General features: G+C 36.0%; 1 long non-coding RNA gene and 2 pseudogenes across 1 annotated transcript; 1 reads left to right on the top strand and 2 right to left on the bottom strand.

Annotated features, from left to right (window-relative positions):
* The first annotated feature begins 35,809 nt into the window (after window positions 1–35,809).
* Window positions 35,810–36,213, top strand: LOC148170596 (uncharacterized). The gene is made up of 2 exons (XR_015770512.1): window positions 35,810–35,936; window positions 35,987–36,213. It is a non-coding gene; the product is annotated as an uncharacterized LOC148170596 (long non-coding RNA).
* An 836-nt stretch (window positions 36,214–37,049) lies between these two features.
* Window positions 37,050–38,582, bottom strand: LOC148170595 (uncharacterized; annotated as a pseudogene).
* Window positions 38,583–45,073: 6,491 nt separating this feature from the next.
* On the bottom strand, window positions 45,074–52,971 carry LOC148170594 (uncharacterized; annotated as a pseudogene).
* Between the last annotated feature and the right edge of the window lie 19,118 nt (window positions 52,972–72,089).

Below are 72,089 nucleotides of genomic sequence, written 5' to 3'. Positions count from 1 at the left end.
TTGTGACTTGCACACTATCATCGTCGTCCTCACAATTTGACCCGCGAGAATGGTAAGTCCGAAAATTCCTAATTAACAATGTTTTATAGAAGGGCACAAATGCATTACAAGAGGGATTTGTATTTCGTACTCCACATTGTCTTATCTGACCAAAGAAATTTTCAAGAGGATCCTGATTAAAAGCTCGAGCCGGGAAAGCTTTTATACCAAGTTTTGTTAAATTTTCTTTGATGTGAATAAAACCGTCCAGAGTACGAACCCATCCATCTAAAACTGGCGGTCGGGTCCTGTCGCTAGGTTTAGATTTCACAAATGCCATTTCAGAAAACATTCGTTTCCCTTCTATCCAACATGTCAAATGAAGGGAATTATCAGATATCATTCGTCGCAGACGTTTACAACCACCTGTTTCAAAGCCGCCATTCACGCTATCAAAGATGTTGTCGATGAATTCAAAGAGGCGGGCAGTATGGGTTGCATCGAGTGATATTCCCTGGCCAGCAAAAGCATCTAAATGAGCAGCCACAGTTCTGCTTAACACTTGAGCACATATCGAAACTTTCATTTTTTTTATGGAGGTTGGCCGAACGTGGTCTTCTGACAGTTTCGGTACACACTTCAAGCGAGTTCGCTGGTCTCGATCATATAGCTCCACTACATGAGACCATTTTGCCACTAGCTCCTCGTCACCCTCCTTGAACTTCAAATCTTTTTTTAGCAGATTATTTCGGATGCTCTTTAAGAGATGAGGAGGGTCAAATAATGGAATAACTGTGTGGCCCCGAACAATTATTACGTTATTTTTTTCTCTCTCATCTCTTAAAGGGGCAGCTTGATGTTGTTGCTGCCGCGTTTGTTCAAGAAGAATGTCGATAGCTTTGACATTAGTGGTCCCCTGGTCACAAATGGAAGCTACAACATGAAGACCAGCGTCTGTGGCTGCTTCTATGATTGCTTTATAGAAGCGGGCAATTGTTTCCGGTTTCATGGTGGATTTGCAAAATGCGAAAGCCACGGGTTGTTTCCACCGTTTAAGCACTCCGCGCAACATGAAAACGGAAACATGGTCCGCTACTTCTTTACTACGTGTCCATCCGTCATCTTCAAAACCCACCACCGAATCTAAATGCTGAAGGTAGTCTAAATGAGGTTGAAGGGCCATCTCGTCAAACAACAAATTACAAAATTTATACTCTTCTCCCTTTTTGGCAATAATTTGCTTCAAAACTTCAAAGGTGGGTTTCGAGATGCCTGGCTCGACCGGTATCTTATTCAAAACAGCCTTTAAGGTACCAACAGAAGGCAATGTGAACAACTTCGACAGAAGATTGTAAGTTTTGGGGCCACTTTTCCATAAAACAATGGCATCAGCCTTGTCCTGAAACGTAAATCTTCTGCCGGAGGGTTTTCGCCGTAAGTTTCTAATTTGACTTTGAAAGAACCTTTGCTGAAACGGCGTAAGGTTTTCCAATGCTTTCCGCAGATTTTCGTCCGAAACCAAGGTGGCGGCGGTTCTCACGGAGTTCCTACATCTTCTGAGCCTGTGCATCCTTTGCTCCAAACTTTTGACCACTGCAACTAGTTTTTTAATTACAGGCGTGGCCAAAGAGTTTTTTTTTATGCCCAGTCGCTTCAGAAGACTTTCTGTGTAATATAAATACTTTTAAACTAACTTTTAATTCAAAATCAAACAATTTCACCTTTCCGTTTTGAACACCGCCGAATTTCACCCACCTGGCGTGGAGCTTGCTCTACGGGTACATGGAGTTCTGTGAATTCAACTGTATTAATATTATATTCAAATATTAAGCATAAATTGTTAACAACCGTTACCATTGAAAATATGTTATGTTATACTCATGCAAATTAGTTCCATTAACCAGGTCTCCTGCTTCTATTCAATAAATTGTAAAAAACAAAATGCAAATCAAAGCTCAAGCATAGTAAATATATTAAATGTCAAATTACACCATCCACCATTGAAAGATATGAGCAAAAGCTGCGTTCAACTTAAAGTTTGTCACTTTCATACATTTTACCTAAAGTTTAAGAGATGGTACATGATACATGTAACTTAAACACAAACGATGCCTCAAATGGGGGACTGGCACGGCTGGACACCCATCGCACCTATGGAAAAATGTATTGCTGTATTGGGTTCCCTCTTTTACGATATTCTGTCAACAAAAAATAAAGAACAATGCATTCCTGTCACGTTGAACGTTAAACCTGTGACATATTATAAAATACAACAAAATAGAGATGTAAAATAAATTTAATAATATTAATGTTCAATGTAACAATTACCTGGAGGTATTGGCGGCCTTAACTCCGCTACACCTGCTTCCAAGTCCTCAGCCACTGTTACAACAGAGAAGCAATAAGACTATTGAATGAATGTTGAGTCTTCTTAAACTTACAACTTTGGGAAGGTACTTCTTCTTCCAGTTCCTTATTTGGACCCATTACCACTACAATTCAAAACAGTTACCATAAGAACAAGTATTATAATTAATGTTATTGTAGTTTTACATTTTCTAGGAGTCCTCCTTATTCGCGGAGATTCTCGAATATTTTGAAAATATACAAGTGTCTCCTTTGGAGGAGTCACCATCTGCAAATCGAGGCTAGCTGCAGATGTTCCAGCTTCAGGTTGAATGTAGTCAATGCCTCTCGATGTGCTGGGACCTATATATCACATTAAACTAGTGTTTCAAAATTTTTAATATTTACCTGGTAATGAGTCGCGCAGGGGCACGGCCGTCGATGCCAATCTATTTAACTTCACAGCAATGTCTTCAGAGGTGAAATGTTTCCAACAGACCCGACCCCTCTGAAAAATTTGCTGTGGGGTTAAATTAAGATATTTTTCATTCCCGACAATTTCCACCCATTTTCTGAATCGCTCATAATCCCTCTGAGGATTCGGAAATTGGAATAATGGCTTTGTTCGGTTTTTGCACCCGGCAAAGCAACAATAATTGGTAGTTGTCTTTCTCTATAAACAATTTTTTTAATCTTAAATGTTCAGTTTAATGCAATATTTTTGCTTACCTCAGACATTTCAAAAAGTATCTCTTTGATATAAAAATCTGGTAAAAATACTCGGTAGCACACAATAATCACAAAGTGATATACCACTTAAAACCCAATAACCAAAAGTTATAGTTATTCCGCGAATTAAACTTTTTTGCCGCCCTAAGAAGCGCGCATACATGTTCTGTGGCGCAACCTGTACGATAGTTTTTAAAATAAGGTAAATTGTAAAGAAGGTCGCCTACGAAATTTGTAGAGAGCGCGCAAACCTCGCGCATGCCCAGCTCCTGCATTTGTCTGAGACGCCACCTGTTTGACCATTTTTGGAACTAGATAATTTATAAACCAAATTCGCCTCGAAGCAAATACCCCGTGGTCTTGGGTTACATTCTTGCAATGATGTACGGGTATCGCTGATTTAATTAGTCGATGATGGGTTGCATTTACAAAAGATGATTCCGTAAAGTGGCATTCGCAGATGGACATTTCTTTAAGTTGATCCAGAATAATTCCTATTAATAAGTCAACGTTACTAAAAATGTTAGTTGATTTGTTCAAAATTTACCTAATAACTTGAGATTTCCACAAGCTTTTATATATTGTGCACATCGATCTTGATCGTTAATAGGAAAATGATAAAACTTTTTCCCACTTCGCCGTTTAATATTGTTGCAACGTATATAATTGCACCTTGTGTAGGACATTATGACTTTAAAAAAAAGGGGCGAAGTTTTTCCACTCCGCACACCTTTGTAAATTTAAGCGGTTTTTCCACCAGCTATTTAAATTTACACTGACTAGTCAATCAGAAGAAGAAAAAATTCTTTAAAATTGCTCTTCGAAGGGGCGAAGTTTTTCCACTCCGCACGCCTTCTCGTAAATTCTAGCGGTTTTTCCACCAGCTATAGAAAATACGGAGAGACAATAAAAGTAGAATTCAGTCTTACAAGTTCGAACTGAATTAAAATTGCTCCTGAATTGACCGTTTATATATAATTTTACGCAACAGGACCGGGGGCAGAATTTTTTTGATGAAATTGTGGTTTTCATTTTTACCCCATATTATTATTTTAATGTAGGCATATTAACATGTGTTGAGTATTTGATAAATCATAATTCCTAATTTTTTCATATTCTGGAAAGTCCGAATTTTTCGGGCGTCTCATTATAAACGATAATAACTTACATTATGTGTTAGGAGTATTTCGCAATTAATATAACCTATAAAGGAATTTAACGTCAATAAGTAGTGGGCATTTACTATAATTTGTGCCACAGTTGAAATGATAGAGATGACCATTAATCAGATGTTTCGTATGAAATATGACAAGCAAGCAACAGTTTTTAATTTTCAATTACTCCATTGTATGACGATTAACTTGGGGACAAATAAATGTGTAATATAATCTTACAGAAATGAAATAAAATACATTACTAAAATATGTAAAAAACATTTAGATTCGATGGCAGAGTATTTAAAAAATCCTTAATCGTAAGTACAGAAGACATTTTTAATTTGTTTGATATTTCTATATATAACATAAATAATAAAAAAAAGGCGTAAATAAACAGAAAATTCTACATTTGCACATAGAACTCATTTTTTATTATTTTTTGTGCTACAAAGTTATGAAAAGTAAGGGTGCGTGTATTAACAACTGCCTGAGGAGTTGGTGCCAAATCAACTTAAAAAGATGTCTCAATATCCCAAATTTTAATGTAATAAAGATTCCACTTTCCAAATTTTTAACGTACTAAATAAAATCGGTTCCAAATACGACTCTGTTCATGTGTATGTAATTCTATCTTTACCGACGTTTTAAGCACGTACAGTAATAAATATTTAAAGGGAATTTTGAGAATAATATCGAGAATAATATCTAGGGGATAACTAAAAGAAATGGAATGAACATTATACAGAGTAACTTACAATTTTTTGTCTAAATATTTAGTTTACAAACCAATAAATCGTCGTCTAAGCGGCAACTACCGCAATCTCAATTTTTACAAAGGCATACGGGAGCGCAAAAAAACTGTTTTTTCGTCAGTGTAAACAATTTTTCTCAATGAATATTTGATATCAAACTTTAGCTTAAGGTTAGATCTATTCGGTAATACTCAAGATAATCTCCACCAGTAAGTTTCCCGCGAAAAATTCATCTGAGACAAAGTAGTAACAAAATATTTTCTCAACTGAGGTTGCGGATGTTGCCGCTTAGACGTCGAAATAAGAAATTCGAGGTAAAAATTTTACTTATAATCACCGTTACAAATTTGGCAACTAATTGTAAGTTAATTAAGTAATATACTAATTCTTAATCAAGATAGCTATAAAATTGAAAAAGTTTATTTGATATTTAACATATTACATATTTAATTAAAACATTTGAAAAGAACACTGACAATATGAAACGACTAAGTGATCTACAAAAAAAGTGAAGGTAAATCACTACAGTCGGACTTCGCCGTTCGCGGATTTAACCTTCGCTGATTAGATTTTACGCGGTGTACATTAAGCTTTAACAATATGAAATTATTTTCAGCCAACCTTTTACAATTTGGAACTTGTACGTTCCAACTACCAAATGCCAGCAACAAACAGTAAAATCAAACCATAAAACAATAAACTTTATTTTGTCACTTCTCCCCTACATCTAATAAATTCAGCTCTATTAATTTTTTTATAAACAAAACTGCCTACTTCACTAGTTCTCACAAATATAGTTTAAAGTGTGAGTAATAAATTAGGAGATTAATGTCTAGCTGGTTGTTTTGTTCTGTATTTTCGTCTAATTGTCACGTGTATTTGATAAAATGTCTCGACGTCGTCGAAATCGTCCAGGTCGACGTGAACGCTTATTTAAAAAAATGGAAAGCGCCAATTTTGAAATACAACGGCCGCCGACTCCAAGGTGTCTATTGATAACAGAAAACCTCAAGCTGATTGTAAAAATTCCTTTAAAAAAGAAACAGTTGTTGCAATTAAAATTGCTTTTGCTTTTTGGTTCTGACCCGGAATGGTAAATATGTTTATTATATTATATCATTCTTTTAAACGCTTTTTAATTTTTCAGAACGCTACTTCCTCAACTAATTTTTAAATGTATTTAAGTTTTTCAAATGTTCTACATATTTCAATTTTTAATGTTAAAATAATTTTTTTTTTCTAATTTATAGCTTCTAATTTTCTACACATTATTAATTTATTACACCAGTTCATTTATTAAATTAATTTATTAAATTATATTGTATAAAATTGGCAAAGGTGGGGCCCAAATTCAGTGACTGATAAATAAAAACGTCTTATCTCATTTTAAAAAAATCTGTACCAAAAAAAAATTATAAATTCAAATCATTTTTTAAAAAATCGTCCATCACAACAATTAAAAAAAAATTAAAAACCGTGTTGTAAAATCTGTTTTGTTGTTATAACGCTAAATTTTAGTAGAACACAACCACAAAAAAGTATAAAACAATAAACAATTCTCCTTCAAAGAAATGACGTCATCACAAAATAAGATTAGCTTCTCGTTATAAAATCTTGACCACTAGATGGTGTGTGACGACCATCTTGAAACATAGGTGGCGGTAGCGTTTTTTTTGTGGCGCCCACTGGTGTTCAAGTCGTTCGTTTGGTTACAAAAATTAGCATTGGGTTGTTTCTCTGTTATTTTTATACTCAATGCTCTAAGTAACATGAATAAAAAATTTAATTATAAATTATTTGATTAGTGATTATAACAACCGTCTAAAAATTTCGATGCTCCTCACTTTTGTCTGGAGGCCTATTCTAATTCACACTTCAACCAGACATAACGTTGAAATGGGAAACTGTAATAGTTAAGTTAACAACGTTATAAGCGCCATGTGCATCTGAACACAGGTATATACCAGTACGTGGATGCAGACTCCCCAGGGTCGGAGTAAGGACATGGGTGTCCTGCCGTTGCAGAAAATGGGGTCAGTGCCAGTAATCCGAGCCGCTATCCAGCGATGGGGCAGGGGGCGAAGCTCCCCCGGTAAGTTATTCCATTATAAATGAATAAGGCAGGTGGCAATATGTTTTGTGGCGAGAATTCCGTGACTTCCCAGTTGTGCTAAGCCTGGACCTGACTAGATAAGGGTGTTCCGGAAGGGGTGAGTCAAGTAGAATTGTGTTGGTAGTTAGAAGTACCCGTTTAAGGAAAAAAATGAGTACGACCATGACCATGAGGGTTGGTTTCGTAAATTCAGCATTTAAGCATAAAAAATCGAATTACACATGTAAATTACACTTTTCCTTGGAGAAGTTTCGAGCATAGTTTTGGTGGTTGTAACAGTCAAATTTAGGAGGAAGATCAGAAGGGAAATTTTTAGGCAACCAATACAGGGTCCGGCAACACTTATGTCAAAAATTTGTTTTGTATCACTGATAGTTTTGGCGTCGCGACGCCTTAAAAATGTAATTTTTAGTTAATTGTGAGAGTTTGTGATATCAACCCCTGACTTAATTTTTTTTCAATATAAATGTGTAAAAAATATCTCAGCTGTTATTTTAGATTCAATGCAAATTGTCTTCAAAATTTGAGAAAAAAATGCGGTTTTATCAAGTTAGTTTCCAATTTCATCACGTCAAAATTGGGAACTACGTTTACACCCTTCTGTCAACATCTTGTGTCACAAATGACATCTATCCTTTGGCTCGCTTTAGATTGTAACAAAAGTCTTAATTGGTGAAATTGTCACTTTGTGGATGTAAATTAACGATTTCTGGTGTCCATAAAGTGCAACATGCCCGTGTTAATCAAAATTAACCTTTATAAGAGTGAATGAAGTAACTTGTGAAATTTTGGTGTAAACGTAGTTTGCCGCTGCGCTGTCAGAATTTTGAAAACTAACTTGATAAAACAGCGTTTTTTTCGCAAATTTTAAACACTATTTGCATTAGATTTAAAATAAAAACTCAGATATTTGTATCACATTTATGTTGAAAAAAAAAATGAAATCGCGAAAACTCAAAAATCACTAAAAATTATACTTCTTACGCGTCGCGACGCCAACCAAACCGTGATAAAAAACAAATTTTTGCGTCAGCTTCTAGACCTTTGTCAACTATGAGCGTATGCAAATTTTCAAAATTGTAACTTTAAAATTAAAGACGATTTTGGGGGTGGACACAAGTGTTGCTGGACCCTGTATAACGCGCATCCATCGGCGCGAAGGTGGAGAGTTTTTGTGATCATCGTCAATACTTTTTCTGGAGTATCGTGAGTGGGAGGTTTCACCTTGGTCTTCTTTCTTTTCCGTTTTGGTGGTCGTACTGAAAGGAACGTATTCCCCAGATACGCTGGAGAAAAGCCTCAAGAGTGGTAATTGTGTGTTAGTGAAGACCTTTTGTGGCAAACGACGCTAAGTCGGATTTAACAGCAGAATACCCTAGTTTGGGCCAGGGAAGTGCCCTCGACTTCGGTCGGATTTTGAGCGTTCCGGAACCACCCCAAGACAGTAAATCTTTGAGGCCGCCCACCATCCAAAGGTAAAAATCATCCCCATTGTAAGCACTCTGTGATCGTCCACATAAAACTCTTCGTAATGCTATATTTTGGTGCCGGTTTTGGTTTTTACTGCGTGTCCACGTTTTCGGATGGGTGATAGGGTTATAGTCGTTTTTGTTGTGGACCCAGAAGTAAGTTCTGTAATTACAGGCCTCCCTCTCTCACCCTTGTATCTCATATCTCTCTCGTCTCCGTGTTATCTGGGCAACGTCGTTGAATATTTTCCATCTCGGCTCCACCGATTCCAGGGTGCAGAAGGGCGAGGAGTAGAACCAGCCGGACGCATCCGCCAGAAGACGTCCCAGCGAGATTTGAGATAAAGCCAATTGTTGAACATCATATTTGATTTCGTCCTTCAGACGCGTTAGTTTTAATCTTCTCTTTTTTTTTGCGTTAAGTCCTTCAGACATTAAGTTTAATTTTTATTTGTCCTTCAGACAGTAAAGTCTTACAAATATTCAGATTTGGGGTAGTTAAGATCGATTGATTGCCGTGCCGGGTTGTCACTTGTTTGTGGCGGGCGCGAGCGGAGGCCGAAATTTGCAGCTGCGATTTTCGCGAAGTGCGCCTAGACGGTGGGTGATTGCGCCGAGCAGTCAAAGCGCTAACCGGTCAAACTGCGTGGATTTGAATATTTTGTATTTTTGTGATAATTCATTGTTTTCATAGTATTTTGTTTAGGCTGTAACGATTCACATTTGTTTTTTTTGTCACTTTAACCTCGTTAGACATTATATAGATTTTTGTTGAAACTCTGTTTACTGTTGTTCCTCCTCTCAACCCCCTATACACTAATAAGGTAAGTTTTCGGGTTTTTAACGAGCCTAGTGGCGCTGAGTTTTGGTACCGAAAACCCGTGGCGCCCTTCTGGTATTTTTTTTTTTGGTTCTTGAACCCTTGCCTCCCGTCAGGGTTGGCCGAGCCGGTACCCAAAACGCGCGCTAGGTCTGAGATTGCGTCACATGGTAAGAGCGAAAATGTTTATTCCGCGCTTCTGCTGCCTTCTCTGAAAGTTGTTCAATCGGCTTTTGTTGTTACTTAATTCTTTTAAGTGGAATTTGATTGGACGACAGTATCGTGGAGATGATGGTGTCGGGTTTTGCCAAACAACTTTTGTTTTATCTTCTTCACAAACAACTTGCAATGGCACAAAGTAACGTAAAAATATATTAGCGTCAGATTCCGCATTGTTGTTAAATTTTTGCTTAAACTGGGCCTGTTGGGAACCGTCACTACCCCATTCGCAAACTATTTGTAGCGAATTTCTTTCGTTCTCATTGAGTGTTGAAAGGACTTCCTCGATGTAAATTGACAAGCGCCTAACAGTAAGATGGCAAGATCCATAAGGCACTGTGAATTACTTTCGCCACAACTTGTCGTTATATGTAACGATTCTTTAGGAGGATAATTTTTTGTTTGTGGCTCTTATTACTTCATATTGGCGTCTTGTTAAATCAGCTTCTACAGGGTCCGGCAACACTTGTGTCCACCCCCAAAATCTTCTTTAATTTTAAAGACAAAATTTTGAAAATTTGCATACGCTCACAGTTGACAAAGCTCTAGAAGCTGACGCAAAAATTTGTTTTTTATCACTGATAGTTTTGGCGTCGCGACGCCTTAAAAATGTAATTTTTAGGTAATTGAAAGGGTTTGTGATATCAACCCCTAATTTAATTTTTTTTTCAATATAAATATGTTAAAAATATCTAAGTTGTTATTTTGGATTCAATGCAAATTGTCTTCAAAATTTGAGAAAAAAATGCTGCTTTATCAAGTTAGTTTCCAATTTCATTACGTCAAAACTGGGAACTACGTTTACACCTATCTGTCAACATCTTGTGTCACAAATGACATCTATTCTTTGGCTCGCTTTAGATTGTAACAAAAGTCTTACTTGGTAGAATTGTCGCTTTGTCGATGTTAATTAACGATTTCTGGTGTCCATAAAGTGCAACATGCCCGTGTTAATCAAAATTAACCTTCATAAAAGTGAATGTAGTGACTTGTGAAATTTTGGTGTAAACGTAGTTTGCCGCTGCACTGTCATAATTTTGAAAACTAACTTGATAAAACAACGTTTTTTTCGCAAATTTTAAACACAATTTGCATTAGATTTAAAATAAAAACTTAGATATTTGTATCACAGTTATGTTGGAAAAAAATTGAATTCGCGAATATTTCCGCAAAAACTCAAAATTCGCTAAAAATTATACTTCTTAGGCGTCGCGACGCCAACCAAACTGTGATAAAAAACAAATTTTTTTCGTCAGCTTCTAAAGCTTTGTCAACTATGAGCGTATGCAAATTTTCAAAATTGTAACTTTAAAATTAAAGACGATTTTGGGGGTGGACACAAGTGTTGCCGGACCCTGTATAAACATCGAATGTGCCTGCTGTGGAGTCAAAGAAACATCTTCTTTTTTTTCAGAAAGTTTTTTTTGCATTCACCCGCACTTATTGGTGAATTTGTATATTTTTTTTAATACTTTCGATGCATTTCTTTTTCTGCTCTTTTGTAAAATTACTTGAGGCGCATGGATTATGACTTTATCTTCCACAGCAGTACGAACTTCTTCCGTATTTCTTCTCTTGCTTTTCTCGCTCAATTCCATAAATGACTTACAGGGCCGACCTGGGCGACTGATGATGAGATGATTTTCCAAGTATTCGCAGGTTCTGCTCATCCATCTCTTCGAAGAGTTGTTTCCGAGTGACAACCTTCACACTCGAGGTGCCTAATGAGCCTATAACAACAAATAGAGACATGTTTATTAGATTTTTTTTTGCCAAATCGGGCCAAAAATCTTTTAATTAAATTATTTCGAATAGGGCTGAAAACTGGTGGCTACAGTTTGGAGGCATATTAGATAAAGATAATTATTATGCAGTACTAAACCATAAAAAGTCGGGACCGACAGGGAAACATTAAATACGCGAAGTTAAATTAAATTGTCTCGTAAAAATGTGCTTACCTGAATGACTGGGATTCATATTTTTGTCTGAAAAAACTGGATTTTTACAAAAATGAGCATTTTGAAAACGTCAAGATTGACAACGCCAAAAAAACCTTACATACACGATCGACAATAAAATTCCGACAGCAAGTAGGCCGTTTCCACGCAATGAAAATGGTGGGGAGGGGTTGAATTATGTTTTGACACAATTTTGCATTTTGGTGGAGTAATTTTTGCCGTTCAATAAACCTTGCCGTTAGTAGAAGTGAACGTGTCGCCGTACATGGTCGAATACGTTTGGCTACGAGGAATGACACTAACTAATGCGGGCGAAATATGATCAAGTTGGTAAGGAACACTTGTCCTCCACATCGCCTTGTAATCTTGTCCATATTACGGTTGTTAATTCTCCAAAATGTATGTCTTCATTCGTATGGTTCAAGAATAACGCTCTGGGTGTTTTTTTTTGTCTTTACCTACCTGGGTTTCGGAACAAGAAAGGAAACAGCAAAATAAGTTTAAAGAAGTAGTCTGGTCAATTCGTGAATGATCCAAGCTAAAAGGCTATCTGTGTTTGTTAAGCACAGTTATAAGGATTGGATTTGGCATTTAATAGTCCCACTAGGTTGAAGTTATTTTGTTTATTGCATACTACATCGCTAAACCCTTGTTAACTATAGAGGGATCGATATGCCTACCTTTAGCGATCTAGGCCGCTAAATTCACCGGTGACAACTCGTATACGACTCAGCTCGTGCGGTTCAAGAATAGATCCCTAAGTCAGCTTCTAAAGCTAAACATGTTGCATAATATTCACGTTTTTTCTCCTAATCTCATCTACCTTATCATCAGGCCTTAAAGGAACTCTACGTACGCGTCCTGACAAATAGTTTAATCTGGAAGTTAGTCATTTATACATTTGATCATTAGTCGTACCTTCAAATTCAGCTAAAGCTGCAACTACACTGTATATTAGCGTCTACGTCTCGTTTCTCGAGGTTATCATCACAGTTACAACTGTTGTTTCTTTAGCTAATAGTTTTCCTAAAATTTCGGATTGTTATATGGATTTGGATTAAACTGTGATTTTGCTAAGTTTTTTTTTTGGAAGAAATTCCGGACCGTGCAACCAGAGATTATTTCTTGTAAGATTCAATGGAGAAGTATAGTTCGGGGACTGAAATACCGTGTTTATGACTTAATTGGGGTTACTCACTGCACAAAGAGGCAAAACCACCACAGTTGTTGATTCCTTTATCTTGTTATTTATGACATGCATCAGTGCTGCAGGTCAGGCTACCGCTAAATGAGGATGGTAGATGTTATTTGGGTGAGGCAGCACTAATTGCTGGTCTCATAGTGAATTTGAAGGCGTATTTGGATTAGATTTTTTTTAATTCATACAAAATTTATTATAGGTACATAAAATGGGAAAAACATAGAAAACTAATTTATACAGGGTCCGACAACACTTGTGTCCACCCCCAAAATTGTCTTTAATTTTAGAAATAAAATTTTGAAAATTTGCATACGCTCATAATTGACAAAGCTCTAGAAACTGACGCAAAAATTCGCAATAATCCTTCCTGCTGGCGGTTGTAGGATATTTTTTGAGGATTCATCCTGTCGAGAGTGGTATGAAGCATTCTCCATAACAATGACGGAATTAGGGGAAAGTTGGAATCAGCGTTTCGCAAAACCATTGCTCAAAAATCTTGGCATCCATATCCTTATGGTAGTCGGCCGAGCAATTCATAATATTCTTGGCTGAGATTACTAAAGCATCCTCGACCCATCCACTTTCTGTGCCTGCGTGTAAAATAATTACTCTTTTGTCTCTAGATGGGGGTGTGTCTAAAATGCAGTTCCCGGAGTCGTCTACCCAGCCTCTTGTTACATACATCATGTGTGTCATAAAAGGTTTCGTCTAGGTAGACGATATTTCTTCCCTGGTTGCGGAAATTCCGAATCTGTCCAACAAACTCTGTGCACCATCTTTTTAGACGTTCAGATTCCATCACCTTCCGCCGTTTATTCAATTTTTTGTAAGTAAAACTTATTTTGTGCAATAGGTTTCTTAATGTTTTGTGGCAGTAATTGAAAGGAATTCCACTTTGATTCAAACTGGCCTTTATGGCCTCGACGGTATAATTTATAAATAATCTGTTTAATTTCCAACATTTCATTTTCAGAAAATTCCGTGCATACGCTCGGCCTCATCGTTTTTTTTCTTTTTAAATCTTCTTCGCTGGCTTGGATGATATCACGCACAGTACTGTATGGAACTTTTGTTAGTTCTGAAGTCAGCTTAATTGGGGCTTCGGCGTTTCTTTCTTTTAAACCGTTGTAAACGTTTCTGATCAAAATTTTTTCGCCTTCCCTCAAATGTTTCCTCTTTTTCCCTAAATTTCGTGGAAATTGTGCGTCAATGTCATAAAAAAACAAAATTAATTAAATAATTACAACACAATATTAAAAGAATACTTACTATTTTCAGCTTCTTCATTACTCTCGTCGATTACAATAATTTCATCATCGTTCGTTGGGGAATTTGCTTGTAACCAAGGTTGCCACATTTTCTTACAATGAAACTACCACGATTGTCAAAGACCAAATAATTTTTGAGACTACGAAATTTAACTTTAAATCCTCTTCTAGTGTGTTTATCTCATAAAAGTTGGGAGATATTAAAAAGACATCAAATGGTTTATGCCATACCTAATATATATTTAGATAACTACTTACTTCAAACGTAATTACATATTCATTAAGTATCTATTACGACAAGATGTGCACGCACAATATCAGATAAATCTTGCATTATGTGAATCCCTTAAGTCCTAAACTAATATTCGTAAAATGTAATGAACCAAACACGACCTTCATTTAGCAATGGCCTGGTGCTCACCTAAACCGATGCCTGTCATAAATAACAAAGATTAAAGAATAAACAACTGTGGTGGTTTCGCCTCTTTGTGCAGTGAGTACCCCAATTAAGTCATAAACACGGTATTTCAGTCCTCAAACTATACATGACTGCGTCCCTCTTTACGTTGTATTCTTGGTGTGATTTTACTTTGAAAAATCAGTCATTTGTTATCCAGCCGACTTAAGAAACAACAATACTGTCTTCAAGATTCTTGGTTAAAGGTCTACATTTAATACCTATCGTCTTAACGACGACAAACTTGGGAGAGGATAATGCAGTGTGTTCCTCAAAAAAAGATAAGCAGTTGACATCTCTTCCTGACTCCATTTGACCCATTTTTTTTTGTTTATTTAATTGTTTTTAAATTTAATTTATGTTATGTTTAAATTATGTTAGTTATGAAATCCCGTAAATAAGAGTTATGTGGGGTAGATTAAAAATATTTTTCAAATGATTATTAATAATCGAGCGTTTGTTTTCATAGCGTTGTTTTAACGTTGTCAACGCGATATCGTATATGTTTTTATACTATTCTTCCTAATTTGTTCTTGTAACAGAGCTATTTTCGCTATTTCCTTATTCGTTTTCAGTGCTATAATATCCCATTTCGATACGCGATGCTATAATAGCTTTGTTTCCATAGCAACTTGGGAAGATTTAAAATACAAATTAGGAATATATTTTTTTGTAATTTTGTTGATCAAGTCTGACGCAAATGGACCATCAAACTTTACATTTATGTCCAAGAAATCACTAGATTAAGGCGAAAAGAGAAGAAAATGGGTTTCTGGTACGTTTAAATTGCCATGCTAAGTTGCACTTGGCCATAATATGCGTGCTTTTTTTAATAAAATTTGCCATCTTTCAGTTCAATGTAGTCGCAAAACTGTTCAAAGTCTGTAGCAGGCCGTCCTTTTCCAATAGCAAATGGTTACTTGTTTATTTTACAAGTTCGAAGTTTAACATAGTATCTATAAAAGGACATTTAATTTCTAATAAAGATTTAGGCTCATTATTTTCAAAAATGATTCCATCTGGAGATACCCCTAGCTTAGAAAAATAAATGGGAAACAACAAATTCATTTTGTCATATTCTTAAAGCTTGATTTGCTTTCTTAAAGACCTCTAAGGCTATTGCTTCGTTTTGAATCCGGTGCTTCAAGTATTTATTTCGAAAGCCTTTTGGAAAGAATAATCGTTTTCTTACATTTTTCTTTAGAATAGATGAAAATTGAGTAACATGTTCACCCTAAAACCGAAATGTTCCAATAAGAGTGAGTTTTTTAGGAATGTATATTTACTGATATTTGCCGTTATTTTCTTACTTCATATCAGGTAGGAGACCTCTGGCATAACCGTGCTGTCGCAACAAAAAACACTCCTGTAAGTTGTCATATTTTCTGTCTGGGTAAATTTTTGTCTACAGGTTCACCATGAATATATTTTCCTCCATCTTTGTCCTGATGCTTCTTCGGTCATCAGTTATTCCATCCAAATTTTCCTTGCAACACAAACAGCAAGCAGAAAAACGAACTAAACCATTATATTGTGAAATAAAATTGTTTAAAATTGCAACTAGTGATACTCATACCACTTTCTTCCATTGACCTTTCCAAGAAGGTAGTTATGGCTGACTTGCTGTTGCCTGGAAGTAACCAAACATTATACCTACCTTCATACCTAATTATTTAACAGGATGTTTAATCTTACCAGTTGTCAAAAGATGGAAATTCAGTTTGCCCACTTCAGTTGAATTTCATTAGAGGCTCAGTGGGAAATTTAGGTTAAAGGCCTCACTTTAAATTCTTGTTCTATGCTCTTTTTTTCCTGACCCCATTTTTGCTGGAGATCTGTGCAGCTTACAAACTATAGATAAGGAAATCTAAACATAACAATAGATAATCTTAACAAATACTGTTAAATAACTGTTAATAAACCTGTTGATGCAGTTGTTGCAGTTGCAATTACAACCCCATTTTGTATTTTCATCAAATTTATCGGTTATTTCAGGGGAGATGCAGTCAATTCTTTCCACAACCCTTGATTTCCACCTCCACAATCTGAGAGACAAGCCACCACGTCATATCTAACTTTGAACAACTCTTTTATGATTTCAGATAGAACGCTTACCTGATTTAGAAAATACCAATTATTTGATCGAGACATCGATTTTAACAATAAAACCTTAACTTTTTTTCTGTTTTACCTATTTTGGTGTAGAAGATATATTATTTATACAGGGGGTAAACAAACAACTTTTTTTTTTCGGTTTTCCAAAATTCCAGCTCAGTTTCGAGATATTAATAATTTTGGAAACTTGTTTATGTCCCATGTGCTGGGTGCACCTACTAGAAGCTTGTGGCTATTCGTAGAATATATTGTTATAATCATATTAGTTTTAATAACACAAAAAAAGATGCCAAAATTGTTAAAAACAACAAATTTTCTTAAATATTTTTTCCAAAATTGATAGTTTTGAACGCTTAAAAGATGTTTAAACCAATGTATTTAATCGGAAAATAAGATCAAATCAAAGAGGAACAAATTTTAGTTGCACTGTGTTTGCTATTAGAAGAATTGCATTCTCTTGCAAAGTTTGCATCTAAAACAATTTGTACACCGATTTAAATCGTTGATTTTTTGAAGACGCGATTAAGGGTCTAACTTTAGGAATTTTTGATAATTGAAGATGTGATATTTTTTACAGTAAAAGCAAGCTACTATTTGATTAGATTTTTGTGGTCGCGTAACATGCACTACTCGTTTGTGCAAAGAATTCTTAGTTGTCGAAGTATTATACAGAGTGATTTTTATTAATATTAATCAAAGGGTGTGTTGACATTTTTTGGATATGTGTTTTCTTACACCATACAATTTTGTTGAAGTTAGAAGAAACTGCGTGCTTTTCACCGGAGCATGTTATTTAGTTTTTTGTCACCAAGCATAACAATGAGACAAACTCACAAAAAGTGTTCATGTGTCTTGTAACAACCGCAATCCGCAAATCTTACACTTACACCTGACTTGACAGATGACAGATTATTATATAGTATTATGTGGTAACATTTTGCGGTGAAACAAATTCATTTTAATTGTTTAAAATGTGCTTTAACGTGTGCAAAACAAGTAGCAGTTGTTTAATATTGACGAAAAATAATTAGTTAATACATGCACCCTAACCCCCGTCAATTCTACGCTTATGTGAAATACGTTCAACTTCAATAAACACTATTAAACTCACAAATTGTTTGTTTGGGTAGATTATTCTCCCATGATCTTGATGATATATCAGCTCCAATAACGGTCAGTTTTTTTGGAAACTAAGATTTCTTAACGTTTAAAAACATAAATTGCATCTCACAACTTCACCTGATTTCTTTATAAGATAGCTACACAAAAATGGTATAGCAGCCGATTACATATTAACTTATTCGATGTTTTCAAAGTTATCATAATCTTTTAATTTTTCCAATTTATTTAAAGTAGAATCTTTTAGTGTAATGGCGATAGTAGATTCTAGTGAATTTTGCTTAACGATGTACGTCGCCGGAAGTAGTGTGAGAAGTATTAACATTTTTAATTATGTCGGTTTTCAAAATTTGATCTGCTTCTGATTTTATAGTAATTATACAGGTGTCCGCAAAGTCGCGCACCACCGTGATGCTGTATCGACGGACAATGCCATAGATTACCGAAAAAATGTTAAAAAAATCAATGTCTTCAATTTTTCGAGATATGACGAGTTGGAGAGTAAAAGTTTAATAACAAAATTATCGATTTTAGTGGAAAATGTCATGTTCGAATAAATTTGTTATTTAAAGGACATTTTGCGTAAAGGCATGATGCAAAAATATCGGCAAATTTTTGTAAAAAATGTTTGAAATCTGTTAATAAGATTTTTGAATTAACAATGTCGATCAGTGTGACATCGTTCACATGAAAGCATAGTTACATTACTCGTTCATGAGCTGAACTGACTAACGAAAACAATACAACAACAATGTTACCATGGCTAGAATACTGGAAATTTAAATAATTGTCGGAACAGTTCAGCAATGTTTTCCTAATTTTATTGCGATCCTGCTGCGAAAACATATTTTTTTTAACATTTTTTGGTGCTCTAAGGGATCACCCATTTACTCCCTTTCAAGGTGGTGCGCCACATTCCGGATTCCTGTATTCAAGAATATGGTAAACTTTAATATGAAATCAACTAAACAGTACAAGATGGAAATTTGAAAAATTTTACTAAAAAATATATATGTTTAAAAAGTTATAAACCGATTTTCTCTATACACCAAAATTAATTTCACTAATGTGAAACAGAAAATCGTCATTATCCAAAATCAGGCATTTGAAAATATTCACACTCACAAAGAACACCATATGTTAAAGTATAACAATTATCATCATTATCAGGTATCATGAGGCTTATCGCTGGCTTCATAAGGTTTGTACCTTGCGGTTTTCTGGCATCGAGTCTTCTTACAAGTTCTTTCGCAAACAACCCCCCTTGATATTGGCGATTTGCGTCTCTAAATTTATAAGACACCACCCAGCGGCAGGGTGTCTTGCCAGTACATTTTTGCGCACTCACACAATCCGCCAGAGAAACAGAATACCGATTTTGACAGGTCATGAAAAATTTCGAGTAATGAGTTTTTTCAAGAGAGAAACAGAATCCCAATTCTTTAATATAAAAGTCGCTAGATATCATTGAAATTTGAATTGTTGGTGCATTCGGCCGTCGTATGGCTCATTATTTCTCATGACAAGCTCTGTATGTTATACCATAGTATAATAAAAAAAGAAATAAAAAAAATTTGAATATAATAAAATTTGCGGACAAGTTCGTCCCCGACAGTTGGCTCCCGACAGTTCGTCCCCGGCAATTAATCCCCAAACTTTTTTTTTTCGTTTTTTTTTTTGTTCCCAGTCAATTCGTCTCCAGGTTAATTCGTCCCCAGTTATTTTGTCTCCTTAAAAATTTCTTCCCTGCAAATTGGTCCCTGAATGCTTTGCTTGCATGTACAGTAACTACACTTGCGTGCAAATGTATCGGGTCGCTTAGAAAATTTAATTTCAAATGAAACTTGTTCAAAAACGACTTATTAGAATTTAGAAAAAAAAGTGGTACCATTTGAAAGATTATGGGATATTATTCTTAGAATTTTTTAAAATTTTTGTTCCCATCCCAAAAATAGTTTTTCCAAAAATTTTTATATAGCGTGTCCCAGAACTCATGGCCCATAGAGCAAAAGAGGGTGCCGACGATACAATATAGATGGTAAATTTCAAAACAAAAATTGATTAAGTTTAATAGGATACGAGAAACGATACAAAAATATCAACCAATTCAGGAAGCTTATTTTAGAGCTGGAGTAAAATATCCTAGACAACAAGAGTGTAATGTTCATCTGACCAATGAATGATAGTTTGTGTGCATTAGTTACCGACTTTAAATACTAATCTGCTTCGGGATTGGCTACATTTTTAAGCACCTTTCATAATCCTCCGGGCAAAAGTGTTTAGAGCAGATTCGTGATGTCTTTGCATTAAAATTGTCCGTCCAGCAACAATGAATTTCCCACAGTTTCCTAAAAGTAAATTCTTTGGGAAATGAAAAGAACTTAAACATGGTTTTTGAATGTTTGGACTGCATGTTCTCATTACATCCAATCACAGCGCAGCGCATTTTATTCAAAATAAATGAAAGAATTCACCTTCTTACAGGCGAATTTATTGTACCAATGCATGCTATTGCTGTGGCAATAGCATGTCACATTCGATTAACGAGATACGCAAGTATCAACCTACCATTCTCTTTGTCATGGTTGGAGCTCATAAACTACTTTACTTTTTACAACACACCCAATTCAACAATTCTCTTAGAACTGGCACCATCTGTGAATGAGTGGTTTGGTTTATTTGATTCAGCTAATAAGTATTTTTTGACCATTATTATATCATCTATTTGATTCCTTAGATCATGAATAATTAAATATTCGTGGAAAATGATTTCCTTCGGGTAAATTATTTCATTTGCATCATACGTTTTAGTAGGTGTTGATGAGCCATCCACGGAATCACTGTCAGAATTATGTCAATAACACACTTCTTTTTCATTTAGCACTTTCACTCCTTTTAAGGACTATTGTGGTATACTTTAGTGGCAGCAGCAGATTCAGCTGATGCATTTCAGTATAAATACAAGGTGTTCTAGCATCAAGGGGGGTTTTGGAATTCCTGTCATGCGCTATTTTGCCGCTTTATTTTCATAGTGAATATAACTATGTTTACAATTATTTCAAATGTCACTTACGTCTACGACTTTTCAGTTACGATTTTGTGTCAAAATTTTAGATTTTTAGGCTTCAAACCACAACTTGAACAGTTCTTATTCAAAACTAACTTTGTTTGATGATTAAGGTTAACTACAAATGCTAGCTACAAATTCGGGCCACGACGGTATGTGACTTCGGATGGACCGGTACCACATTAAAGCGGGTCCTTTTAACAAGACAATTAGTGTACTCCTCTTGCCTCTCGATAAACCCGTTGACGCTCAAACCTCCCTCGAGTCCTGAAACGGTGATACCCCATTCTGAGACCGGTATCTGGTTCCGATGAACCATCACCTGGGTCTCCTGTACCGGAGGTGTTTGGGGTCCAAACGCGTTTGTCCCCAACATCAGTCGTTCTCGCACCTCTTTGATGATCTCCAGCTTCTGTATCAATAATCTCAATAATCCTTTTAAGCCAGACCCTGGACCATCGCACGCAAATTTGGCACCTGACCGGTGCACTCCCGCAGCTCGCCCTCTATGACCGGCTGGAAGGTCTCGTGAATCACCTGCGACTCTTCTGTTCTTAGCAGTTCCGATAATCTACGCCGCATCGCTGAAACGGTTGTCGTTTCAGGTCCAGGTTGTCCAGGTTTGACATTCCCCGGACCAAATGTCCATCTTAAATGTAACCTCCGTACGTAAATGTCCATCTTAAATGTAACCTCCGTACGTAAATGTACCTCCGTACCTACAGTTTTTGCTTTTTTGGTTTTCGTGGTTTACTTCATCAAAAATTGTTTAATTCATATTGTATGTCAGATTACAAATAAGTGTAATTAAAACAACATTTTTTATGCATACATATTATTCACCGCTGTATATTGTTTAGAGGTTATATTACATTTTGAATTACTTAACAAATTAACTAACGACCACTTTAATTTGTGAAAAGCTGTTATCCTCCTTCATCCGGACTTGGGCTCGGCACCAGCATTTATAAGTAAAATCTGCAATGCTGCAGCCAAAGTTATAATTATAAACAAACTGAAAAGAAAATTCTGCAAAATAAAACTTAAATATTTTACAAATGATAACCTATTGTTTTTTTTACTTACAAATTCAACATGCTGATAAATTCCATCTTTTTATCTTCTGTATCAAATATTAAGTGGATTTTTGAAGATGGATGTAGCAAAGTTATTAAATTCTGGGAAGCAATAATGACCCAATCGTTGAGGTGGAATAATGGAAACAGTGTTAACGATATGATCCCGTTTTATGCTTCAACCCGATATCTCATAAAATCTGAATTTATATAGAAAGTGATTATGATGATTAAACTGTAGAAGATAAAAACATCAAAATGAAAAACAATATATTATCTATAAAACATAAAAACAAAATAGGATATGTCTATAAAATGTAAAAACACAAACATAACTTTGTATAGAATCTATAAATATGTAATAACACGGACGCATAAACAAATTCATAATAATTCATTTTGAGTCTTCCATCAGTTTTCAATTTTTTCGAAAAATAATTTGTAACTAAATTACTCTTTCGTTTTTCAATTTTTTTAATTGACAAATAAGCCTCACGTTCTTGCTTTCGAAGATCCATCGCACCCGCAAATAAGCCCTGAACATAAGACTTGTCGACTTCTGTTTTCGCATCCTTTAATATTTTTTATGCTTCTTCTAATAACGTATCACTGCCTTTCTGCTTTTCTGTTTTTGTTTTTTCTTCGACGATGATTTGTGTATTTAATTCATTGAACGTTTTATTTGACTTCATTAAGTCTTCTCCTTTTCTTCTTCAGCAGCTTTTTATTTTATTTTCTTTTCTTCGTCAATTTTTGTTCGGTTTGTTCGGACCGCTGTTTATATCTTTTTTTTTTCAAAAGTTAGTTGTAACGTAGTTAATTTTCATTTAGCATTAACGCCACAAAAAAATATATAAAAATGAATTGACTAAAATCAAGTGAATTTATAGTGAATAAGTGAACACCCTGGAAGCCCTGTAAATTCCAAATGGAATAGAAAGTATGAAAAAAAAAGTAGAATGAAAGCTATACAGGTGTCCCAGAACTTGTGACCCAAAGAAAAATGGCTTGTGAAGGCAACGAATTTCGAAATAAACATTTTCTAGCTCAGAAACTAATAGAGTTAAGACGAAAAAATCATGGCCAATACAAAAGCGAAACAGAATTTGAAAATCGGTAACTATGGACACATACTATCATCCATTGGTCAGGCGAATGAAATTGGGATAGCCTTTTACTCTACCTCTGAAATAAACTCTCGGGATTGGTTGTTAATTTTTTATCCTTTCTCGAATACTATTAAAGTTCTGGGACACCTGTATTTTTTATAAATAACAACAAGTAGAAGTTACATTTTGATGCATTTCATTTTTATGTTCACAATAAACATGTAATAAGTACCTGAAATAATTGTTTGTTACCTTTGTTAATAATGTCGTGACAAAACTCGGATTACATTCAACTTGTATACAAAAATAATCATGTGAACTTGACGAGTAAACAATAAAATCGGTTCTGTTTAAATTTAAAAGTGCCATTCCTAACTGTACTTGCTCATAATATTCATGTCGTTTTTTCAATTTGTATGACCCATCTTTAAAAGTCAGAAACTCACACTCACACACAAGCTCAGCGGTAGTTTTTGTTTTTCTTGAAATTATTCATGTATTATGTAATTCAGGTATTATATGCATTGACAGTTAATAAAACATTTGATTTACATCTATTTGATTTTCTGAAGTATTAAATTATAAATACACATAGTTACGAGCCCAGCGGCACTTTATTTCCAAAAGTTTAACAGGTTGCCCATTTTTAAACGCGTCGTGTTGTAGATTTTCGACAATGGCGATAGAAAGGTGGCCGTCTTCTAGCGGTGCGTCCTCAAGCTATTCCATCTGGTGAAAAACCCAACCATGGATATTTTTACAAATCATGAAATTGTTTCGTTTATATGCAGCAATGGCGTAATTCTCAAATTTTTTCCCATGAGTAACGTATTTGTTGGTAAAAGATTTAGGCCAGAAATATTTAAGTCCCTTGCTAGTTCAATCATCTTTTTTGTACGTAAAAATTGAGTAACATCTTGAAACTGAAAGTATGCCAATAATAAATATTTAATTAGACGATTGCATATAAAAGTACCTGTAATTAACAATTGTCGCAACTTATGCCACTCTTTCGTATTTTGCTGCACATTGAACGTGGCTTGTAAATCCACTTTTTGTAAATTTTGCACTAGTTCTTGACAGCAGTTTCTGAATTTTTCACTGAATATAAAAATTGCGAAATAATAGACTTAAAACTTTCCTTAAATTGGGCTGCCGTTAGATTCGCTGCTCGATTCTTTGACTTCTGATTTTTTCGAAATAATTTTCAATGACATCTTGATTTAAACATTTCGGTAAAATATATTTGCACCTGCCCTCTTCTACGGCGGTACTACTATTTTGCCGGCCTCATCGACGAAATACATATCACCTAAAGTTTTGATAGCTTCTATCCAAAAATTTTTATGACCAAAATATTTAAATACGCTCCCAGAAAATGGTTTTTCGAACCGGGCTTGAAAAGTACTGCCATTTAAGCTGTCGAAGAGCTTGCCAAAAATTTTTATAATCTTTGCTGTTTCTGTAGCCTCGTGTATTAAATTGCATTCTGCTGTAAAATGAATTATAAAGTAAATTGTTAATTTTTAAAACCTTTGAGTGACTCAAAACTTGGCTCTCATAGTAGACTTTCATCTTTAGAATTTTATCCGGAATTACGTGGAGATCTGTAATTTTGTGAAGAGCTTGTAATTCTCCATATGCTTGGTCACTGTAGTACGCATCTATTATATGTTTTCACTTTCCAATCAAAATTTCCTCCTCTGTTTTCCATACTACATTTTTAGTAAGTAGATTATTCCTAATACTTTAACTTTTTTTGTTGAAACGGTATTTAGAGTCTTTGGGAAACGGTTGTTGAATGCAGTGCCAATAAGCGTCAAATAACGGGTAAGCCAAGCGGGTTTTGTCCCACTCGAATTTCAATTTTTTTTTGCAGAATTAGCTGCAGCGGTTAAAATCTTTGCACTTTATTCGGGTACACTCTGTACAATAAGTCAAATTTTATATACATCATAAAACATCGATTTTTACAATTTTTCGTCGTCCAAGTCAGCCATTTTGTGATTAGTCAATAAGGTTAATAAATCAAAGAAAATATATATATGCATTAAAATGAATTAATAAAATATGTAATTAGTGTTTATTTGCTTTTTCCATGACGATCTCATTTTTGTCTTAGTCTGTTGAGACTCTGCAAAAAATATAATTAAACTGGTAGAAATGAGCTAGAATGTTTCCTACCCAAAAAGTCCACTAACAGCCGTTTCCAATTTCTCTAATCTATGTCTTTTACAACTAAGATCAGTAGCAACCTGTTTGAGATTATAAAGTTGAATTGCCGTTGAAAGTTTTACTTCTTCATAAATAACCGGTTGGGGTTCTCTGAAATGGCTTTTGAAGAAATTTCTTGAATCGATTTCCAGATTGTCAGGGATAATAGTAATTTTGTCTGTTACCACATCCAATTTGGCATAATAGTCTCTCCCATTGCGTAACACTCTTAATTTAAATACATTATCTTTTTGCTCGCGCTTTTCAATCTCAATCGCAACTGTCGCATTTCGGCCCAATTTACTAGTCTCATCATCTCAAAAGTAAGCAGTTTTTTAATTTCAATTGTATTACCTTCGGTCATATTTGCCCCCATTAAAACCAAAGAATCAAAACCCTCCTTGACCCTGAACCGAGGAGATATAGAACTGAGGACGCTCAACTGAACTGGTAGGAGTAGACCGAAATACATCGAAGTACCGTGGCGTATTGGTGGCGCTGGTTTCCCGAAAATACATTCAGTAGTGCGCAAGCACTTGTATTCCGACCAACAGCACGAGCTTTTCACGTCTGATCTGTCAAACTGACCAATTGAATTTGATCAGAGGTTGTAAAAAATCGTACCCAAAGTTTAAAAATTTAGAGATAATATAACAACAGCGCCATCTATAACGTAGACGCTTTTTGATTCCTTTTCTGTATTGGATACCGAGTTGGCTATCCTTAGCTCTAGTATTCGTACCCTACCAACACAGCCAACACAAAATGCCCGTTTGAAGGCGCTGTATACTATGTTGCATATGTTATTTATTTCAGAAATGTTTTTGATTAGCAGATTCTCCAACTGAAATTTACTAGGCGTAACAATGTCAATGTAAAATTCTTGGCATCATAAAGCCCTACTGAATTATATTTATTCATTTTTTTCAGTCAATATTTCTAGTTTTAAATAAGTTTCAAAATTATAAGAAGCCAGTTTTTAAATTTAATTTATTAACGTTTTCAGTTCAAAACCAAGATTGGTACAATGAATACTGAAATCATCAAATGAAAGCCAAGAAATAATTTGTTAATAATTCCGTGTTGTTAGAGTGTCAATTTCGACAATAGAAAATTGATTATTTATGATTCCATTACAGGAGTAATGGATCTCCATATTGTCACGTTGGCCAAAAATCAAAAGTCTCGCTTGTAACAATAACAATTTTATTGTACACTATGAACACTCTCGTACTTCACAATTATTCACTTTACAAGACTTCCAAATACTAGACTATCCACAATCCTATCACTACTCCCCTATATACAGATATTCCTCTACCACTAGCCTAATCCTGGAGCGCTGCGAGAATATTCGGGAGTTCCGCGTATGAATAAGAATTATTCCACGAACCGCTCGCTCTAGAACAGGGCGGAACGTTCCAGCGCTCGAACCTTCCAGAATCTTCTCGTAACACTGCCCCCCTCTTAGTTCTGATCGTCCCGATCAGACCAAACACCTGATTCTCCGTGATATTTACAAAGTCTATTTAGATGAACCACTTTCATCTTTGAACGGGCGCTGCGTTGGATCCGATACACCACGTCGTTGATCCTCTTGATCACCTTATACGGTCCCTCCCATGTAGGTGTCAACTTCGGAGATAGGCCCTTCTTTCGCCGAGGGTTGAATAACCACACCAAGTCTCCTTCGTTGAATCTTTCATGATTAGCCGTCACATTATATCTGGACCGCATTCTGTCACTAGCCATTTTGATCCTCTGCCTCACAAGGTGGTGGGTATCCAGTAGGGTCTCTCTCAGATTGTCGACGAATTCCGGTACTTCCTTTCGTTCGGCCCCAGGCGAACCAAGCAGAAGATCACAAGGGAGACGCAGCTCTCTTCCAAACACAATCTTCGCTGGTGTTTCTCCCGTGGTTTCATGGATGGCAGCTCTATAGGCCATCATAAACAAGGGCAGTCGACGATCCCAATCCCTCTGGTGCTCTTCCACTACCTTAGACAGATGTTCCTCCATCGTCTGATTAAATCTCTCGACCATGCCGTCGGATTGCGGGTGCAAGGGTGTAGTTCGAGTCTTCCTTATTCCCAGCAGCTTACACATCTCTTGAAAAACGCCAGACTCAAAATTCCTTCCTTGATCGGAATGCATTTCGAGTGGAACTCCAAACCTGCTGAAGAAATTATCCACCAGGACTCGAGCTACTGTTGTGGCTTCTTGGTTGGGAAGGGCATACGCTTCCGGCCATTTACTGAAATAATCCTGCACAACCAAGATGTACTTGTTGCCGTCATCAGTTTTTGGAAATGGCCCGGCCACATCTAGAGCGATTCTCTCGAACGGGGCTCCTACGTTGTATTGTTTCATGCCTCCTTTAGTTCGCGTTCGAGGTCCCTTGCTCGCCCCACAAACTGAACATCTCCTACACCATCGTTCGACATCCTCCCGGCAACCTAGTAATACCGCTGTCTAATCTTACTTAAGGTTTTGTTCACTCCGAAGTGAGCGCCTGATGTTCCGTCATGGACCTCTTTGAGTACTTGGGGGACTCTATTCTTGGGCACTAGTAACTGGGAGGTTACTTTCTTCCCGTCTGCGCTTTCCCAAGCTCTTTTCAGTACCCCATTTTCTACTCGCAGTGAGTCCCACTGCGCCCACATCGCCTTCAACCCTGGACTCTTTTCCGAGACATCTTCCCAACGCGGCCTTCCATTATCCGCTTCTTTCCACTCCAGCAGTGGCCCAATTTCCTGGTCTGCTTGTTGATCCTTCCGAAGATTCTCCGTAGTCCAGTCATCATCACAACCGATAACCATCCTGTTTATCGGCAATGGCCCTATCTTCGCGCACTGCTTGCAATCCTTGCAAGGTCTTCTAGAGAGAGCGTCAGCGTTATTGTGTTGCTTCCCTGGTCGATGTTTGATTTTGAAGTGGTATTGCTGCAGCCGCTCATTCCACCTAGCCACTTGTCCTTCGGCGTCTTTCATCTGTAGTAACCACGTAAGGGCAGCATGATCAGTTCTTATCAAAAACTCGTGGCCAAACAAGTATTTGTGGAAATGTTCTACAGATTTTACAACGGCCAGCAATTCCTTCCTTGTAGCGCAGTAATTCCTTTCTTGCTTGCTCAACACTTTGCTGTAGTACTCGATCACTCTCTCTTCTCCATCCTGCACCTGCGATAACACTGCTCCAATGCCGATGTTACTGGCATCTGTGTCCAAGACGAACTTTCCATGAGTCGTGGGGTAGCTCAAAATCGGGCTAGTGCACTAAGCTAACTTCAGTCGCTTGAAACTGCTTTCGCAGTCTGATGTCTAGTTGAATGATGCCTTTGCTTCCGTTAGTTTGTGCAGAGGTGCAGCAATGTTGGCGAAACCTTCTACAAACCGCCGATAATACGTGCAAAGTCCAATAAAACTTCTCACATCGTGCTTGTCCTTGGGTCTGGGCCATTCCTTAATCGCCTGAATCTTATCTTCGCAGGTCTTGATTCCTTCAGATGACACCGTATGCCCCAGAAACTCCACTTTCTTCCGAAATAGACGGCACTTTTTTGGATTAAGTTTCAAATTGGCACCCCTAAACCGGTCTACCACTTCTTGAGGGTTCTTCAGGTGTTCATCGAAGTTTTTACCCATGTCCATAACGTCGTCCAAATAAACCAGACAAGTTTTCCACGTCAATCCACGCAACACACATTCCATTAGTCTTTCGAATGTAGCGGGTGCGTTGCAAAGCCCAAAAGGCATAACCGTGAAGTGGTACAGGCCACTTCACGTGGAAAACGCTGTCTTCTCCTTGTCTTCGGGATGAAGTCCCACTTGCCAATATCCACTCTTCAGGTCTAAGGTTGAGAACCACGTCGACCCTGACAGAGTTGTGAGAGTGTCGTCAATCCGGGGTAATGGAAAACTGTCTTTCTTGGTAACATCGTTGAGTTTTCGGTAATTCACACAGAATCTTGTACTACCGTCTTTCTTGGTTACGAGCACAACCGGCGAAGACCAAGGACTGTTGGATTCTTCAATAATCCCTTCTTCTTGCATGGATTTTACCAACTGTTCGGCCTGCTCTTGCTTCGGCCATGGTAACCTTCTCGGTGCCTGTCTGAGGGGTTGATGGTCGCCCGTATTGATTCTGTGCTGAACGATGTTCGTTGTTCCTAGTGGCACCTTCTCAACGGCGAACACATCCTTATTCTTCTTGATGAAAGCCTGTGCTTTAAGAGCCTCTTCTTCAGAAAGGTCACTCGTGTCTACCTCCAGCTTCAACTTTTTCACGGTCTTCACGTTTTCCTTTGATGGCTGTGTGTCACTTATTCTGGAGATCGGAACACACACGACAACTAGATCGCCCTTCTTGATCGTGACTGGAGTAGGGTTGATATTCGCCACCCGCACAGGTATTTCTTTCGTCACTTTTACTAGTGTCTTTCCAACAAGAATTGGTTTTGTCATGACTCTAGTCGGTTCAATCATTCCAACGCAGCTCCCAAAGTTACTTCCTAAACACACACTTATCACTTTCTCGCTGTTCCCATCCACACAAGTATTTGCACAGGCGAACGCTTTCACTCCATCTTCTTTTGCTTCTGGGGTCGATAACACGAAGCTTTCGGTTCCAATCTTGAGAATCTTCTCGTTGTGATTAAGGGAAATCCCATGTCGTCCAATAACATCCATTCCCAGGATCATCTCATTCTCGATTCCTGCCACCAGTACCCGATGCCGAAACTTCATACCTCCCAACTGGACCGTGACCTCTGCCTCGGCACTTACTGTGGCGACATCTCCCGTGACCGTTTTTAAAATAGCACTCGTTGTTTCCAGAGATGTCCTATTGTCCAACATGTCCTTTCTCACAAGGGAAACCATGGCTCCGGTGTCGACCGTCATCTTCACTTTTCTCCCATTCACACTTCCTTCAATTATCAAACTCTCAAAATTCCTCTTCAAACGCATCACGGAAATAACTTTGAGGCTTGTGCTCTCCCCAGCCAGTGTGTGCCCCTTGACACTGCTGGGTTTTAGTTTTCCGACTGCTGAGGACGTGACTGGGGACCGTTCTGGTCGTTCCTAAGAACAACCCTACAGTCACGTTTAAAATGGCCTGGTTTTCCGCAACGATAGCAAGTCTGGCTAGTTCGCTGCTTCTGTGCCGTCCGTAATTCCCTGATCTCTTTGAGGATGTCGTTCAGCTCGGTTTTTGTGACGAAGCCGGTAGCCGTTACCTCCTCTTCTTCCATACCAACAGCTCGAATTCGTCGGTAGTCGGGGACGTTCACAGAGCTCTTGAAAACGGCTTCCACCTCTAGAGCGCGCACCAGAGCTTCTTTTGCGGAGTGATAGCTGCCCAGTCGGACGGTTCTTTGTATTTCTGGATCCCGAATCCCTTGAAGGAACGTATCCACAGCTAGTTGTTCCACAAAATTCGCCGGAGCCGAAGGGTAGGCGAGCAAAACAAGGCGCTTGACACTTGCCTCAAATTCTTGCAGAGACTCTCCAATTCTCCGCCGCCGCGTCTTGAGCTCTGAGACGTATACTTGCTGCAGGTGTTGGTTTCCAAATCTGGCCTCTAATGCTGCCATCAGCTGGTCGTACCGCTCTTTGTTTCGACCTGGAATTGTCTCTAGCAGGTCCAGAGCCGCCCCTCTCAAGGAAACTATCAAAAATGAGGATTTTTCTTCTTCCGACCATCCATTTTGTTTGGCCGCCACTTCAAATTGCAGCTTGTAATTATCCAGTGAAGTCGACCCATCGTATGTCGGGGGTTTCATTTCTTTCGTTGTGGTCAGGCCGGTCCTATGTGGAACTTGACGCCTTAAGCGTAGTAACTCATTTTCCATGTGCTGTTTAAATCGCTCCAGATCTTTAACTTCTTCTTTGACGCCTTGTAGTTCTCCCTCAACGCCTTCTAGCCGCTCTGTTACCTCTTCTTTGACGCCTCGTAGTTCCTCCTTGACGCCTCCTATGCAGTCTTCTACTTCCTCTCTGACGCCTAGTAGTTTCTCCTTAACGCCTCCTAGGCACTCTTCTACCTCTTTTTGAATTTCATCGACCTTAACCATAATGGTTACGTTCATGTTTTGTTCCATGTCTTTAAGCTGGTTCAAGATTGAGGCATTTTCTGTTTGTCTTCTTTCTTCTTCCTCTAATTTTTCTTTTCGTCTTCTTTCTTCTTCTTACAGTTTTTCATTTTGTCTTCTTTCTTCTAAATTCGTAATCAACTTTTGTTGTGTGTCCATTTTCGCCATCATCGCAGCCATCAATTCTTGCAGCGCCTCCATTTCTGCGGCTTGCTGTCTGGTTTGAACAGGCATAAAAATTGTCCACAATCAAGTAACAATGTCACAGTCCGGTAATATCACGAATTTTCCGATCGAAAATTCCAGAATTTCCTCACTAACAATATTGGACGGGATCCCACTTCTGACACCAGTTGTCACGTTGGCCGAAAAATCAAAAGTCTCGCTTGTAGCAATAACAATTTTATTGTACACTATGAACACTCTCGTACTTCACAATTATTCACTTTACAAGACTTCCAAATACTAGACTATCCACAATCCTATCACTACTCCCCTATATACAGATATTCCCCTACCACTAGCCTAATGCTGGAGCGCTGCGAGAATATTCGGGAGTTCCGCGTATGAATCAGAATTATTCCACGAACCGCTCGCTCTAGAACAGGGCGGAACGTTCCAGCGCTGGCGCTCGAAGCTTCCAGAATCTTCTCGTAACAATATTTATATATTTCTTCAATTGATAAAGTTTTCCAATCTTGTGCATATACCATATGGCCCATTGGTTTTAGGTCTAAGATATGGGCTAGCAAAAGACCTTACTGCTGTATGTTTTTCCTTTTTTTTCTTATACAGGGTGATACTTAAATACATTAGAATATTTTAAATGGAGGTAGGTCTCATTAAATCTAACAATTTTTTTTATGTAACATTTTTTCGAAATGTGTAGGTGAGAAAAATCCTCGTTCCATTCTTAACAAACCGCTTGGTGGTGTATGATGGAACAAATGAGTAATTGTTGCAAATGTTTTGTCTGCCAAGTTCAAATTTAAAACCGCTGCAAGGCGTAAATCGTTTTCCGGGCCAGATTCTACCATGTGCACAAACTTTTACAAAATTTTTGGTAATATGGCTTTTGCTTCTCGCACCTAAGACCGCGGATGACAAAAAACTGATTGTGTTTTGGGTTTGGAACCCAAGATTTAATAATAATACTAATAATAATAATAATAAAATATTAATTTTATTTATTTATAAGAGCAAAACAATACTAGGAGAATATAACAACTTGAAGAAATATTAACAAAATTAGAAAAAACCTTCAGAAAAAAAATCAAAAAACAACCAACAATGAAAAAATTATTAGAAACATTTTTGAGTATGGTAAACTCGAAAACACGGGTCCAAACATAATCCTACATCGCAGTCCGAGCACATAACCGTGAAACTTTTTCGTGAAGCTCTGCCATATTTTGTATGCTTACAAACAAAGCAGTCTCTTTGTGCTCTTCTTTTCTTCTCAGTTGATGGAACTTTAGCAGGAAAGTGTCTTCCATTCAATCGTCCAGGATTGTCGCCACATTTTCGTCCTTTTTTCGGAGATCTTTCTTCACCATATTCCTCCAATAACTGCCATATCAGTTCTAATCGGAACTCGTTCAATTGAGGACGTTTTTCGGTTGAACATTTGTATAAAATATAGCTATTACGAGTTACGACATCCACAATATGAAAAAATAGCTTCTTATACCACTTCATCGACTTCCTTTCAGTTGCCGTAAAACTAATTTGCATATCACTTTTGTCTACAGCGCCCATTTCTTTACAATAGTCATGTACCACTTTTGGATTTCTTGTTGGTTCATTGGTTCGCCAATTCACTGCCCCGGTGTTAACTATTTCATCTGCATGAATTGTGCTTAGCATGTGAACGTCTCTCTTATCCTTCCACTTTGTACACAACATTATATCAGTATGCTTGACCAGTCTCTGAGTTTGACTAACATTCGGAAATATTGGCATACCTTTTCGGTTTTTTCGGACTGTACCCACAGTAGAATTCAGTAGAATTTCCCACATACACAATCATATTCAAAACGAATCCAGATTTTACATCGCACAATATGAATATTTTTATTCCAAATCTGTGTCTTTTGGAAGGAATGTACTGCTTCCAAACCAATCTTCCTTTCCATAGAGATAAACTTTCATCAACGCACAAATCCTTGTAAGGCAAGAAGCAATTTTTAAAAGTTTGAGTCACTTTCTTCAAAACAGGACGAATTTTAAAAAGTTTGTCGTTTGCTTGTGTTTGATTTTCATTATTGTTGAAATGAAGCATTTTCAAAATAAGTAAATATTCATCACAACTCATAAACTTTCCTAAAATTGATTGCTTGAGAAAAGGATCATTAGACCAATATTGACTAATTCGATTCTTTTTGCTGTGGCCCATTAGCATCGTGAGCGCCAAAAATACATAAAATTTACTACATGTCAAATCCTCCCATTTTCTTACTCTTGACGTCGGACGTAAATTTTCCACATTTTCAGTAACAGTTTGCGCAAATCTATTGCTCTCACATATAGTAAGTGCCACTAATTCCAAATCAAAGATTGATTTGAAAAAATCAAGTTCTTTGGCATCTTCTGGCAAATTTAAGTAATTTTCTTGAATACCAGCGTTGTCTTCATCAAATGAAAATAAAATTGGTTGAAATATGTTATCATTGACCCATTTTCTGTTGCCATTTTGATTATCTGTGTGCCTTTGGTTTCTCACTGCTCCTCTTCTGCGGCGAACTGGTATATCACTGGATTCCGTGGAAGCGGAATCATCAGAATTTACGTTTTCGCAAAAGCTATCTTCGTCTTCTCTAAATGATAATTCGTCATCACTTTCATACAAATTGTTATCGTGAACGCTCATGTTATTATTTTCACTTAACAAACAACTAACTAGTGTCAATTGTTGTACAATTCTTGACAGCTACTTTTATTTGCAATAACTACTTGATGTTTAGATTCATAGCCTACTTATAACGAGATTTTTTCTTAAAAACTACAAATGTGCAAATTTAATTTTATTTAGAAAAATGAGGATGTTTCTGAAATGAAACAATTCAGGCATAGAGCATTATATCGTCCTCTAAGTGGCTACAACCGCTATCTCAATTTTTACAAGGTCACACGGGAGCGCAAAAAAAACTGGTTTTGGGCAGTGTAAATAATTTTTCTAAATTAATTGTTTGTTATCAAATCTTAGCCTAAAATAGATAGAATAGAATAGATCTAAATCTATTCCGAAATACAAAAGATAATCCTCACAAGTTTTCCGTGAGAAATTGGTGTGAGAAAAAGTAGTAACAAATTATTTTCACAACTGAGATAGCGAATGTTGTCACTTAGTTGACGATATGTAATAAATATACAAAAAGTGACCCTCAATGTAGATATAGAATTCAAAAATCTAATAATATTGAGTTTTCCATTTAAACTGAGCAAGTTGACTTCTACTTCCGGTATAACCGGAAGTGCCACAACTTGTAAATATTGTCATTTGATTCGTCTTATTTGTTTATATTTGTTCTCAAAATTCTAAATTCTTATCATTTGTAGTTTCTGAGAAAATTGTCAAAACGTACATTTACGTTTACAACAGTTAAAGCCCACAAAATTGCAAACGTACATGTACGTTTACAACAGTTAAAGGGTTAATATGTATAATTAACATACTTACCATTATTAGTACGACACTTGATTTAATTTGTTCTAATATTCCTTCAATAGGAGAATGAATATCAGATATGTGCAACATGTCAATATTAAAAAAATAAAAAATTCCTGGCCTCATGAAGCTTGGCTGATTCATTCAACTTTTTCAATTTATCAACAAGTTTTTAATTAATTTTAAAACTATAGTTTGTTTAATAAATTTTTCCAATTAGATAATATAATAAATTATACATTATTAATTAAAATTAAATTAAAATCCAAACGGTATTGTATCAAAGTTTTCTAGGATAACTCTCTTGTCATGAACAAAACCAAATTCAATAAGGATAAAATAGATACGTGTTTTCTTACCTCAATCCTAAAAAATTTTTTAGGACCGCCGCAAATTCTTGTTTTCGGGTGACATTAGAAAATGTTAATTTGATGTCGTCTTCCTCACCTTGGAATATCAGCGATAATTCAGTGATATTAACCGCTCGGTCGTCATAAGTTTCCATATCTTCAACGTGGTCTTTAAAACCCTCAGCATCGAAAGTTATAATGCCCAAATCTGGGAATAGCCCCGGTCTGATATTTACTCGTACATCATGGATGGGTGGATTCTCCCCACACTGATAACGAACATTCACAAAAGTCAACATGTTTGTTTTCACCAACCTGTTTTCTCTTCGAACGCGTTGAAATTGACGAAATTCAATGATGGAGTTTTTCAGATTCATTTTATCTAAAAAAATTTGGTGGTTATCTCGTATTTATCTATGTTTTTATACGTACTTTGGTACAGCACCCAGAATATGAGGTTAAACAAAATAAGCAACCATATACATAATAATATATATGGACGGAGCCTATTGACGTTTTGCACTAAGGATTCGCGCCAATTTTTTACTGTCAAAAATCAGCTGGCAAATGACACTGTGGGACTGCTTCCAGCCCCGATACCTAACTACTGTGTGTCGGTGTTTGTTTTGGTATATTTTGCTGAAATTGAAGTTTGGTTTGGTAAGTCTAATATAGGTAAAAATTATAATGCACTACTAGAGCGTCTACAGGTGCAGGAGCAGGTGAAAAAATGTTGTTAAAACTAGGCGAAGTATTCAAATACCTAAATGCAACCCCTTCTTCCCGATGCTTTATTGAGGGAGAAGCGGTGATGGAAGCAAATCATGTAATTTTGTATGGGATATCAGGAAGAACAGAATGTGTCATTAAAATATTTGCAAGCTGTCTCCAAACTAGTGGAACCGCACAAAATTGTTGGCCGCTTGCGAATTTCTGAGAGCACTAGGTCATTGAAAGTTGAGGCATTTACACGCACATGTAAAGCAGGATCGTCAAACTGTTGCAAACATGTAGCAGCAATTTTGTTATATACAGGGTTTCCCAGAACTCATGCCTAGCCGAAAACCGGGGATATCGGGAAAAGGTGTGAATGTGTAAATTGCTGAAAAAAAAGTTCCAGTTCCAACAGAAACTGAGAAAAGACATGACAAAGTTGACCAATCATAAGGCCGCGTGGAGATGGTCTGGAGAATACACTGGCGTGTTGCTAAGAAACCAGTTTAAATTTTCTCCTTTGAATTTTGTATGAACAATCTGGTCTACTATAAATTTCACTGACGTTAGAATGACAGGCTTCAATAAATCTAACTCATATTGAACTTAGTGTGCAGAAACTTATTTATTTGCACAGGATCTTCTGAGCCTAGTTCTGAAGTAATCAAAACACTGCCGTATTTGAATCTTGATATGACCTTAAAATCTAAGCATCCATATTACGGGCAAATACAAATGACCATGGGATTATTAAATTTAAAATCGTGTTGTTTTGTGGTTTATTTTTGTCAGGAAAAAAATTATTTGCAGATAAATATTCCTTTTGATGAGGATTTTACAAAAAATATGATTAAGGTAATCTCTTTCAAGTACTTCAATTATTTAATTCATTATGCATGCATCATGAATGATGGGAAAGTTGACTGTAATTCTTAAACTGAATAAAGAATTAGTTTACATTTGTTTTCTTATATTTTATTTCCAAAACAGAACTCTGCTTATTTCAGTAACATTGATACAATATATTGTTTAATTAATATTGATTTATTCCCTTAAGACTTAAACTTTAAGATTGGATATTTTATAGTGGGAATACATTTTGATTCTACAACAAAGTTTTTTGGGAGATTGCACATAAACCTCTGTACAATCTAAAACAATTCTCACGTTTTGAAAATTTCTGAAACAATTTGGAATATTCATTAAAATATTTTCTTTCGTTGGTAATTGAATAAAAGTTTCTAATATACTCGAAATTATACAAACTGTGTCCTTAAACAACCTTTTACATGTACTGACGCTTATATCCCCGAACATTACACTTAGAGCCGAATAACTTAAGTCTAATTTCAATTTTATAAAAACTAATAAAAATTCTTTCTTTAACAGACAACCTATGAACACGTGTATCTTTTTTTATTATTAGAAATGCATTACCCAAAGCTTCCAATACATTGAACGAAGGTAAACCAGTTAAAATGTTTAATGCCTTTTCTGTCTGGATTAAATCTAATACTTGAAAATATGAAGTGTTAACCTGCACATACTTTGAATGGAATTTTGGGATTTCTTCAGTTTGAGTAGAGGTTAAACAGGTATTAACAGACAAATTATTAACAACAGAATTAGGATTTACAGATTCACTAAGATGAAGCAAAGTTTCCGCAGCTTCTAAGGCCTGTTCTGTAGATGTAATGGTTTCTGTTTCTGAAGAAGTGGTGAAATCGAACATTTCTTTGTATTTAACTGTCTTGCGTTCTTTTCCCTTATCTAAAACGTCATTATTTGAGTGTATGTATACATAATAAGGTATAAATTACTTTTCTTCGATGATTAATTCGCTCTTTTCTTTCCTGCTTCTGATTAATTTTATACTCAAGAACTTTTGCTGAACGCGCTGAAGGTAGATTCTGAGATGGGTTTCATTCTTCTTCAATAGACGTCTAACATAGCAGTCTAAAAAAATTACATGTAAACATACACATATTGATTCATATCTATTCAATTTATGGAGACCTTTATCAGGTGTGATATAATCCTCAGGTTTAAAGTGACGTGAGCAAACTATCGCATGGCTGGACACTTTCTTCCCAATTTTTAAATTGTGTAACCACAATTTCTTTCTGTTCGTTTCAGATTTATCCCCAAATGCATTAGTTACCCACACTTTCTGGTCCTCAGTTGGAAAAGCATGAAAGGATAGCTCGGGGTTCTTTTGGTTAACTGCCGTGCAGTCATACACACAGCAATTTACATTTGATTTGCTGTTAGTTCGTTTCCCTTGGAACTTAATTGGAAACATTAAAAAAAAATGTGCGATTAGAATTTTTCAAGCGGCTTGCACTTATGTAATTCAATCGGGCATTTTTGTGTCTTGAACTGACCTGACTGACCGGGTGGGATCCGAAGATCCCTGACACTGAGAGGAGGAATACTAGCGCAGCATTCGCCTAATCTCTAGAGGATTGAACCCGGGACCTCCCGAATGCGAGTCTGGGCCCCCCAACACAGAACCAATTCGCTCGGTAATTGGAAACATTGTTTAAATGTTGAAAATAAATAGTCACGCACTGTATCCGACTGTAAAGCACGTGTACGTTAGTTGAGAAAGTGCCACTAGAGCGCGTATCGCTTAGCAGCAAACGTCAATACTAGACTTGTGTTCAGAAAGCACAGGTGACAGGATTGGGACAAGGATAAATGATAAAATCTTTGTGTTGATAGACAAAGATAAAAACTCAACAGATATACCACGTGATGTAGTCGATTCGTTGATTGGTCACTTGGTTGAAAAACACTGGCGGTACTTTTAAATAATTTAACTAAAAGTAGAACCCATAATTCATTTTTTCGGCTGGTTCTCTCCCAACACATTCAAAAAGCTTGCAGCACAAAAGAATTCTGCTTTAACAGTGGTAACACCCATTAAGGCCATGTTAAACGTTTCGCCCAACTCAGTTTTCAGATCTTGTCATATACCTGTCAAGAAGTGCGGGACTCGGACATTTTATAACAGTCTCGTTATCTGTTTGGGTAGACACAATAGTTGAGGGATAGAACGGTTTTGGGCGTAAAAATTTACAACGGGGTAATTTCGAAGAACATTTCTCTTGTGATGCGAAAGTGTGGTATTCTAATACCACACTTTCGGATCACACTGTTTGCAGTGTCCACTCCTAACTTTTCAGCAGCAAAAAAATACTATTTTTTTTCAAACCCCACAAAATTGCTAAACGGCACTTGAATTTTCCTAAGAAAAAAGTTGTAAATTTTACCTGAAAACCAAATTTGAAACTGTATAAATTAAATCGATATTATGACTCAATAATACTCCAAGATATTTTTGGACGATTACAATTACTGTAGTCTCCCGGTATCCGCGGGGGTTCGGGTCCAAGCCTGACCGCTGATAAGAAAGAGGTCTGAGTGAAAATTTCCTTTGTTACGCGCCTTTTTTCCGGATAGAAACTACACACGTAACTTATTAAACTCTGTATTGTCAAACTAACCTGACCTGACCTGACCGCTGATAAGAAAGAGGTCTGAGTGAAAATTTCCTTTGTTACACGCCTTTTTTCCGGAAAGAAACTACACACGTAACTTATTAAACTCTGTATTGTCAAACTAATAGATTCCAAAAACAAAAGTCTTCTCTCTCAACAAAAATGGGCTCCTGGCAACGGTGTTTGGTGCCATCTCGCGTATCGCGTTACACTCCCCCTTTGTATTCTCCAACATGCCCCCATGGAGAAACAACGAGCCTAAAAACGAGACTTGCGTCCTCGTCGCTTTTCTCTACAACTGGAAGACCCAGGTAGGGGCTCGTCCTCTGCAGGAACTTCTTCCTCCGACTTCTTGGGCTGGTTCTTCCTGGGCCGACCACGCTTTCGGATCGGATGTAACGGCGTCGGTTCCGGAACAGCCTCGTCTTTCACTTGGAAAGGACGTAGGGCAGATACGTGGTACTTCCCCAGAGGTTTGGTGGGATCCGACTGAGACGCCACCACATATGACACCGGAGATTCCTTCCTAAAGGGCCCCACAAATCTCGTTCTTGCACTACGTTTCTGAACGACGGTTTCGACGGTTGGAACGAAACGGTCGGAAAAACCGAGGTCTGTGGGTAAAACTATCGGTTCAACACGATTCCAAAAACAAAAGTCTTCTCTCTCAACAAAAATGGGCTCCTGGCAACGTTGTTTGGTGCCATCTCGCGTATCGCGTTACACCTTTTTATTGCTTTTCGTGTAAAAGTGATAAGATTCCAAAGTTGACCAATTAAAAAAGTTGACAAAAAACGAGATTGCCAAACAACTGTCACATTAGTCAATGGCGGCACAAATGTACTTGATGCTGAATATTTAATTCGAAAAATATATTGTATACGAAATTATAAAACCATTCAAATTGTCCTTTGTTCCGATCTAGACCAAGATATAAACGCTGTAACAAGAAATGATTTACTGTAATCTCAGAACCATTGCGAAACTACCACTTTCATAATATTGCTGTTACAGTTTGGTGCTTTACTTACCAAGCATCCTGTATAATATGAATTATAATGGGTATAAGTTTGTGAATTTTATGTACGATTCAAGGTTTAGGGATTACAGTCATTTTGTGGTCACCCCCAAAATCGTCTTTAATTTAAACATGGCCTTAAGTGCTACAGCTATAAAATTTGAGGAAATTGCTAGTTTTCAATCGTTTATTAACTCTGCCAAATTGCAACATTTTAGCTCGAAAGACACAAATTTTAGAAATTTTTATTTTCAAGGCAAATCGGAAATATGAGAAATCCTCCCTTAAAATTCGTATCTTTGGTAATTTTAGTGCTCCAGCTATGAAATATGGGGAAATTAAGTTTTCAATTGTTTATTAACTCTACCAAATTGCAGTAGTGTAAGTCGCAAGACACAAATTTTAGAAATATTTACTAGGTGGACCTCGGAAATCTGTGGACCTCGCTTTTCCGTGGCGTTGAATATTAATTTGTGATTGGTTATTTGTTATACTATAAAACAAAGAGAGCCACGGAAAAGCTAGGTCTACGAAGAAAGCGAGGTCCACCTAGTTAATTGTATTTGGTCATTTAACATTTAGCAAAGAAAGTTTTAGGAGAACTTAATTTTTTGTGTTTTTCGATATTTGAAACTATGATAAAAATAATTACGCTTGGCAAAATGAAGATTTTCCTGAAAATTTCAGAATGAAAAAAAAGAATAAAATCTTCAAAATAAAATAAATTATAAAGCCAACGGGCTTTGCTATAAAAAATTTAACAGTACGCGGAAAATTCATAAATCAGACGACGCATTGCAAATTTTATTGTTAATGAAAGAAGAAAAAATATAAGACACGTCTCTCAGTTAGGCTCCACGTCATACCAAGGAAAAAAGATATAGCAGAATCTCGTGAATTGCGAATAAATTCGTTAATTCGCAAATAATATCGCATTTCAATATTTCAATATCCTCGAGAATTAGAATTATATTATATATGTATGGTGTTTTCGCTGCCATATTTAAAACAAACAAAAAAAAAACTTTATGACATTTTGAGATTTGAGCAATTATAAATGAGCTCCATTAATTTCAATTTTGATTATTTTGAAAATCTTAGAATAAAAAAAAAATAAAATGTACCAAGGAAAACAAATTAAAGAACCAAGAGGCTTCGCTATTACAAATTTAATAGTACGCGGACAATTCGTAAACAATCAGGTAGTAGCTGTTTTTGTTGTTACCATTTTCCTGACCTCCTCTATACATGTTCTTTAAATTTTCCTGTCTATCTGCGGCAGTGTTCAGTTTATAACGGGTGTACAAAATAATTATATTTGGAGTAGGTCTTGGAATTTTGAATAGACGTTCTAATAACAGTGTAGTTGTCATCCATGTGCCCTGGTGAAAAAAGATCTCCCATAAGGTTGTTCATTCGTTTTGGTTTTGTGCAATTCGTTCCCAGTTTTTACTAACTCGCTTAATGCGATCGGTTCAATGTGTGAGTAGTCTTCCTTTGCTTTGCTTTTTAGAGTTTTCGTTAAATGTCATGTTCAACAATCCGTCAATTTTCGGTTAAATATTTTTCTATTACCTCGCCGTAAAATCTCTTTCGTCGTAAACTACGCTACCTCTTCCTCTTCTCCTTTTTTGTCGGTCATATTCGGTCTTTCTATCTACCATTCTCTCCTTGTCTTTAGTTTAATCAAGTGTTCAATGCAGTGCAATGTATTCTAGATTTTTTTATTGATTTTTTACTTTTCATTTATTTCATTGTTGGGCGGTCCTTGCGCAAGTGTCCCGTCCTGCCGCACGCCATGCACCTATCCCTCCTCGGAAGCGGACAATTCTTGCTGAGATGCGTCGTCATCTCTTGGCAGTTGAAGCAACGCCTCTTCAACTGCTCCGATGACTCCGCCGCCGTTGTCCTTGCCGCCATGGACGCCGTCCTCTTCCTCACATCTTCCGTCCTCGGAGCCTCCCTTGAGGGCACCAACGCCATCTTGCTGGGCACCCTCGCCTCCATCGCCGAGGGGAACTTGCTGTACAGGTCTTCCGGAGTGGAGTAATACTGCGCCCTAGCATTACCCCTCATCTCCTCCGGAAGGGTCTCGATTATGCAGCTGACCGCCTTTTCGCCTTCGATTCCACATCTGGAACGTAACACCAGCTTCTCTTGGAAGTACCGCGACATGGTCTCGCCCGGTTGCTTCGTCCTGTTGACTAACTCCGCCAACATAACGCCGAACGAGCACCGCCTGGGAAACGCCGTCTTCAGCACCACCTTCCACTCCTCCCAAGAGCGTTGCGCCATGCCGATTCGCCGCAGCCAGAGCTTCGCTGCATGACTCGCCCATCGCCTTGGGCTTGCCTTTCCTCGCTTGATTCGCCCCGTGACCCTACGCCAGCCATCCGATCAGTTAGAGCCGCCATGCCTCTCAACAACTTGTTGACGAGGAAGGAGTTGAGCCTCACCTCGCCCAAACCCTCCATCTCCTCGTCCAACCTTTCGCCGACGCCGATGTTTAGGGTATCGCCATCCCCAAACCCAGCGCCAGAGTCAGGTCCCCCATGCGCCATAACCTAATTTTCTCCCACGTTATCGCCTACCGTGAGCCAAGTGCAATCCCACTTCTGATGTGTTAGAACTAGGAAAACGCTGTTTAAGAAAATTAGAAATTTTATTAACTCGGTACGCCACACAACTAAACTATAACACACTCCTCGTCTTCACGCCACGCCACGCTAGTTCTACCGCCAATTCTCTTCTCTCTTCCCGCCCTGTCACCTGTCAACACTAAATGTCCCTAGCACGCAGTGCCCTCACCTGTCACTGCGCGCCAAGCTCAAATTAGTTTAACAAGTTTTCCCACATTTCAATTCGAAAACTGTCAAGTCAAATTTATCTGATTTAACTAATGTATTCGAAATATCATCAAATTCATAATACATTGTATCTTTAAAGAAATATAAATTTCTATATCTGAATGCTCTGCTTATATTTGGAGGTATTCCAGCAAATAATTCTGCAATAAGGCCATTTTTCTTTGATCTAAGCACTCATCAAACTCAATGTACGAGACTTTATCATAAAATATATATGTTTTTCCAGAATAAGTTCTAAATATTGCATCATATTCTTTTTCCTTTTGGTATTCCTAAATTTTCAATAGATTGACCATTGTATCCACTTTTAACATTAAAACTTGAATTAAATAATATAAATTTTTAACAACTATTAAAACATCATTTGAAGGTCTTTGATAAATATGCGAAACATCTATAAAATCATCTGGCAAAAAATATAAATAATCTGTAATTAATTTCGTTTTTTTATCATAAGTCATGTCTTTTAAATTGACATTTCTTATAAAAAATCACTCAAAATTAGGAATTTTGCCTTGTATTAAAGACTTTTTCCTGTTAGACTCTTTCAACACACATCGTTTTTTTATCAATCTATCCGTTTTTCAAGGTACCTACCTTTGTTAAAAGTTAAAATTCACCTTTTTGGTTTGTTTTTTGTTGGGCCACTTCAGTACAAAAATTAAATACGGTTGAGCAATGGAATTTGTTAATATTTTAAAATAGTTTTAACTTATTACCACGCCTATTAAACTATTCTAAAGTTGATAGGGGGGGTTCCAGGGTCCGCGCTGGAGCGATTGCTACAAACATTGTAACAATAAGAATAAAATGGATAGTGTTTTTTCTTACCTCAGTCTTAAAAAGGTTTTCAGGGCGGTTGCAAATTCTGACTGCTGGGTGACATTTCCGAATCTTAACACAATGTCCTCCTTGTCTTTGAACATCATTCTTACTTCGGTTATATGACTCCCACGGTTGTTGTAGCTTCCACAAAGGATTCAAAACCTTCAGTGCTGAAAGTTGTCACCCCCAAATCTGGGAATTGACCTTGTCTAATTTTTATTGTTACATCGTGTATGGGTGGATCCCGCCCACGCTGGTAACGTACATTTACAAAGGTTAGCATATTGCTTCTTATCAACGTCTTCTCTCTTCGACTGCGTTGAAATTGACGAAATTCTATCATGGAGTTTTTCAGATTAATTTTATCTAAAACTTGGTGTTTATCTGTGTTTTTATAAGTACTTTAGCCACACTTTGGCACAGCACGCAGCACAGAACAATGAGGTCAAGAAGCGCGGGCTCTAACTTATTTTCATAAATGCTTTTACATATCCTTTAAACAAATAACTCGATTTTTGTTCAAAATGCCAAACTTCATCCATAGTTTGTAGCGTTTCAAAAATTTGCCGGTGAAGAATGGCATAATCAATAATTAAATACTTTAGGGACTTCTTCAGATGCTTGGGTTTATAACATCACGGCGTTAACATCGTAGCCAGAGTTGAGTTAAAAACATCACAATCTAGAATAATAGATTTAACGTACCGTTTATAAAAGTTTTTTTACTACCGTTCATTCCGTTAATCTAAATAGTTTTGTATCCGTGTTAGGAATTGTTCTTATTGTGGCCGCCTTGAGGCAGCGGATCAACCACGTGTTACCGCCTCAGAATTTCAGCTAGTGGAAGTGCTATAACTTTCCACCCGAATTTCACGTTGGGTTCGGTAATCCCGTTTCAACTTTCCTATCTTCTCTTATCTCTTCGCAACGTTTATGTTCGGTCCCATTCGAGTATAGCAGCCTCCAGATAATGTAGCGCTGACCTGCTCAGATGACTTGACTTTTAAGGGTTTTTACAACGGTGCGGTTGGGGGGCCATAAATTTCGGCTCTGAGGCCTGGGTTGTCACTCAAATATTCCTTAGTGGTTCGCAATTAGGAGTAGTGTTATTTTTATAAATACTATTGATTTTCTAATAAGAAAACGCGTTTTCGCCGTCTTGTTATTTTGAATCTTTTGAGTAATAATTTTCGGTTACGTTTTAAGTTATTACAAGTATTATATTAAGTACGAGTCAGTCTAGTCTTCAAAATCCTTAATTTCCATGTAATGCTCCCTATTGCCGGTGAATATCTGATCAAAGATCTGATACTACAATCTGAACGGCTAGGGAGGCTATTTCTACGATCTGAGAGGATAGAGAGGCTTTCTTCAATCTAAGGCTATTTCTACAATCCGAGAGACTATTTCTACAATCTAAGAGGCTAATTTCACGATCTGAGAAGCTAATTCCAAGATCTGAGAGGCTATTTCTACGATATGAGAAACTATTCCTGCGATGTGAAAAGCTAGTGAGGCTATTTCTACAATCTGAGATTTTAAATTAAATATTGCTGACAGATAACGCTTTATTTATCAAAAAAATACACTTTAAAAATTAAAATACAATAGTTCAAGTCAGTTAATTAAAATCACTCTAAAACATTGCGTTGTAAAATTGCCACTCTTAGTGGCTCATCTAATTCAAAACACACCGCTTCACTCGTTTTAAAATTTTCATACGGAATTACTGCGACTTTTTCATTTTCGTTAACTTTGAAATCGTAGTTGCGCCCCTTGTTATCGATTAGGGGAGACCGGGGATGGTTGACTAATTTTTTACAAAATCATACACATTTTCTGTGTTTTTATACATACAGACAATAAAACTGCATCAGTGGATAGAAGAACTATTAAACTTATAAAAAAAAATATAAAAACTAGTCCATTATTTAATAATAATTTAACGCATTTTACAGAATAACAACTCTTAGTCAATTTACCCCGGGTGCGGGGTAGATTGACTATATGCCCGGGGTAAGTAGACTTATGTATTGTTTTTGTATCATTATGTAACAAATTATGAGAAAAGTCAAGTAATCAAACTTTTTTTATAATTTAACAAAACTCTTTATTCAAAAACAATGTTGATCAGGTACAGACAGTTACCTTACAATAAGTCTTTAAGAAAACTATCAACTCTTAGTTTTTTTTTAAACATTTATTGGTTTTATTAATTAAACAGTTTTAAATCAACTTTTCTTACGCTAGAAATTAAATGCACATTTTTATTGCTCTGTTGAAATTATTGTAATTACTAAATATATATTTTTTTAGTATTTAAACTTAATTATCTATATATTTGTTTCATCATCACAAGTATAAATCATTTTGTTTAAACTAAACTTATAATCAATCTCATATTAATCTTTGTATTTTAAAAAAACAGACAAGTTATCAGTCTTCAATATCAGAAGTGCAATGTTTGCATTCAAAAAACATTAGATTACCACCTCTTACACATTTGGAATGAGCCCAGAACTTACAAGTTATGCACTGAATCCATTGTTCGCCTGGAACACTATCAACGAAGGATTCAGTGCACTCTAAACAAATCGTACTCCCGTCATTTGAATCTACGGTGTCTTCGGTGTCATCAGCAATCTCATCTTTATCGGTTCCTTTTCCTTTACTCTTTCCTTTTCCTTTGGCCTTTCCTTTTCCTTTGCCCTTTCCTTTTTCTATTCTGTTCTTTGTATCTGTTTTCCTCTTCTTAAAAGTTTCTCTTTTGTTTTTCATATTTCTCATTTTTCTTGTTGCTTGAGGTGTCCTTATGGATAAAGAAGGATGACGTTTGAAAAACGAGCCTAACCAATCTTCGCCAGCTAACAATTTTGTTCTCCAAGAATTAGGCATAGCTTTGTTATTTTTTATGGCGAACTGACATGCTAATTTTCGAGTCTCATATGGTGTCAATCCATAATAAATATCAGCGGCTTTCTTTAAATAACTTGCTAAAGCTTCTTCTTCTACAGTAGTGAAAACTTGCCTATTTTTAATATATCCCACTGAGTCCAAGGTTAATTCTGCTCTCGTCAAGTTCGAATTACGTTCCAATTTCTCTTTTAGTTTCGACACATAACGATGTGATGTCTTATAGGGAATGTCATATTGTTTTGAAGTTGCATTAATATTTTTTTGTCAAAAATTATTAGATGACAAACTCTTTCTACGACATCTTTTGGTGTATCAGCTCGTTCAGTCTTTCTTTTATAATTCCTCATTGTACTGTAACAAAATAAATATTAAAACACAAATAAAAGGTTAATTTACGAGATGGTTTAAACTTCAAATTATATTGGGGTTGGTTGACTAACTATTCAACCAGCCCCGAAAAAAATTAGTCTACCAACCCCAGACGCCGTTTTAAGTTTGAATGGCATGGGTTACCTAAACACTGCCATCAACTTAAGAAATAATACATAAAATATGATTAATATGCACTCAAGAAACACTCTGACTAATAGGCAAATGGTTAACATAAAGTGTGTAGGTGTCAGATGAAAAAAAATACAATTTGAAAATATTAATTACATGATACGATTTCCTTACTTTTTTTTGCATATTAGGTTATTGATTTTTACATATTTTTTTATTGGTACAAATTGGTACTGATTGGTGTCGGCATCCGCCCTTTTTCGGCTAAGCGTGAGTTCTGGGACACCTGTATATGCAGAAAGGTTTAATACCGTTTTCAACACAATATTTTAGAATAAAGTAAGAATCATAACCTTTTCCATAATGTGCAAAAGCTGTGAATCCTTTATGATCTCTAGAAACTAACCATTTACAGAAATCTTTGTTAGTCTTAAAAGAGTCAACATTACCGTGAAAATCGTCAGCTATAACTAAATTAGGTTCGTGTTTGCCCGTTTCTTGCATCGCTCATAATCAAAGAATAAATATTTTTGTGTGTAAGAACATTTAGTTGTATTAAGGGGACATCGAACAAATTTCAGTATAGGGCAAATTTAATGTATTTTTCCAAACACGATTACTCGAAAACTATTTGAGTAAATTGCTTTCTGTTTTTTGCATATGAATCTGTTCAACGTGCACTATGTTGAATGCTACATATAATTTTTGTAAAATGATTCTTTAATGAATATTTGATTAATTAAATATGAAAACTTGGCTAAAGGCGAAATAATTTTTAGCACTCCACATGCGTAGACTAATTTTACATAATGTCGACCAAACCGATTTTTTTTTAAATTGATAGTTTTTGAGAAATCGTGTTTGGAAAATTTCATATTCGAAGCATGTTATCCTTGTCTAGCAGTAACATCTCTTTTCTCTGTACCAGAGAAGTCTGTCTGATAGGTAGAAGTGCGGGTAAGGTACCATAAATCAATTTTGTAGCCGAAGGGATAGTTTACAACTGAAGCTTTTCCATAAACACACAAAATCTTAAATTTCCCTGAAACAAGATTTTTCTCTTTCATTCAAACAACGTAGCTTTGAGGATAATAATTTCAAAATTTTGAACTTTATATCTGATGAATTAGAATTTTAAATTGTTTTAGAATAGATTAGGTGATAAATATTTGCCTTTATCTTTATTTTTTAAGGAGATCTCGAACAAATTCAAATATGGGGCAAATTCAATGTATTTTTCCAAACACGATTAGTCGAAAACTACTTGAGTAAATTGGTTTCTGTTTTTTGCATATGAATCTGTTCAACGTGCACTATGTTAAGTGCTGTATACAATTTTTGTAAAGTGAATATTTAATGACTTTTTGATTAATTAAATACGAAAACTTGGCTGAAAGCGAAATAATTTTTAGCATTTCACATGCGTAGACTATTCAAAATTCACACATACGTATTTTGAAAACAACCAGATAGTAGTATTGTCACATCAATGTCCTAGATTTAGTGTTTATTTATAATATTTCAAGGGTTTGAGTCAGTTCCTCGTTGCGTAATTAGCTCGACCATTTCGCTAAACGTCAGCAAAATGGTAAGAGTCAGCAGTAACTTTGGTACATCGCAATGTGTCGATGATGATGTCATTTCTCAATATTGAACTTTGCACGAGGAAATGACCTAAACCCTTGACGGTATTTAAGAGGGAGCAGCACCACTGACGAAAAAGAAGAACTGGTGGTGTGTTGTGCCGATAGTGTCTGGTGTGGTTGTTCCGTCAGGTGTCTGCCCCTCGATCCAATGTTTGTCGTCAGAACGTAAGTCTGTTTCAATATACTTTACTGGGTGGCCCCATATAGTCTCTCTGTATTTATCATCCCCCCGATCGAACCTACCCGTCCTTGTCACCCCCGACTTGACAGTATAACGTCTTGTTGTCAAAATTATGACTTTGGGGTGGTAAAAAGACTGAAAAATTTCTCGTAATTTAAAGGTTTTAAAAGATAGATTAATCACTAAAATAACAGAATATAATTGTTATTTCGTCGTCTAAGCGGCAACATCCGCTATCTCAGTTGTGAAAATATTTTGTTTCTACTTTTTCTTAGATGAATTTTTCACGGGAATCTTACTGGTGGAAATTATTTTTCATATTTTTGAATAAATTTAATCTTAAGCTAAGATTTGACACCAAGTAATCATTGAGCAAAATTGTTTACACTGCCAAAAAAACAGTTTGTTTGCGCTCCCGCTTGACTTTGTAAAAATTGAGATTGCGGAAGTTGCCGCTTAGACGACGATTTATAATTTAATTATTTATAATTATGTTCACAATTTTTTGTTACATTCACAAAAATCTTGGACAAAATTCGAAGATCTCAGTGCATCTATTAATTCTTCAATTTTTGGAATTACACAAATCCCACCTTTTCAGGAAAAATTTAATTTATTTATGAAGATAAATATTAAATAATAATGAGATATTGTAAATATTAAGTTTTATGGGTGTATTTGTTAAGTATCGGACTCTACTATCAAAGTATTTAAGATTTATATACTGGCCATGGGCAATAATAATTTGGCCATCAGTGCAGTCAAAACTATTAGCTATTGTCTTGACCACAAGATGATGGTAATACTCATCTAAACTACTCGAGCTGGGGTTTTAAGAAGTTGTTTTTATTTATGGTTTTATTACCGTAGTAAGCAGACTGACCGTGGGTAACTCACTAAAAGAGTGCCGTCTACAAATAATGAGGGTTGAAGGGAGATGCTACATTTGACGTTTGGATGTTTAAAATGTTTCATATAATTTTTCCTTTACGCAGAATTTTGAAGCAGAATTTACCGTTACAGTTTGTTAGATATCCCCTTAAATAAACATCCGCGATTAAGACATTGATAACCGTTTTCGTCCTTTCTTGGTATTTTAACACAATTTTCACATTCTTTACATTGATTAATGTGATATTTTACTCTTTTGTTTGTTTTATCAGGAAAAGTTTTACTGTACAACCTTTTCTATCACAATTTTTACAACCTTTTACTTTGTATTCTTCACCACCGTCTATTATTTTTGTTTGACAGATTCCACTCTTTTGCCGCTTCCATTGCATATAACATTTATGTTTACGTATTTCAACCTCTATATAACAATTTCTACATTTTTCCCAGCCACATTTGTGTTCTTTACTACCCTCTTCTATCATTTGGTTACCTTTTTTTTTTATTTTATTACCTCTTTCAATAATTTTATTACATTTTTGGATCATTTTCGGTTTTGTACAAATTAATCTATTTCCTTCTTCAATCATTTTTTTACCTTCGTCAACCATTTTATCACCGCTTTTGAGTATTTTATTACACTTTAAGCATTTATGAAATCTTTCACAAACATCAGAATGATTTTCTAAACATTCTTGATTAAAACAGTATCTATTGCATTTTTCGCAATATATTCTTTTAGCAGAATTCTCTTTGGTCATGAGGGCTTCGCCCGAATCATAGAGCCCGAATTCAGCAAAGCCTCACGATGAATCAAAGATTCAGCGTCTTCTTTGTGATTAGATTTGAAACACATTATGCATATTTTATCCTTTTATTTGTATTTTGGTTTATCTTTGTTTTGATATGGTTTATCACATTTTTTACAATAATAAGATTGACCATAGAAAGCTGTCATACTACCAATTGTATCAAAATGATTTCCATTTTTATATAATGTATTTTTATATCTTTTTCAGCCCCCGATTATATTATGGAATTAAGCCATTCCGCTGCTACGACTTCCATTTAAATATTGAATACTTTTTCTATATTTGCAATATCATCTAAGGTAAAATAATTTTTATTATAGTCTCCAAGCTGATTACATAGCTCTTGAGCTAAAGTTGATTGTAAATTTCTCCCCATTTTTATATATTTTAATTCATTATCATTATATTCTTTGCCTAGTATAATGTTTGTATGATAAGTTAATCCAACAATAACAGCTCTTGGACAACAAAATCTATCTTTATTTTTAATTCGTGTTATACTTTTCTTTGTTCGAGAGTCTTCTGTTATATTTAATAATCTTTTAGCGTTAGTAGCACCTCTAGGAATATTAACAACTTCTACATGAAATGTACAACCGTATATATCTAAATCTTGATTTGAAGTTAAGATACTTTGAATTTTGTTTAATAAATTATCAATTTCAGAAGTTCTTGATAACCCTGTGGAAATAGGGGACCAAAGATCATTGAGATTAACTACTATATTTATTAAATCTCCTTCTTTGAAATTTGTTTTATCTTTTACTATTTCAATCATTTCATTTAAACCCTCTCTAATGGCAGTAATTTTTTTCATAATTTATATATAAAAGATCTGACTCGGATGATTCTTCCTCTTTCAATAATATAACTTTATAGTAAACTTTATGTTTCTTCCATTTTTTGCTGTATTCAGCTTTTGTTTCTATTATTTTAATTTTAGGTTTTTTTGAAAACTCTATAAAATAGCTATCTTTGAATGCAAAAGATTGCTCACCAATTTTTTGGAATAATTCTGCCTTTTTCATTTTTGAGTAACCTTTAATATTTCTTTCTTTAGCAATTTTTCTTAGTTCTTTTAACGTTTGATCCAGATTCGTCTTCGTTTCTTCTTTCAATAATTCTTTTAAACTAGGTGATTTGATTTCGTTGAGGTTGAGAAGAATGTTTAAATTATCATTGTTTACATTATCTGAAATTTGATTCAATAGATTGTATTGGGTATTGGATACGACTGTATTGGCTTAATTTTTCCGATTTTACTAATGTGCTCACAATTTTCATACACATTAGCAGCTCTGCAGTTGTTACTAATCTTGACTGGATTATCCTTTTAATTGCATAATGTACAGCTCGAGCTGAAATTTAATTCTTCAATAGATCTATTTTTTTACTATTTCTCTTTTTGTTTAAGTTTAATTTGCTAGCAATTGATTTTAATTTTTTAATACTAATCCTGCTTAATTTATTATGCCAATCTCCAGCATTGAGTTCTTCTTTTAAAATTAATTTTATAAGATGTGATTTAGTTTTTGAGTTATATTTTGAGTAGTTCTTTAAACCTTGCCTTCTTGCAATGGTTTTTAATGTTTTCAAATTTAGTTTATTTAGTACAATTTCATTATCTGATGTTGGTGTTAAAAAATATTTATTCATCAAAGACGCTTCGTGAGCGTCCCTAAAAGGGACTACTGCTCCGCTGGCCAAAGGTGAACTCGAGGACGGGATATCTTTATTGATTTGTTCAATTAAATCCTCTTTAGTAAGTTTTACAATTTCCTCAAGACTCATTTTAAGAAGTTGATCTTTCTGAATCTCCATTTAGTAGAGAAAAAATATTCAGAATATTTATGGGTACCTTTCAACTCACTTACATTTATATTTTTCAAATTTTTCATGCCATATATTTTTGAAATGTCTTTTTTTATATCGTGTCGGTACATCCATAAAACATATATTGCAAGAAAATTTATCATTTTGTCTTTTTTTACAGTCATAACACATGTATCCAATTCCATATTTCTAATTTTTATTTTTAACAAAATTTGAATGAGATTTTATTGTTTTACAAATGGAACATTTTCTTAATAACGACTCACCCAAAGTCTTTGACTTATCGGTAACATTCGATGATGTTTGTTTATCTGGCAGTCTTTATTCTCCATTTATTAGGAAGATATTATTTCATAATAAATGACTCATAATACCAAAAGGGAACAGTCAGCTAAACAAAAGATAAACATAATAATTAAAAAAGATTACACATTAACAGAGTCTAGTATTCCGTCAGTGAAGAATTTAAATAATATGCGATCAAGACAATTAGCATTAAATTTTTTAGCACAAAAAGGAGACCCTACTAAAAATATTATTTTAAAAGAGTTTGCTAAACAGAATAAAATTGGTGAAAATACAATTAGGAATCAAATAAAATTTCTCACTCGTGAAATATTAATTAAACATAACAAAAAATCAAACAATATAGAACAATATAACAAAAAACAGAAACAAATTAAATCTAAACACAAATCAAACACATCCCAATCAGATTACAAAGCGTCCCTGAAAGCTGGCAGTACAAAAGAGTCCCTAAAAGGGACTACGGCTTCGCAGGCTGAAGAAGAATTTGATAAAAATTTTAATAAGATTATAAATTAAAATAATAAAAAAAAGCATTGAGTTTAATAATTTATCTGTTGGCAATAAAGTTAAAGCATCTAATCAACTGTATATGGAAAACAGAATTTTAAAAGAATTAGGAAATGCTGCAGTTGAAACAATGATGGACGACAAAATCAGAGATTTTCATCCGCGTTTATTTTTCTTTTTTTAACATAAAAGATAGAAGATCAGATTCTCTAACAATAAAGGGTTTAGAAACATCTATTGTTCCTTTATTATTACTGTTATTCAAATCTTTCAAATTAGCCGTTGAGTGGAATTTTATAACTTCCAAATTCATTGATAATCTAATAAATCCTTCACCATCAAAATAAAGGAAAAGCACAGTAACAGCCTTTTGTCCATCAACTTCTTTAATAAAACGAATTTTTCCTACAAACTGTAAAAAAAAATAATGTCCATAATTGGTTAAGGTATCATCTAGTTGCCCTTTATTGACAAAATTCAGAATTATTTCAAATTATTGATTTTTATTTAAATTATGTAACAAAATATTCATATGTATGTATGTAATACATACATTTATATGTTGTAACGGTACACATTTTCTTTTAGGGATTTTTAGCAAAAGCGTAGCAGTTAGTGCGTTATTTTGAGTTTAGGTTTGTTATGCTCTGTTGGCGGGGAGTAGAAGTTTCTCAAAGTAACACTGCTTTTAGAGGTCTAGAGCCAAGTGACCACCACATTCCTCTTTTACCCGCTCCAGAGGCGGCTGCCTGGACACCAGTCACCTCAGTTTTAGTGTCCATGTTTTAGTTTTATCGTTTTGTTGTTTATTTCCGGTTATACCTCAAAATTGCTTTAGTTTAACTTTGTCATGTCTTTTCTCAGTTGCTGTTGGAATTGGAACTTTTTTTTCAGCAATTTACACATTCACAGCTTTTCCCGATATGCCCGGTTTTCAGCTAGACATAAGTTCTGGGACACTCTGTATTTTAGACTTACACGATTCCAATTTAGACTGGTTAGACGCAGTTAATGTGTCAACTGTTCAGCTAAAGGAGGTGTTACGATTGATTTAGAAAATAAGTGCAGCTTACTTTCTAAATCAATCGTAACACCTCCTTTAGCAGAACAGTAAACACATTGAATTATAAAATCACGCAATCTACAAATGTTTGTAGAATCGCTGTAGCTCATTTTAGTTTCATTTCATATCTACAAATGTTTGTAGAATCGCTGTAATCGTATTGTAATTTTTAAACACAAAAAAAGGTCCTGTCAAGTTTAGGTGAAAGAAAGAAATTTGAATCGAAAAAGTGTGTAGAATAACAAATTATTAGGATATTATACAGGTGTCCCAGAACTCACGCCTAGCCGAAAAAGGGCGGATGCCAACAGCAATCAGGACGCCAAAAATGCAATTTGTTTTGTCCTGATGTGCATTAAAATTGAGAAATTGCTTAACGAAACTGACCAATCCCAGACGCTCAAGCACAAATAATATTAACGTTGCTAGGTTTCATAATTAAATCCTAAAAAGGAAAATTGATTTGGTCCACTACATTTTTATAACTGACATCTAATGTCAATTTGACAGATAAAAACCACACAATGACGGTTCTAAAAAGAACCCTTTTATTACAACAAGAAACAGAACAAGGCACATGATGTAATGGTTAAATCAAATGCTTGAACAAACCACCATTATTTTGGACCCACAGATGAGCTCTTCTAACCAAACTTTGACATGGTACGGGTGCCGGTGATCTGTCGCGAGAATTTTTTGTACAGAAGATTTTCCGATTTCTAACTGGCGTGCCACAGTTCAGATACTTTGCGTGGAGTGTTCATTAACCGCTTCCAAAACGGCTTCTTCATTTTCAACAGTTCTGGCCTGTCTTGGTGCTCCACCAACTTCGCGCCGATCTGTTAATAACTGATCAGTGTGTCCAGCCCGAGAAACAACACTAAGAATCGTTTTGTTGTCCGGATAATAATCACGACCTGGAAAACGTCCTCGGTACGTTCTTGCTGCTAATACTAATTTCGATAGCACTCTTCAAAAATAAGACGCATTTTGAGGCATTCTGCCGCCGAGTACTCCTGAACAGTTTTAGGATATTCGTTACCACCAAACACCAACTAGGAAACCAGCAAGCAAGGGAAACCAAAAGAAACGCCGTTTCACACTCCACTTGGATTTTCACTGTGTCAGTTGTCCTCCATGTGTGTCTCTTGTCATTCAACGCTCGTCAACCAGTAGTCTTCAACCCTTTAGTCAATTTCTAAAGTACGCTGAGCCGTTTCTGCACACTAAGTTCAAAATGAGTTAGATTTATTGAAGCCTGTCATTCTAACGTCAGTGAAATTTATAGTGGACCAGATTGTTCATACAAAATTCAAAGGAGAAAATTTAAACTGGTTTCTTAGCAACACGCCCGTGTATCCTCCAGACCATCTCCACGCGGCCTTGTGATTGGTCAACTTTGTCATGTCTTTTCTCAGTTTCTGTTGGAACTGGAACTTTTTTTTCAGCAATTTACACATTCACACCTTTTCCCGATATCCCCGGTTTTCGGCTAGGCATGAGTTCTGGGACACCCTGTATTATGAAGTTTCAGTCTTTACGCAATAAAACTTAACTACTTTTGTTACCCAATTTTTTGGTGTAATGAAATAATTTTTACGTCAGAATCGTTCTTTATTTCACAACTAGTGATTAAGAAAATTGACAGGTTTCTTTGTAAATTCTGCTCCGGTGCAAACTTCATAAATCATAATCATATCTGGTTAATCAATATAAAATTATTCTAAAATTACATCCATACATACTACTGTTAGAAGAATAAAAAGAATATTGTCCAGTCTATGACGCTTAGAACAGGATATCAATGTAACATTATTTTTCATCGACCATTGACTCATCTTTTCAATCATCCAATAATGGAAGTTACTAAGATTTAAGACAAATGTTTGGATATTAGCTGTTTTCTTCAAAAACTCGTCTGGGAGTGCTCGAATTGGATTCGATCTGAAATTCACCGTTGTGAAATTAAACCCTTCGAAAATTCCTACAGGAAATTTCTTTATACGGTTGTTATCAAAACGTATTCCTATTAACTTCCCTTCTAATCCACCAAACAAGTCTTTATCTAAATACTCAATTTCATTGTAACTAAAATCAAGCATAATCATGGCGGCACAGTTGGTAAATTTAAATGACTCTCCTTCGAGACGAGTAATTTTATTCTGGTGAAGCTCTAAAGAACCTAAACTTGGTAGCTGTGTGAAACCAGCAGAGTTAAATTTTGTCAACAGGTTGTTATTTAGCTTCAATATTGCCAAATTTTCTATTTTTGTAAAAGCGTTGTCTTCAATACTTTCAATCTGGTTCCCTCCAAGAAACAAAAATGAAACATAAATCTCAGTGAACGTGTTCATCTTGATTGTTTTTATTTTTCCCTTACTTAGTTGTAAACTTGTAAAGGTAACATTTTCCAGAAATCTTGATTCAATTTCAACAAGATTGTTACCAGTTATATGAAGGTCCAACAACGTTCCAGAAACATTGAACATCCGATTACACAGCTTTGTATTATTTTGCAAGTCTACATCAACAATTCCTGAAAGTGGAACTTGAATGAAAGAATTTGGAGTTGTCAACTGTTCATCAAATGAGAATTTAATCTCGTACTTCATTGTGGAAACATCGTAGTTGCGGCAATGTAAACTTAGTTTTAGACACGAGAACAAAATCACCCAAAGTAGTATCATGATTTTGTAGGAACTGAGGCGATACTGTAACATTTCATTTGAACTTGTGGTGTTGCAATCAACTTACCATACTTACTACCAGTTTGATTGCTATTCCAATGGCGCAAATTGAATAGCAATCAAATTGATGGTAAGTACCTAAGTAACACTTATTTCTTAGCAAATCTTTGCACCATTTCCATAAAGTCTAGGATAATGGGAATAATTTAAAAACATTTATTGCACTTATTTTCTTAAAAAAGAAGAGTGGACAACAGTTTTTAACGATACAAATGCAGAAACGTCATTTAATAAGTTTATGGGTTTATTGAGCAAATATTTTGAAACATCATTTCCTCATAAACGTGCTGGGAAACGTAATTTATTTTCAAAGCAAGCGTGGATTAGTCCTGAAATTCTTGAACTAAAACCAAAAGTCAGTCTTTTTGCTGACCTGAGTAGACAATACATTGTCTTTGAAGACCTTTTTAAAAAAGTTAATAAAGAATATCGGAAATTTTTTTCTAAGAGTAAACAAATTTGTTCAGTATGTGTATTTCTATTGTATTTCTAGTGTACGGCAAACCGACAATGGAGAACAAAAATGGTTTTATGTTGTAAGTTGTTAATAAGTATGTTAATGTATGTATGTTAATAAGAAATACACTATAAAATGGTTTTACAAACTGTCTACAATTAATGAAGGTTTCGAAAGGAAAAATAAATAGTTTTGTATATTATGATATTTAAATTATGGCGCAAACCGGTTCAAAATTTGTTAGTTCACATTGAGCATAATACATATTCAGAATATTTTAATATCCCAGTTCCTATGACACCCATGTTAATATCGAATTGAAATTAATATCGATTGATATGATTAATTTTGTTTTTCTTTAAAACATTGAAGGTGAAAATTCAAGGAAAAAGAGGAAAAATTTGGGGAAGGTGAAAATTTTTTTATCAGAAACCGTCAGAAACGTTTACAACGATCTAAAAGATAGAAACGCTGACGCTTCAATTAAGCAAACTTCAGAACTTACAAAAATTCCATTCTTTGTCTGTTGCACGCATTCACTGGATACAATCGATACCTCTTTTTCGCCAGGATGGAGAGTCTTTGATTGGATAATTTTAAAACTTGACAAACAGATTGTCGAAAATTGTAATCTGTGATAGTTCACAGTAAAATGAGTAAACCATTGTACTAGAACACAACAAGTTCTTTCTGCACCATAAAACCACCGACATCGCATGTGTGCGCAGTCGACAGAAAGTCAGCTTAAAATGGACTTTTGGCTCAAAACGCATTTGAACAAAGTGCGAGAATTGTCGAAAGAGATTTTATTATAAGCAAAGAACAGAAATGGTACAATCTAAGGGCTAATTAGTGAAGTACAAATCTGGAATGTTTCTGCACTAAGTTGTCGATTGCGGAGGAATTGAGAAGAAAGATATAAAAATCAACCACAGACTATAAAGTGCAAAGAAAGTGTATTATTATGTGATTAGCAGAAGATCTACAGTATGTCCCCGGATTGAGTTCACAAGAGGAAAAAAACTATATTTTTCATTTTACAAAAAAATGCCAAAGGAATAATATTTTTTGCTTAATTCAAAACAAATAAATCTTTAATCAAAACTTTAATATTATCAGGCTGTGTTCTTAAAATCAATATAAACAAAAAATAACAAATAACTTTTTTATTTTTAATTTTGCAAAAAATGTCAAAAGGAATAAAATTTATTCCTTAATTTAAACAAATTTCAACTATTCGATTAACCCACAACCTCTTTCAGCACATAATTCAATTCTAACTCGTAATTCTTTAAAACTGTTTTCAATTTTCTCAATTATGGTTATGGATGCAACTTCATTTATTATCCGATTTTTAATATTTATATACTTTTATACACCTTATTTATTGACATTTTCCCTTAATCTTTAACGCACTATTTGATATTTTGATTCCACAGCCTGCTTATATTTACCTACAATTAAACAATTCAGTAAATAAAAATATGAAAAAATTGAATTTCAAAGTACAAACTAATAATTTTGAAATTTTAATTGCAGATTTATCTGTTTTGAATTAAGCAAAAAATGTTATTCCTTTGTAATTTTTTTGTAAAATGGAAAATAAACTTTTTTTTTCTCTTGTGAACTCAATCCGGGGACTGTATAAATGAAAAGGAAGTCACTAAACATACGGAGAGGACGAAAAATATTAATATTGATGAAGAGAGAAAAGAGCAAGATTCAAGTGAAAGAAATATCTAGTTAATAAGAATCCGAGGTGTACTTAACTTAATTAAATGTTTGGAGAAATGTCCAAATTATTGGAGAAATATACATGGAAGCAGTAGAAAAATACATTAAAAACGGAAAATTAGATTGTTGAGAACACCAAAAAAATGTAAAGAACTGGTTAACAAAATATGGACAGCCCAGACGACAAGTATGAAAAAAAGAGGCAGAGGCTAGAAAACCTGTAGCATTGTAGCAAATAAAATTATGATTAACATTTGGACAGAGGCAAAAAGGATGACAATGAACAGAAAGGAGTAAAAGATGATCGTGGCAATCTGAGAGAAGACTGCGCTCTTTGCTTACACACTGACAAGGAACAAAATCAAATTGATGTAAATAGTTTCACTCTGTAATAACCCAAAAGGCCCGCCAAAAAGACATTAACATGCACACAAAAACATATTTAAAAATGGCGCTAAAAGACCGCGAAATTTAAAATCCAAAGTTTGGCTGTGATCGTCACAAATGGTTAGGACCTACGTCGTGTTTGAGAAAAACAAAATTACTAAAGAAAATTTAGAAAACGGACCTCGGTTCTTTAGTGTAACGGGCAAAAGCGACACAAACGGAAGAGTGAAATAAAACAACAAATGGGTTGGAGAGCTGTATTAGTAAACGTTGATCTTTGATGTTATTTGCTTTGGAAAATTAGTGTAGTTAGTGATTTAGAATGGAAAATGAAAAACTAGTCATGCAACGGACCCGTTAGACCTGTAGTGAGTGTGTTTAGTCAAAACGTCGAAACTCGCCTACAGTCTTGAAAAACAAAAAAAAAGCAAAAATTTACATGAACACCACCACTCATTACAAGACTGGCTGGACTAAAAACCCAGTGGGATAAAAACCTAGCCTTCACAGTCAACTACTAAGCCACCCATTATCCTCGATCTTTTCAAAAACGACTACAAAGATTACAATGATTTGAACAAGAAAATTACAATTATGAAAGCGTAGTAACGTGTCTGTACGATTTGTTTTGGATTTACGAGAAATTTGAATTGAATTGCAAGTTGATTGTCGTATTGCGGTTTGCGTGCCTCTTCTTGTCAGTTTTCGTCCAAATCATAGCACATTAGATTACATCTTTGGAATTTTCGGATAATAAAATACACCCGGGACTGGGTTTACGGGCGACGGCGTTTCCGGGCGAACCCGGCCACTAGCACCCGCAACACTCCACTGTGGGAGTACCTCAAAGGCCTCCAGTCAGAATACGGACACCCGAAAAGATAAAGCGTTTGAATTTGCCGCTGAAAACCGAACGACCAATGACACTCATTCCCTCCACATTCTCACTCTCGCGGGAAACAAAAGACGGTTTTAGCAATCACACTCTAATATCGACCGAGGATCATTACGATAAATCACCTAAATCAAAGTCCCGCGTGGAATCGGCTGAAACAGACAAGACATACATGACGACTTGGGCCCTCTTCTTCTTTCTTCATTTCTTGAACGACAAAAAAAAGGAACAAGAATTTTTGAATCGCGGCATCGTACGACACGTTACGACTTGTCAGAAAATATAGAAAATAAAAAAAATACAACAACGTTTTAGGACGCGCTCAAAATGGCGCCCCCAACCACCCTAACGGTCACCGAAGCGACGCGCCAGAATTGGCGCGCTTTTTCCCACGCCCATTCTGAAACATGCAAATTTGGAAAAGTCCTCGAAAACTGACATGCGCCCCCCAACATTAAGTATTTAATCACATAATTACAAATACAAGAGAAAGTAACAAGTTTCCTGGGAGTACCACCCACGCTTCAACCCCATTTCCCTTAACATTTGAACACGAAAAACCTCCCAGAAACCTGCTAACAATCAAAGCTTTCCCGACCGAAAAACAAATAACATTTCACATACCTTTTCAGCGTTAGCTTACCGGCAACCTTTTTACCCACTTACACTAACGTTTACAATTTGTAACGGTCAAATTTAGTAGGAAGATCAGAAGGGAATTTTTTAGGCAACCAAGATAACGCGTATCGGCGCGAAGGTGGAGAGTTTTTGTGACTATCGTCAACACTTTTTCTGGAGTATCGTGAGTGGGAGGTTTCACCTTGGTCTTCTATCTTTTCCGTTTTGGTAGTCGTACTGGGAAGAACGCATCCGGGGAAGCGCTGTATAAAAGCCTCAAAAGTGGTAATTGTGTGTGAAATCCTTTTGTGGCAAACGACGGCCTCGGATTTGACAGCGTAATACCCTAGTTTGGGCTAGGGAAGTGCCCTCGACTGCGGTCGGATTTTGGAGCGTTCCAGAACCACCCCAAGACATTAAATCTTTGAGGCCGCCCACCATTTAAGGTAAAAATCATCCCCATTGTAAGCACTCCGTGATCGTCCACCTAAATCTCGTCGTAATGTTATATTTTTGTGCCGGTTTTGGTTTTTCCTTCGTGTCCACGTGTTCTGTTCGGTGATGGAGGTTATAGTCACTTTTTTTGTGGACCCAGAAGTAAATTCTGTAATTACAGGTCTCTCTCTCTCTCCCTCTCTCTCTTTCTCACCCCTCGTGTTTCGGGTCTGTCTCATCTCCATAATATCTGGGCGACGTCGTGCAACGTCGTGGATAATATCCATCTCGGCTCCCACCGATTCAAGGAGTGGTCCGTGGGTGTAGAAGGGCAAGGAGTCGAACTCATCCGCCAGAGGACGTCCTACAGTGGAGCCGCGGTGGAAAAAATTAAAAAATTCATTTTTTAAAAGTGATATTTTTGATAAAATGATCTAACTACTTAAGACTTAATAAGTTATAGAATAGAAATATAAAAACGATTTTTGGATTGAAAAACGTTTTCTATGTGTAAATCCGGCTAGAAGTTGAGAAACCGTTAATTCAGCCAACATAGCATCATTTTCCAGGACTTCTTGTCACTCAAGGATTTGTTTTTAAAATTATTCACCACAATCTACTTTTTGTTTATGCTCTTTAGTATTCAATATATGCACTTATTTCTAAAATAAAATGCATCGCAATGTTATTTCACAATAAATACTCATTCTTTCATGATTGTCGTGTTTTTCTTGACCTACAAAAAAAGCTCCGGCTTCCTCCGCTTTTGGATTAATCAATTTCTGTGTAGAAGAATACTGTGTACCAGCTCTATGAATTTTATCTGCCTATTCCTGCCTATCTGATCGCAATACAATTTTTAATGTGACGATTTGGTAGAAAACAACAAAACCAAACCCGACGATTCTATTTAGATTTAGAGTTTAGAGAATCTAAAAAGTTAATTTCAAGTCATAAATTGCGTAAATATTGTTATTTAAATTTGTAAAAAATATAGTAGACAAAATAATAGAAGTTAAAAAATATCCATAAAGTAAACTTATATGAATAGGTGAATAAAATTTGATGTTTATTAAAAAGAATCTTCCTGAAAATAGATTTAATGAGTTTGGAGCATATATTAAGCATTATGTCAAATGCTAATTGTGGAATTGTTTTAATCTTTATTAGTTCTTACTATGACGAGTGTTAAAAATTGACTGTCAAAAACTGACCGCAATAAAAAAATAATATGAAATATGTACATTTGACTTACAGGGTCTATACAACGATTTTATTTCATATATCACCCATTCGAAACTGCTTAACAATAAGCAAGATACGGGCGTCAACATTCTATCAATCACCCTGTATACGTGTACATTTAACCAATCAGACAAATTTGTCGATCATTTTATGTAGTCTTTTTTTCTGAATCTATTGAGACCATTTGTAGTTAAGGCGGTTATCTGTTTTCGAGAAATTCATTTTTTCCGTATTTTGGCTACTTCGCCCCACTGTGCGTCCCAGCGTGATTGGAGATAAGATTTTTGTACCATTTTAATTGATTAAGTCCTTCAGACGCGTTAGTTTTAATCGTTCCTTCTTTTTTTTTGTGTGTTAGGTCCTTCAGACGTTAAGTTAATTTTTTTTGTTTGTCCTTCAGACATAAGATCAATTTTTCGAGTATTCAAATTTGGGATAGTTAAGGTTCGTCACTTGTTTGTCGCGGGCGCGAGCGGAGGCCGAAATTTGCAGCTGCGATTTTCGCGAAGTGCGCCTAGACGGTGGGTGATTGCGCCGAGCAGTTAAAGCGCTAACCGGTTAATTTGAATATTTTGTATTTTTGTTGAAAATTTATTGTTTTTGTAGTATTTTGTTTAGATTGTAACGATTCGCCTTTATTCTTTTATAACTTCAACTTCGTAGTCTTTATATAGATTTTTGTTGAGACTCTGTTTGCTGTTATTCCTCATCTCAAACCCCTATACACTAATAAGGTAAGTTTTCGGGTTTTTAACAAGCCTAGTGGCGCTGAGTTTTGGTACCGAAAACCCGTGGCGCCCTTCTGGTATTTTTTTTTTGGTTCTTGAACCCCCGCCTCCCGTCAGGGTTGGCCGAGCCGGTACCCAAAACGCGCGCTAGGCCTAAGATTGCGTCACAAATTTAATAAAAAAAACACTAAATGTTTTAAAACGCATGCAAAACAAAAACTAAAAGAACAAAACAAAACAAACAATGCACAAAAAAAACAAAAGCGGTAGCGCGAAGTCACTACAAAAGAATTGTTTTTCAACAATGGCGGCACCACTCCAACAAAGACGACCTGCTTTGTTTGGAGTACTAGGCGGAAGTGATCTCCACTGGTCAACATCCCTTTCCGTATCTTCCGCTAGGCGGGCAGGTGGCGATGTCACTTCCGCCCCGCGGCGGCGGTACTTTTAAATTCAAATCGTGCTATTACAACTCCTTAGTTTTTGTTTCAAAACTTTGTTTATCTCTTTACCTTCAACTGTCTAGGTCTAGTAGCAACACTGTTTCTTTCCTCATTTTGACTTTTACTCGGCCACTTTCTTTATTTCGCCTCTTAATGTTGCTTTAAATGCTTCTCTCTTTTCCCGGCTGTCCGCCTTAATCTTTAGAAGCATTTCGCCGCTTTCGTTCTTGGTCAGGCTATCTACAATGACTTCACCCGTGGCGACTTTTTGTTTCATGCTTTTTATTATATCCACATCCCATCTATTCCCGAACGGTTTAAGGATTAGTGTGTCCATATTTCTGTCTTTTTTCTTTGTCCTAGGTTTAAGGCCTCCTGTTTCTGTCACGCTTTTGCTTCTTTTTGTAGAAATTGTTTTAATCCTCTGCAAAGCCGCACGTATGGCATGACGTCTGTATCTTTCTTGTGCAACTCCTCTTCGGCAACGACGTGTATAAACCTCTCGTCTTCATATTGTATCCGTCCGTCGCTTGACACCCTTCCATTCTTTGCCACAAATCTGACTAAAATATCCCTTTCAAGTAGTTGGTCATCCACAGCAGTTTTAATCTGAGGGTAGTTTCCCATTATTTTTTGAATTGCCTTGCTTGCCGTGTTTCCCTCTTTTTTCGTCACCACCAGTACGTTTTCTCCACTTGTGCATTCTTGCTGGCTCGTATGGCATTTGGTGAAAAGCTCCTCTCCCCACTCGTATTACAGTGTCTCCTGGACGTGTCTATCGTCTACATCAGTACTTAATGCAGTATACATCTCTTTCGGTGTGCAGCTTCTTCGTCTATATCTTGCCTGGTTTGCGTACCAGCTTCTTTAGTTACTTTTTTACCCTGTTCGTTGTCCGCCTCTGTGTTGCCTATCTCACCTCTGTTTTAAGTATCAGGCAACGCACGGTTTTACAACACTAAATTGATCCATTTCAGCACCAACTAAAACAATCCTAAAAACTGTGATGAAAAAATAAAACAAATAACCGGCAAAAACAGCACGACTAGCAACGCGCGGTGCGCTCCACAACGAGGTGAACAGCTGATTTGCTGATTTCTCCGAAACTAACCTACACTCTCAATAAAGCACTTCCAAGTACGTCACTAGTTCCGCCCTCCGGTCTGCTTGTGGACAAGTAAAGCATAATTTTTTTATGATGTTCTTGTATTGCTTTTACCAAATTTTGCAGAAAATTTAGTGTTATGGTGTTTTATGTTCATTTCTAATAAGTTTTCAAACATATCTATGTAGACGAAACACATACAGCTGTCTCAAAATTTGCGAACTCCGAGTTTAGAGCGCTGTAGAGAATCACTTCAGTAGTTCAAAAATGAAAAAAAAAAGATTTGGAACTTCCCCACAAATATACATTGATCTGAATGTACACACTTTGAACTCTTTTCTTCAAAATGGTAAAAATTCCAGTGTTTATTGTTATTTATGGTGTAGATGATTGTGGATAATCATAATGTAAAACAATTTCTTGAAGAATTTGCTTTATTTGGGAGTACAAAATCTTAAATTTTTGTAATTTTTCTTAAAAATGGAACGGCAATGTGGCTAGAAATTTGTCTGTTACTGTGGATAAAACCCGGCATAAAATTTTATTCAAATAATGGATTTTTATTTAAACAATGAATACGCGTTTTTTTTTTAAGGCATCAGATAATAGACCTGTGGTAGCTGCTCGCCTATACCATGAGCGTGTTTCCCTTCACAAAAGTGATCATTTTTTTGACGATATCGCAAATATACACCAAACAGACTTTGCATAACCAATCTATCAAATAGAAAGAAATTGAATGTGGCCTGAAATACACCAATCAATACCTACCTACCTACCTACCTTTTTTGAATAGTGAAACTTGCAGAATAGTGAAGTTCATGGTGGCCAGACAATATTCCTTTGTAATCATTGAACTTTCGTCAAGAGTTTATGCTCTAAAATTTTAAACAAAATAATGACTCTCATGTGAAACCTTAAATGTCAACTTACACATTGGGACGGAGCAAATATAGACCGAAATTGCATTTTCTAACGTTGGCGCAAGCATTTTCATCGGCTTACAGACCACTTTTTGAAAACCAGAAAATGTCAACAATTAAAACTTTGACTGCGTCATCCCCCTCTACTTCATTACATTTCAAGTCATACTAATTTTTCCAAAATTTCCTAGCATAGTACAATACACTGCTTAATGTGTATATACTCTTTAACACTAAAATGGGGGCCACGATATCAATTGGTATGAAGTATACACTACAATTTTGATTATCCGTGCTTCTCGGGGTTAAAGTCTGCACGGATAATCGAAATATACCGGCGGTCCTAGAACTAACATAACATAACATGTAGGTTATGGTGATTGAAGCAACACTGTCGGCCATTCTCAGTGAAGAGAATGTGGATCCGCGTTGTTCTCGTTTATCAGCTATTCACAAGAACCTCTCCTAATAGGATAATCCTCAGGGAGCAGATATTAAACCTTTGTATAGTTAGTATAATATGGATATCTGCTGTCAGACGCAAGAATTCCTTGAACAGAAGATCTTTCAATATCCAACTGACGTGCCACTGTTCGTATACTTTGCGTAGGACAAAACGACTTGTTCGTTATCAACAGTTCGAATGAGTCTTCGCGCACCAATAACCCCAATTCCACGACGGTCTGCGAAAACTGACGAGTTTGTCTACCGCGAGAAATCACACGAAGAATCCTTTTATTATCCGGGTACGCATCACGTACCAGGAAAACGTTTGCGATATGTTCTTGCATCCAAATCAGAATTCCGTCTAAAGTCCAGTTCATTGCTATCAGTCATCAGTCCACTCTCCTGTGTAAATTTTTGGGTGTAAATTAAGCTTTCAATTCTTTAGGGAGAAAATTGGGGGAAAACTGAAGATGGCGATTTTTGAGGTTAACACATTGTCAAAGTTGAGTATATTAATCAAAAATTTGTTGCGAAAGAATGGTTTTAACAGAGATTTAACAAGTTTTGGCAATCTTGCGTAGGACGATTAGCTTCTACGCATGCCACAGTTGCGTCAAGGTCAAACGCTTTCGCTGTCAACTGTTACGGACAAAAATCGCTAGGGGCTGCTGCCAACTTAACTTTTTAATGAGTGGACCGATAGTAATGAGCTCTTATATACAGACTGTCCCAAAAGGTGCGCACTAAATTCTCAAGATACGACAGCTGAATTATTGCCATCCTTAAAACTGAAAATATAATTTTGTTTCGATTAATAGTTTCCAAATAGTAGGGCTCCAAACTTGACCAATGAAATGCTGCCATTCATAAAAGAAGTAAAAGGTAACTTAACTTAATATTTTAGTTGCTATCCAACGTGTTAACTAATTTCTCATGTAATTTGTATGGTCCACTGTAGAAATGAACTGTCATTACTGTCACAATTATTTGACGATTTCTCCAGAATTATTATTGTTATCAAAAAGTCGGAAGAATTTTGAAATAGCTTCCGTTTAGTTTTAAACTCCACAAAATCAATTTTATGCAAACAAAAAAAAAGTAGGTAGATGTTTATTTGCAACACATTGAACAACTAAAGGCAAACATAAAGATTGTACGATAAATAATACTTAAACAAAAAACCTATCAACACGGACATAACAAAGTAATAATAATTAATTATTATAAAAGGTGTTCAAAGTTATGACCGTTTGCACGTCTTCCTATGTTCCCTCGAACACGCTCTAACATTTCTAGTGTAACAGAATCAGTAGCAATTCTCACTCTGTTGAGAAGTTCTGGCACATTGTCTGGTGCAGTAAAATACACTTGATTTTTAAAATGTCCCCAAAGAAAAAAATCCAACGGAGTTAAATCAGGCGATCGAGCCGGCCAATGAACATGTCCACGTCGACCAAACCAACGATTGCCAAAATTTTCATCCAACCACCTTCGAACTAGAACAGCAAAATGAATAGGAGCGCCATCCAGTTGAAACCACATGTTTATTCGTAAAGTTAGCGGCTATTCATCCAAGTGATCTTCTAGTTCATTATTAAAAAAATGTAATAAATGTTGATGGTTCATACAATTTGGTATAACAAAAGGTCCAATTAGTCTATTGCCAATTATGCCTGCCCACAAATTGATTCCAAATTTACGCTGATGCCTGCTACTTCTAAAAACGTGCGGACTTTCGATTGCCCAATAATGATTGTTATGCATATTAAAAATTCCTTCCCGTGTAAATGTTGCTTCATCTGACCAAAGAATTTGATTAATAAAGTTAACATTGTGCTGCAGAAGCCACTGACAATATTGTACACGAGGTTCATAATCCCCTTCTTCTAACGCATGGACCCTTGTGAGTGATAAGGATTCTCCCAACCAAACTACTGTTCACTCCAAATACCACGAATACTTTGGCCAGGAAAATTCTCAACATGTTCCAAAATAACTTCTTCTAGTTCGGTCGTTCTTGTACTTCTAGGACGAACAACTTCATATCGTGGACGTATTTGTCCTGTTTCCCTTAGACAACTATCTAGTCTTTGAAAGACATTTTTGTCTGGTAATCGACGAAGAGGGTAAAGTTCTGCATATTCTCTACTTGCAGCGGTAAAATTTCCATTACAACCGCCCAACACTGCGTACATGTCACAATATCCACCCACAGAATACAACATTTTGACAATTTAAATAACACTTATCAAATGTCAAAAAAATTTACGATAAAAGTGGTCCACTCGAATGTTTAGGTAAAATTATTTTTAAACATTACATAGCAACGCAAAAATACCTTGCCACACTAATTTAACCTTCCAGTAGTCTGCTAGTTCAGCCGGACGGTATTAGTCTGGTGGGGTTGCTAGACCCCAGTCAATTTTTAGGCCTAAAATAAAATTCAATACTGCAATTTGCTTGAAAATGATGTAAAACATTGTAAATTAGAAGATTGTATTCAGTAGATTAAAAAACATATTTAATTACAACGTGAAAATATGATAAACTTGCAAATCTATAAATAAAAAATAATAATAAATAAAAACTTGCAAAGTCAACAAACACACAAAATGATAGATTCAATGGATTATATGCAAATATATTCACTGTATAAGTCATTATCACTTAGATAATCAATTTTCCTTTCATCATTCAAATAAAAATTCTTTTTTTGAAACCGCACTTTTTTCCGAAAACGAAAAAGTACATTTTTCATGTTCAAAGTCAATTATTTTTTATGGTTACAATTTATAAAGAATCCACGAGTTAAAAATACGCATATAACTCAAAAAAATAATACATTTAAAGTTAGAAAACAATATAGACAACTTTTGAAATCAGGAAGAAATAATATCGCGTCTTCAGTCTGGTCGGGTCTGAGAGGCCCGGTAAATATATTTTATTACATATTTTATATTTTTGCACCGACAATGCCGGAATAAAAAAGACGGTAGTTAGAATGAGTCAAAATAAGCAGCTATAAGAGATTTGGGCATTTTGAGTCAATTAGTTTAGATAGTGCAATGCTTTTTTTCCACCTCTGGGTCTGTCAGATCCCAGCAGACTGCTGGAAGGTTAAGAAGGTCTTGGTCAGACTTATTGATGTGTAGCTCGAAAACTACATTAATGAACACAATTTTTAAAGCAAAATTTTTGTGTGAAGAATTCAAGGAAACATTTTATGAGAAGTTAGTGCGGACCTTTTGGGACATTTTGTATATTCTCCTAAAATTAGGCACATTTCAAGATATTCTGCCGCTGAGTGCATTGTGAGTTGATTTATTAAAATCTGTCATACTAACGCAAACAACGGGTAAAACAGAACGCCAACTGATTACCAAGTTGACGGCTTTTATAAAACGCCGACGTCCTTGATAATTTTTCTGAAATAAATTTAAAAAAGAAGTGTAAAAAATTTCATTGAAAATCGGACCCTAATTATGAATTTCATCACTCACGCAGCCCATTGCGCATGCCTCGGGTCGCTGTTTGATCCATGCCTAATCTTGACAACAAGTTGCAGTGGACTGTACCATCGCGATAAAAAAAAAAAACTAAGACAACATGTTCCTATAAACACTTCCAAGACTGGAATGTTCACGTAGACACTATTATTGCTGGCTGAATCCGTCTTTCCGACATGCCACTGTGACACATGTGTCAGATTTGAAATTGATTGAAAAATTCTTTCTCCAGACAGAAATACTACCGTTTTGTCAACATTTGCTTCATTATCATCTGACTATAGTCATGTTTACGTCAGAAATGGGTTTCTGTAATTGATTTTTGTATCCCAGTATGGCAAGATTTCAGAGCTGTCATTTTGACAAATAAATTCTCATAGATTACTAAAAAAATTACCACACGACTTGGAACCAAGACTAATCAACAAAAATATCACGGTCTTAGATTTTTTTGAGCGCGATGGTATATCAGTCAAGATGTTGAAACTTTGACAGATTTTTTATAATGTTAAGAAAATTAAAAATAGACTGTTTTTGCTAAATTTGACTTTGCTATGATAATTTCTTATCGTACTAAGTACTTTAACAGCTTCAAAATCCCATTCCTTGAGATTTTGCTGCAAATTTGTAAATCAAGGTCACTTTTAAAGTTGTCACTCCGCTGATAATAGTCAAATTTTCAGCAGACAAAAAAAAGACATGATCTCTCAGCAACGTGCAAATATATCTTTCAGACAATGCACATAAGGCTTTGTGATTGATTAATTTTTTTATGTCTTTTCTTTGTGATAGTTAAAGCTGGAGTTTATTTCTCACTAAAGATTCATAGTGTCACGTTGGGGGTGACAAGGACGGGTAGGTTCGATCGGGGGGATGATAAATACAGAGAGACTATATGGGGCCACCCAGTAAAGTATATTGAAACAGACTTACGTTTTGACGACAGACATTTGGGTGGGGGGCAGACACCTGACGGAACACACTAGACACTATCGGCACAACACACCACCAGTTCTTCTTCTCGTCAGTGGTGCTGCTCCCTCTTAAATACCGTCAAGGGTTTAGGTCATTTCCTCGTGCAAAGTTCAATATTGAGAAATGACATCATCATCGACATATTGCGATGTACCAAAGTTACTGCTGACTCTTACCATTTTGCTGACGTCTGTCGTCACTTGGTGACCCAGTATCAGCGAAATGGTAGATCTAATTACGCAACGAGGAACTGACTCAAACCCTTGAAATATTATAAATAAACACTAAATCTAGGACATTGATGTGACATCCCCCGGTTCCAAACATCGAACCCCGGGCGATAATCACCGTTACAGGATGAAACAGGCATCCAACAAAATACCGCACCAGTGTGCGTATGCCTGGTTCATCCCTCACATCAATTAAAATGGATCATACTAGATTAGCCCTAATCACAGAAACACTTTCGGCGTATGACGGCATCCCTCATGGAAGAACAATTGACACTGCGGAAAAACTTGGTCTCCAACATGCACATATAGTTGAGCCATTTCCCCGGTGACTTTGCTGACTCGACGTTGA

Source organism: Gnatocerus cornutus, chromosome 7, assembly GCF_029298725.1.
Source record: "Gnatocerus cornutus isolate USDA-ARS CGAHR chromosome 7, icGnaCorn1.1, whole genome shotgun sequence".
NCBI classification, from domain to species: Eukaryota; Metazoa; Arthropoda; class Insecta; order Coleoptera; family Tenebrionidae; genus Gnatocerus; species Gnatocerus cornutus.
Note: the sequence above shows the minus strand (reverse complement) of the source record. Positions and strands in the feature narration are given on the sequence as shown.